The following is a 72089-nucleotide window of genomic DNA, read 5'->3' on the forward strand; positions in this document are numbered from 1 at the left end:
GATAAGTTTAATAAACTAAGCTCTTGGTTACATTCTTACCAGATTTGCACAGATTCAGTTTTCCCATATTGAAAACAGTGGATGCTCAAATTCTCACCATTCCCCCAGTAGCATTGGTCACTGTTGAGCACTTTCTTCTTGCTTTTCATGACACTACTCTCTTCTGATTCTCTTCCTACTTCTTATATTATCAACTCCTCATCTTCTACGTAGTCCTTAAATATGGATATTCCTTAGGGCTCAGTCCTGGGGCTTTGCTTTCTGCCACTATGCTCCCTTTGGGCAATTCATCTCATCTACCTCTGGGTTTCAGTTACTGTCTGTGTGCTAATAACTGAAATCTCTACCTTCCAACTAGTCTTCTTGAGTGTGGGTCCTATTTATATCAAAGACTTGCATGTTACCATCTCTGCTGGGATGTCTCCAAAGCACTCAAATCTCAACAGCTCATTCAGGGCTCAATGAAACATCCTACTCTTAAAAACATTCTCCTCAGTGAGAATCAGGCGTTAGGAGCCTGAGCTCTAAAGCCATGTGGCTGGATCAAGATCCTGGCTCCAATGCTTGGTTACTTCCTGTGTGATTTGGAGCAAATCATTATTTATCTTTCTGTTTCTGAACTTGGTTAATGTGAATAATAGCAGTTTTACCTACCTCAAAATTTTGTTGCATTACTGAGACTGTATGTAGAAACCCGAGACCAGAACTAGACAAATAGAAAGGATCAATGAATGTCAGCTATTATTTTCTACCTTGTTGCTCCGACAAGAAAGCTGGGTATCATTCTTGAGATCTCCAACTCCCTGACCTTCTCTCATTTTATATCCAATCACCAATTATATCTAGTGATTTTTCTGACTAAAATTTTCTCAAATCTACTTGTGGTGCTTGCTTTGGCAGCACATATACTAAGGATACAGAGAAGATTAGCATGGCCCCTGCACAAGGATGACACGCAAATTTGGGAAGTGTTTCCTATTTTTTGTCGTTGGAGAAGATAATGCTAAGTGAAGTTAGCGAATCCCCCACCCCCCCAAAAAGAAACAAATGCCGAATGTTTTCTCTCATATAAGGAGGCTGATTCATAGTGGGGTAAGGAGGGGGTGCATGGGAGGAATAGACAAATTCTAGATAGCACAGAGGGGTGGGAGGTAAAAGGAGGGGGCAGGGGACTAGCAAGGATGGTGGAATGTGATAGACATCATTATCCAAAGTACATGTATGAAGACACGAATTGGGGTCAACATACTTTATATACAACTAGAGTTATGAAAAATTGTGCTGATATGTGTAATAAGAATTATAATACATTCTGCTTTCATTTATTTAAAAAAATTTTTTTTAAAAAAATCTACTTGTGTACCACGATGGCCATATCTGAACTGAGAATCACCCCAGGAACTGATTTTCTTCTGTCTCCTCTGGCCCAATCTCTACAATCTGGCCAATGCTGTTTATCCTTTCGCAATGCCATCATTCATAAAACTTTTGAGTGGTTTCCCAGTTAGTGCCAGTAGTGAGGCTGTTCTCTCCCTTATTGGGACAATGAGACCACAGACACTAGAAGTTGCTGTGGCTGTTGCTGCAGGATTCTCCCGAGGAGAGAAGAAAAGCATCTGATTCTATCCACAATCCCAGCACGAGACTTCTTGAATCTGAGGAGGAGGATCTGACTCATATTATTTTTTCTGATGATTTGTTCAAGGAAGTTCAGAAATTCTGGATGGGAGTGTGGAATAATTTCAGGCAGCCTAAATAGAAACAGAACACTCAGGTAACTGTAGAGAATGTGGCCTGGGAAAAACAAGAAAGTTACAGGTTAATTTCATTATCTTGGCTCAAGATTCCTGCTCAGTACTAGAGCTTGCCAGAGTCACACTAACAAATCTTAAATTGAAAGAATGATTTCTAATTTTTACTTGGTTTACACATTGGTATTGTAAAGTGAAAAACAAACAAAACAAAAAAAAGGGATTATCAGCTAGGATTTTCACCTCAAGCTTGTGCTTACTCAAGAGAAATACTTCAGATTGGAATAGACCAAAGTGGCCTCTGGGCAAGCTTTTCTAACAATTAAATTGGACTGCCTTGTAAGCCATTTCAAAGCCCTTTCCTGTTTGAAGCAGTCCACCCACTGATGTGAGAGGATGTAGCTGATTATCCTCCTCTAAACAAGGGAAAGACCTTCAGGTGGTCTGACTTGGAAGGAAAGTCTGGCTCTGGGAGAGAGAAAGCTTGGAGGCTAAGGGAAAAAGGCAGGAGACAAAGCCCAAAGAAGGAAATTTAGAGCCTAAAATGAACTGGGTGAAAAAAAAAAAAACAAATCAAAATCCAAACAAAGTACAGTGGGAAAATTCTGCTGGCTTTAATGTTCTGGGAATGCTGGCCCTTCTCGGAGAAGACTGAAGCTACTTACTTCATGGAAGGAAGCCGGATTCCTTTCTCCATCAGAACCCTCTCAGTACTTCTGAAGAAAACACCAGAATAAGGGTAGACCAAGAAAACAATTTGTATTACAAAAGCTTTGAATATTTTTGTGTGGTGCTTGGTATTCTAAGTGGAACATAGAGAAGAGATGATTCTGAGAAAAATTGCATCAGACAAGTTTCAGGAAACTTCAAAACTTTTGCAATGGGGCAGAGATTGAACTCAACCCCACTGGAACAAAAGGCAGGAGGGTTTTTAAAGCCCTGGGTGAACTAGGGGAAAAAAATACTGGAGAATATTAGGGGAAAGGATGGCAAATGTGATTAGGCCATCTGTGTTTGCTGGTTGTGCCCTTTGCTTCTGAAATTGTCCTCTCCTCAGCACCATTAACTCTCATCTAGGGGGATCATTTTTGTGAGCAATTTGCTATAATCTCTCTAATATCTGAAAAGGCCTCACTTGAAGTCACATCCCTTTGAAGCTATTTGCTCATTTTTCTGCCTCCCTTTATAAAGCAGAACTCTGCCAAAGAGTTGTCTTTATTCACTGGCCTTCACTCCTCACTCTAGTTGGCTTTTATCTCCAAGACTCCACTTAAACAGCTCTTGTTAGGTTCTCAACAACCTCTTCTTTGCCAAATTCACTGTCTGTCCTCAGTTCTTATCTTACTATGCTCTTAGCAGCAATTTGACACATTTGTTCACTTTCTTCTTTGGAAAGTGTTCCCTGGCTTGTGGCATCCACACATTCAGAGTTAAACCATGAGCATGGAAAGCACACCACCTCACTGGCCACTCCTCTCACGGCCAACATCTAACTGTTGAAGTGTCCCAGGGAGTGATCCTCATCCCTGCTTTCTCTTTAGCTATACTCATTCCTTGGGGGTGGGGGTGGGGGCAGAAATCATGACTTTCTATGTCATCCAAGGATTCATGACTCCCAAGTTTATGTCTCTGGCCCTTAGCTCTACACTGAACTCTAAACTCAGATATCTGATGTAACCCTCATCTACGGGGATCATTTTTTGGTCCTACTTACACTGCCACCTAGGTATGTACTGAGCATCACAAAATTAATATGCCCCAAACAAAATTCTTGATTTCTTTTCACAATTCTCTTCCTTTCTCCCTCAGTTTTATCTCATCCTAGAAAGCAGCACTCATTTAATTATAATCATCCTTGGTTCCTCTTATTCTATTATACTTCACACTTGGTCTACCAACAAAACTTGCCAGGTCCACCTCCAAAATATATTCTGAACTCAGTCACTCTAACCATGTCCACTATTAGTCCACCTGCTGCTCCCTCTTTTCTTAGTAATTCAATCCAAACAAACAAATCTTATTTTCTTGCTTTCTTTCTCTCCCCCTTACAATATATTTCTTACATAGAATGACATCTTAGGTCACTCACTGATTGATCATATTCTTTCCTGACTCTCAATCTACCATTGAATAGAGTAATATCCAAAATCCTTATCATGGTCCATGAGATGTAACATCATTTGGCATTTGTTCATCTTTCTGATCTCACCTACAGTTTCTCCTACCATTGTGTTCTCTCCTTTACTACCCTAACTACTTTTTCTATCACAGCACATAACATTTCCTAACATTATATTATGTATTTATATTTGTGCTACTATATCCTTACCACTGAGAAAAAGTGCGTGACAGGTAGAGGGTGCTCAATGCACATGGGTTGAATAATAAAATTACCAACAGCTCATATTTAGGTTGTATATGCCAGGTACTATCCTTAGTGTCCCCCATGGATTATTTTATTTTTCAATAGTAATGGCTCTGCATGTTTTATGTTAGATGCTATCATTACTCCCAAAGGTCAGAAGACATTCCTCCTTTGCCTTGCACATTTGTTCCCAGCTGTTCTTGACATGACCTATTAACTTTTAGGGGGAGCTTTTGTGCCTTTTATCTTCTCAGAATTGTCAGATCAAAGGCTGGTTCTCTTTTTACCCACTTTAAAAATATTTATATTGCTGAAAAAAAGTGCAGATACATATTTTTTGGTATATGTGAGTAGATTTACCTTCAAGAAACTGAGTTGCCATAAATAATAAGACACTGTCTATAACTAATAGGACATGAAGGTTGTATTGCTATATTGTAAATATTTAGATTTTTTTCTGAATATTATGATGTTTTGACATCTTAAACAAACTTGTCTGTCTAAGGAAACACTGCCTCTCCTGGGGCTAGTCAATTCTTAAAGACAACAACAAAGGGTCCAGCCAGGAGCATGTCTTTGATGTAGGAACTTGATTCAAAGCCATACTTCTTCTATATGGTTCAGGAAGCACTATTTCTGTGTTTTAGTCATCCTAAAGGGACAGGTGTCAGGCAATTAGGAAGCCCCACAGTAATCCAAAGCCTGCAGAAATGGTTCAGACTGGCAGTCCTAAACTGTTTGTCTGCCCTGCTTTCCCTCTCCCATGGAAACCTCGGTGAAGACAGTGGCCTGAACCTACCCTTGTTGGCATTTTCAGCCTACTGACCACCTTGGCATCTTTCCCATGTGACCCTGTTGTACATGTTATGTCCTATGCAACTGTATTACAAAACAAAACAAGATAAAAACCATAAGTGGCATTAGCTTCTCTGTTTCATTACCCTATCACCTTTATAAATTAAGTTCCAGGTACAACACAACTGAAGAGTCAACCAGTATTTAATTAATGAGTAAAGGATTACCAAAACCATGAATATCCCTATATTTCAGTGAATTTAATATAATTATTGCTTTGAGAATAACTGTATCTCTACTTGCTGGAATATTCTTATCTGCTTTAAATGCCCTAAATGCTCCTTATTTGTGAATGTCATCCTGAATTAGACACAGAAGTGATTTGGAGGATATTTACTTTCCTTTGCATGTCTGAAATTTTATTTTATTTTTTTTTTTAGGAAAGCTAGAAGGGAAGAATCAGACAGTTTATTATTAGAGCTAGTTAGCATTACTTCCTATCCTGTTTTGTCTTCTCACAGTGTAAGTTGTGTATGTTGCTCTATGCTGATCTTGAGCATTCAACTTTATTTCACTTAATGTCTTTGGAACACTTAGTAGATGTGTTTTATTGCATAAATGGAAAATAATCCTTTAGGCTATTTTAAAAAATAGCACATCCTTTCTTAACTTGAAGATGGCTCACTTACCATTGTTTATGTTGAAAACAACTTCCTTTATTATACTGTCTCCTGATTTCTCTTGGATAATTAAATAACTGCTGTCACTCCCCACATTTGAATCTGGAGGTTAACCCTGATTCTGCAGCTGATTTCGATGCAGATCATGAGATAAAACTGCTTTTTCACTCTTAATGTCTAATGTTTTTAGATAATACATGCAAGGAACCAGTGGACCCCAGTGGATGAATCAATTGAGAAGTCAGTTTCAGTGCTAAATGAGAGTTACTTCTTATTTGTCTTTGAAGATGAAGCATATACAATATTGCTAATAAATGCAAACCAGTAACTCTCTCCTCTAAATAAATGATTCTATTGATTTATCGATGCCATGTCTTATTTTTCAGGACTGTCCACTATTTTCTCACTTTGTTTCCTAAATAAATGAAATTCTCATAGACTTCTTGCAACAGAGACCAAGTTCATGGAACATTATCTCTCTCACACGTTTCCATGCTCTTATGTATATGGCTGTCCTTCTGGCACTCTGGGGACCAAAGTTGAGAACTAGTTACTTGGAATTGGTTTGCCAATGACAAAGACCACAAATCTGCTGAATCACTCAGTTTTTGAAGAAAAATCAATTATGTCAAATCATCTTGCAGTATGATGGGAAACATTGTGGGCACAAGTCAATTTAATATTAATTTTGTACTTTGTATCTGATACTGTTTGACTCTAATCTAAATTTTACTTTCTTTCCCCTTAAAACAATTATGAGGGGCTGCACCTCTCTCACTTTACTGCCAACTACTTCTACTGCTACCAGTACTGCCACTACAAGCAACACCATCATGACTGCTACCATTACTTTTATAGTTACTGGAAAGCATAGGGCGCTCAGGATGTGACAGGTACTGTTCTGACTATTTCCATTTAAAACAAAAGCACATTATGGTTTCTATGACTATTTTATAAATGCACAAATAAAAACATAAAATAGGTTTTAACTTGCAAAGTCACATAGTTAGGAAGTGGCAGAATGGGGATACCAATTCAGAATTTCTGGCTTCAGAAGTATGTACTACCCTATATAACCATTCTGCATTTAAATACTACCACCAGATTTGAAGTTGATCCATCAAAGGAAATTTACTCTGTATGCTTTAATGTGTGAATGTGAGCAATGTGAACCTCTTCACTACTATAAACTGCATATATGACCAAATATAATTATTTTCTAATTAATTGCATAAGATTCACCTACTTCTCTTAGTAATATCTCCTTCTGATGCCTTCCCTCCCTACTCTCTCTAAATACCGAAGAACCTATAGGGCCAGTTCAGTATAAAGGGTCTGGTTCCTTTTCCAAACACCAGATGGACACTTGGATTATGTGTTCATTGCTGTCCTGCTTGCCATTCATCCTCAGTGCCCCACAGAGTTCCTGACAACTGGTCCTCCAGCACCCACAGAGCTGGTCTTCTATAGTAATTATGTCTTGACAATTCATTCGTTAAGCAAATGTCTTTAGTGACTAGGCATAATGTGCAAGGCCCTTTGTTGTACTGCTAGCTAGACTGCAAAGGAGATCAGGAGGACCAGAAAGAGCTTTTTATGAAGCCTACATTCTAGAAGGCAGGGCAGACGATAACCAAGGAAGCCTATGTCTTCAGATAGTGCTTGAACCAGGAGAGAAAGAAGACATCTGTACAGAGGTGTAGGTGTCACTTAAACTGAGACCTGCAATTATGAGAATGTTCTTAGATGATGGTGAATCTATTTAAAAGCTATTGAATCATATACTTTGGTCAGGTGAACATTATGAATTACATTCAACAAAGCTATGAAATGACAACATCAACCTGGAGCCACTGATATCCAACAAAGGTCTGATCAGAAGGAGTCTGTCCTATATGTTCTACTTTTGTGACTTTTGAGGATTCTGTTGCATTAACTAAGTTCTTAGCTTTCCGCTCTGGAATTGATTTCTTGGAAGTTATCATTTGTCCCACTGCATTACAGCTTCCTCACTTCTACTGTTGTCTTCTCCTCTGTTGTTCCTCATTCTTGTGAGCTTATGCTCTTCAACAAATTCCCTTTACTGTAATTCTGGTGGAGTTCAGAAGACAGCAAAATAACATGTATTTAATCCACTTGTAATGTTAACAAGTAACTCCAGCTTTATTTTCTAATATTTTCCACTCTGAATCTATTGTTATGTATGCCAGCAACTATGTTTAATTTCATTATTTCTATTTTCTTTCAGTCAGTTTTCAGGGATTTTTAAAGTATGCTCATCATTTACATGACTATATATTACTAATACTTATGTTTTATTTGTCTTAGAGACTGCACTGGCTAGTACTTTCAGCATAAGTTAAATAAAACAGTGATAGTGGGCTTCTTTGATTTGTTCTTCCTGAATATTCATGGTAATGCTTCAAAGGTTTCTCCATCAAGCATGGTGGTTTGGTTTGAAATTCATCTTTATTAAAACAAACCAACAAGCAAAAAGACCTAAAATAACATGGAAGTGAGTGATGGAAAGAGACAGTCACACAAAGGGTCTGGGAAAGGACATTGCATTCAGTGGTAAGATGAAGAGATAGAAGGGAGATCAGTGCACTGAAGCATAGTGAGCCTGGGGAGGAATGGATGGGCTGAGGCTGCAGAGGTAGGCATGGCCCCTCCATCTAGAGAGCCTAGTGGTTTCTAAAATGCAGCAGGGTAAACATGGGTGGCAACTACTCACCACTTGTAGTTAACAGCTGGGCGTTCATGATATATTTGAACCTGCACCATCATTGCTGCTCCTAGCTCTCAGCCCTGCCATCTCCCTTGCCCATTGTTTTTACCCCTGATGGGCCAGATGGATGCACACTCTGGAGGCCAGTTATGGGGCAGGGAGGAGGAGCCTGCTGCTGTTTCTCTGAAGCCTGGCTGCAGCTCCCATTTTGTTACTGGTTTGGACAATCTTCCCTGTGGGTTTCTGCTATAGGTTTCCTTTGCCCTTCACCGAATGCTATTCTCCCTGCCTCTGCCTGTCCCATGAGGGAGTTCATAGACAGCACACTCAGTTGTCTTTTGCATTTTGGAGTGTGCAAGTGTATCTGGATCTTAGTATTCAAAGTGAAACATCATTCCTCTTTTAAAAATTATGCTACATTGTAATTTCTATTTCAATGTTGTTCTTCTATTTTGTTGTGAACCTTTTCTAAGGTATTGAATTTTTTAATGTTATTTCTGGTGAGAAACAAGGCCTCCTGATTGGAGGATTTTTCCAGAATTTTCTGATTGTTTCAGACACCATTTTTTAGATTTTAACCTGGAATGTGAGACAGGAAAATCATCTGACCTTTATTTTGTCTTTTCTCCCAAGTCCTAGAAGGATTTTTTTCTCACCCTGGAAAGTATCTTCCCTGACCTCCTCCCCACAATCTTCTTAACCCCCTGCCTCTCTAAACTATGACTTCAGACCTCCTTGCTTTTTTATTTTTTTAAATTTTATTCTGGTGCTGGGGTTGGAACACAGAGCCTCACTTATGCTAACTAAGCATGTGCTTTATCACACTCCTAGCCCCTCTTTGCTTTTGATGCATGATATGAAGCTTTGAGAACTTAAAGAACCCCTATTCTTTCTAAACTCAAGTAGAGTTGAATATTAAGTAGAAATCGAATATTGAGAGGTAATTTCTAAGTTCTAGGTTGGGTTCAGCCCTTCTTGCGGAAAGTTTATACCCTTGATTTAAAAAATAGGTAGCTGCAGGGAGTAAGACAAAAGGCTTTACAGGGAATGAAACATTTGTGAGTTTAATGTTTTGAAATATTATTCCTATTTTACAGTGAGGAGAAGGTTTTTAGACTGAACCAGGCTAACTGATTGAACACTGGGCCCACCAGCACGAGAGAGATTGCACAGAAGCGCAATGTGCTGTTGATGCTTATTTGACTTAACAACTGTTCGCCTAGAACCCAAATGTGTTCAGGTGTCTGCCCTTTCCCAGTTTGTTTGTGTAACTCTAGAGGAAACCGGGATCCTCACACACCAGGAATAGATGGTAATTAGTTTAATGCAATCATGGTAATTCCATTTCAGTTCCTGTATCTTTTCAATAATCTTAATTTAAACCAGTCTATGCAGTTTCCCAGTTGACTTTCATTAGTAAAGGGTGTCCTTGTGACCTCACTTAACTCAATCATCTTCAACTGATGCTCTTTCATGGCTGGAAAAAATTCTCTGTCTTTCCTTTTGGATGTGACTTGGAAGATTGCACACCCACTTACTTCTGAAAGCCTTCCTGTGACTGGGTTAAGAGCATTGGGATGAAGCAGGCTCTGTATATGGCACCAAAGGGAAAGTGAATGAGCCTACCTCTGAGCTTATGTGAGGCATTCCCAATTGCTTAAGCCAATTTGAGACAGGATTTCTTTAGGTTCTTTTATATACCAAATCCTTTATCTGGTATGAGTAGTTGGATATAGTGGTAGATGGGGGCTAGGTAATTGACATCCCCACTAGAGACCCTGACAATGACTTAAAATGCCAGACATTGTAGAGGTTAGGGAAGTGGGTAAAGCAGAGGTGAGTACAAAAAGCCCCTGTGTCTCAAGTACTTTAGCCATAGTTGGCCAGTACAGTTTCACAGTCATGATGGGGTGGGGAAAGGGTAGACATATGCAGGATTTAAGTGAAGGGTACAGGTGGGAATAATAGTAGCATTTATTGAGAATTTAGTTTCTTGGCACTGTTTTCCATTTCAGATTCAGTGCCACATTTTTGCCTGTCAATAACAGTAAGAAGTGGATGTTTAAAGAGATAGCAATCTGGGACTCTGAGATGTGATGTGATGTTCCCAAGATTATACAACGAGAATGATATGATTCTGGTTTAAATTTATCCACCATCTACAATATCTTCTAAGTGCCTAACCATCCACAATATAATTCAATGATTTAAGGAGACAAGAAAAGTATAGAGTAGATTCTTTGTAAATGATTTTTAAACGTTTTTATTAGTGCATTATATTTATAATAGTCAGGTTCATTTTGACATATTCATACATGCATGGAATATAGTTTGTTCCATTTCAATCCCCAACACTTCTACTTTCCCTCCCCTCCTCCTTCCTCCTACTCCCCTATACTGGTCTTCTATCTATCTATCTATCTATCTATCTATCTATCTATCTATCTATCTATCTATCTATCTAAATTAATAACACAAAATGTTGAAAGGGGTCCAACAAAAGTGTTCACAAAAGGAAGGAGAAATCTTTAAGCTCTAAGGAGCATTTACTAACTCAATATAGACTCAGAATAAATTATTTCTTTGAAGTTTTAGAGTACTTGTGTTAATTATATCAATGTACTGATAGAAGAAAACCTGGAGCTTTTAAATACTTATCACAGTGATACCAGCATGAAGATCCACAAGTGCTAATGCTTGGTAGCTCAGGGAAGATCTCCTATCTGCCAGGCTAAGAATCACCTTAGAGCTCTGGTTTTCAGTGAGTTTCTCCAAGTTTTGCTATAATTGTTGAGAAGATGAAGCAGAAGAATTTAGACATTATTATTTATTATAACATAATCTCCTCCTTGCCAATATTCTTCTTTCAAAACTACTTTGAAAGACAAGTGAGGAAAGAATGATCCTTTAAGTTTCTGAGGAAGGAGAGTCAGGATGGTTTGTTTTGTATTTTTTTATCACATTTTTCTTCTTGGGATCAATATTTTTTTCCCCTCCCAGGAAAATAGATAGATAAATTGATTGATCAATTGTACCAGGGATTGAACTCAGAGACACTCAACCACTCAAAGCCACACTCCCAGCCCTAATTTGTGTTTTATTTAGAGACAGGATCTCACTGAGTTGCTTAGCACTCCTGAGGAGGCTGGCTTTGAACTTGAGATCCTCCTGCCTCAGCATCCTGAGCTGCTGGAATTATAGGCATGTGCCATGGCACCCAGCTTTTTTTATTGAAATGATATCAAATAAACTTCTTACTCAGTTCAGTCTGACAGGCTAGAGCCACCATCTTCTGGGAGGGGGCCCCTACATGAGATTTGGAGGAATTCTGACCTCTTTTCCTTAAGGACAATGTTAGATTTTTTAAAATGTGGAATTACATAGAAGGTATATTTTATTTTTATTTTAAGTATTCACTGTCTTCCCTCTAGTATTGTATTTTTAAAATTTAGATGGTTCTAGGGAAGACGTCATGTGAAACTACTCTTATTCTTAGATTTGCCTTGATAATCAGGAATAGTTCTTTTATGTAAGTGTTATCACTAGAGAAATTGAAAATGATGGAATTTAAAAAAAAATTTCTCTTTTTGGTTTTGTTTTTGTATTTGATGAGGTAACTCTCAGATTGAATCACGTGAAAGTGCCAATTGTGCAAATCAAAATACTGGCAATTTCACCTGGTTCAATCTTGTCTTCACATCTTAGCACTCCATGAATTCACAAATTTTGAATGAAGTTTTTTCTCTCATGAATGCTTCCTCTTTCTTTTTCTCATATATTGTCTTACTGAAAATCCTGATTTTTTTTTTAAATGTTTCTGGATACCTAATTACTGACATTGTATACTTCTTGGCAAAAGAGTTTGCTACAGTCTTTTCATTCTTCTATTTTGAAGTACATCTTCTTTTTATTTTATTTTTTAATTTATTTTTTAGTTATGGTTGGACACAATACCTTTATTTTATTCATTTATTTTTGTGTGGTGCTGAGGATCAAACATGCGAGGTGAGCACTCTACTGCTGAGCCACAACCCCAGCTCAAAGTATATCTTCTTAATGTGTTCTTTTCTTTCAAAGAATTCATGGTATAATTTCTCAATAAAATAAAATTTAAAAAATTTCTCCTTGATGTTTTTAAATAGGGAGCATTAGTAGATAACGTTACATTGAGAAACATCTTTAATTTCTACAGTAAATACATTATTGTTTCTATCAGACCTTACTTGCTTTATTTGAATTATGTTCATAAACTAACTAAAAGTAATCACATGGTCAATTATAGAAAAAAATTATGAATTAAAAATAAAAATTACAAACCAGACTTTAATTCTGATACAGACACCCTTCTTTACACTAATACTTGGTACTTAAAAAAGACTTTCAACTCTTGAGAAAAAGTAAAGATTTATTCCTTTAATGTATGCTCTTTTGTTGAGGGCCATCAAATGTAAAATACTTAAAGTCAATGAATTTTACCTTTAATGTTGATTATTTTAAATGCTCAGGGTAAAATATTACTATCTTCAGTGTTAAAAACAGGCCTTACAATCATCTTGATATTGTTTTAGTGGAAGTGAGTACAGTGTTTCTCAGTTACAGAGAATGAGGCAACAAGGACCATCTGTCCTTGAAGATAATAGACCCTTGGTAACAGCTGCAGGGTGGCACTCTCAGCATACTGGTCAGTTAGGAGTCAGCCTACCTTCCTCAGCAGCTCAGCTCAACATCTTCCTCTCTGCTGACTTCGCCACTTCCTGTAGAGATTCAGGATAGGCTACTCTGGTATGTCCATTTGGGGCAGCATAATTTACCAGGGGCATAGAGAAGTTAAATAAAACTTTGAGTTTTTCATTTTCCCTATTGCTGAAGATGGCAAAATCTTCCTCTTTCCTTTTTTTCTTCTGCTTTTTCTCATCCTTTCCTTTCTCCTTCCTTTTGCTTCCTCCTCCTCTTCTTCCTAACCACCCCCTCCCCATTCCATTTTTTTTTTCTTCTCAATTTCCTCAAAATAACTTGTTAAGTCAGCTTGGCACAGGGAGCATATTTTACAAAAATTATATTATAAATGGTGATTACATTCCACACTGCTTCATAAGATTTAATTATTAGGGCTGCTGAAATGTTATATGAAGTGCACAGAACAATATTATTGTAATACTAGTAATTAGACAGAAAACATTTAATTAAAAACAAGCATTTAAGTTTTAAGGATAATTTTTATCATATTACATATTTCATTGGCTTTCTTTTAAACTTAATTTTAGGGTTTACTATAATTTCTAATTTAATTCTGAGATTTTAATGTATTTAATCATGTAGTTCACTTTTCCCCCAGTTAACTTGATTTCGACAGAATGTCCATGAGGAAAATCTAATCAGTAGTCTTTGAAGTAATAGAGAAAGAAATTAAGAAGAGCAATTTCTTAAGTAGATTATTCTCATCATTTTTAAAATAAAACAGAACTTTAGAAAAATGTGTTAGACCAATACATTTCTGCTTTTCTCCCTATATTACCTGTCATAGCACTAGCATCTTCTCAAGTCTCCTGGGCTAGAGATTTCAAAAGCATTATGTGTTGACCTGATGTTGTCCATCATTCCCCAAATACACATAGGACAAAAATTTAAACTTTCTTTACAACTGAACATAATTTTGATTTTGAGCAACTATTTCTCTGGTGTGGCAGAAAATTGTTCTCTGATGAGGGTTTCCTTGCCATTTCTGCTTGGTTGAATCTCAGTGCTAGAAGTATCCCATAACTGCCATAGTGGTGATGGTGGGGTACGTATATCTGACTCCCTGTGCCATCTGGCAATGCTGGCATCTGTGGTCATACCTGTCCTCCTGTCAGGTCTTTGGTTGCTGACCAGAGCAAGTTACCTGACAAAGTATCCAAGTTCTTCTTTGAAGAACCTTGCCAGTTCATTTCTGCTTTCTGCTACTTTCCTGTATTCCTGTGCATGTGGGGATCACTCTGCTCCTCTTGTGGGTACTGAGTCATGATCAAGTCCTACAGTTGACTAAGATCTTGTTGGTCCTGCAAGGCCATACATCTGTTTCTCATCTGGGGATAGCCCCACATTCTTCTACCTAGAAGAAGGGCCACAGGTTCTTCTACTGTCAGATCCCTTTAATTTCTTGAAGGCCCTTAGAATAGTCTCCTTACAGGGTCCATTTCTTTAGGACCCATTAGTATTTAGGTTTGCATGGACAATACTCTAATACCCTTAACTTTCTCTTCTCCCAGTCCAGGGGAATCTTGGTTGTGTTATGTAAGAGATCTGTTGCTTGACCTGTTGCTTTTCTTCCTGATTGCTTCTAAATCTATTAATTTTTCTTCCCCAAGGTTTGAGTTTCCCAAGGCCCTAGTTTTTGAAATTCAGAAGCAAGAAACAATCTGAATGAGAGGGCTGAGGATAAGAAAGGGCCAAGAAATAGCAGAAAATGAAAGTAGACAATAGCATTAATTATTTAAAAAGTATCCTTCCATGTGTCATTAATTCATTATATTAACTATATCTAGTTAACTATATCTAGTTTTAAGGACATGAACACTTTGTTGTTTCTTGAATTCATTCTGTTTTCTATAGGACAGATTCAAGGCAAAATTTAGTGGCATAAGTGGCATAAGTTTCCTGAGTAAAATCTAAGCTTGTCCGAATAGTATTCAAATTACTCCAAAATGGTATCCCAAATTAGAACACTTGTTTTAGTTTTTCTTACATCCTACCCTCTTGACATCCATACTCTCCCATTGCTGGAAAATGTCATTTACCTTCCTACCTTTATGTCTTTGCTCATGCTTATCTCTTTATATAGAATCTTTCATTGTCCTTTTTTTGGACTAGGGTTTAAATCCAGGGTCGCTTAACTACTGAACTACATCCCCAGCCCTTTTAATTTTTTAAATTTTGAGATGCAGTCTCGCTAAATGCTTAGGGTCTTGCTAAGCTATAAACTTGAGATCCTCCTGCCTCAGCCCCTGAGCCACTGGAATTACAGGTGTGCACCACCACATCTGGCTTTTTATTGTCTTTTGAGGAATATTTATTTGATATTTACTATGTAAGACACAGGCTAAATGCCTTATCCTAAAAGTCTTTGGGTTTCTTCTTTGTCTTGCCAGATAAAAATTATTTATTGGAAGATTTAATATATCAATAGATTTTAAACACCTCAAAGGGAAATTTTGTTGTCCTAAATTTAAGAAAGAATTAAATTGGTTCCTTAATTATTTTCTGTTGTTTTCATATAGTCTGCCCCTTTGGTTGCTACGACAAGGGCCTAAACACCAGTGGCTCATCCTACCTTGTAAATTGACCACCCTCAATATAGTTTCCATCTAAAATTCTAAGATTAGGGAAACCACAAGATCCTGGAACACCAGAAACAAATTTTGAATGTCCTGGGTAACTCAGAACATACTGTGATGTTGCAAGGGGGCAAAATTGCGACGTATGCAGTTGAGGGGGAGAAATAAAGAATGTCCATGTGCTTCTGCTCCTTTCAATGCTTTATTCACTCAAATTACTCAATACAATTTCACTCTGTAGGTTCTTAATCAAGAAAACGACAATCCTTAATGCTAGGCACTGTAATAGACATAATCAATTCACAGCAAACAATTATAGATTAATTCTAAGCACTGCAAACACACTTAATCATGACAGGCTAGTGACAGACATTCCCTCTGCATGCTAAGTTCAAAAGTCTCAAGCCTTCGGCTTTATGTCCAGCAGATGCACACTCACTTAGACCGTGGTGATCAGATCCGGAACCAAGGCAGGCTTATCTTGGTGTGGTGTGGACGACCGGTTGAGGAGAGGGTCATAGGGAGAAGTTGCGGCTCTCACCAGGATCCAGACAAGAAGGTAGAGTTTGAGAGCTGTGAGGATCACGCAGAGGATCAGGAACGATGACAAGTGATGGGATGTCAGTTCCTCATCAGGCTCTTCAGCTGGAGTGCATCCTTGTTTCGGCTGGCTGGCTGAATTAGCTCTATTATTTATACTAAATTTGGGGGCTTTTGACCCTACTTTGAATCCTCATCAGCTACCACTTAATTTCTCCATGACATCATTTACCCTGGGTCAGAAACATCTGGTCTGGTGGTATTCACCCTGATCTTCTGGCCTTTCCCTCTTATCAGCAGAGGACAGCCTGCCAGGGGCTTCACTCTGTTAATCAGGGTGAGGGGAAGTAACTTGTTGGTGGCCATACTGGAGGGCTCTTCGGGTATGCCTGGTGAGCCTTCAAGTTTCAAACTGGGGTTTTTAAAATGGATTTGCTTAGGCTCATCCTAAGGCCAGGTAACCATATTTAAGCTGGTTGCTCTTCTGAAGATTACAAGTAGGCAGGGGTAAGGGGTAAGGATGGTTCCTTCCTTTAGAAGAGCGGTACCCACAAACTGTACCATCACTTTTACTGCATCCCCCCAAACAAAATATAGCCACATGGCACATGGGTACATTTAACTGCAAAGGAGGCTGGAGACATATGGTTAGTATTACCAACTTGCTCTACTAGCTTTGCTTTGATGGATCTGAGGTAGGAGAGTTTCCTTCCCTGATTCTTAAACTGGCATGTCATCAAGGAGGACTGGACTTCAACTTCTTTCACTAATTAACAATGCCATCCAGAGGCAAACTCTGCCGGGAGGAGGCTAGCCAGATTCACCATGGCCTGCCACAGCAGCAAGGGGTAGGCCAGTGCATGGCCACGTGGTTTCTGTGCAGATTTCAGTGGAGGTAAAAGGCTCCCTTACTCAGACATCTTTTTAATCAATGGTGACCTCAATATGTCATCCCATATTTTTGAAAGGATTCTGAAGTACAACAGCTATTCCTTAAATTTAAATGTATACATTTTTTCCTCTTTCGGCAGCCCCCAATTTTGCCATCAGTCAGGGTTGCTAATATCCCTGCTATCTTCCGCTGAGCTGCCAACTCTTGTCAGTTACTGAAATATTGTTTATGCAGGAACAATTTATTTTTTAGAGAGATGAAAAGCAGATTGCAAAAGCAGGCTATTGCCAATGTGTTGGAATGTATTCCAGTTCAGAACACTTCAACATAATTTTTGAATTATTATTCATTATTTCATGTTGATTGGTAAAGTGCTTCTCAAATAATTGATTCAGAAAAAAACATCATCCAATGAAATAATTGGCAGCATTTCTTTATTTGTATTTATAAGATATCTGATTATATATTGCTGAAAATATCAGACATATGGAGGATGAATTGTGACAATGTTTCAGTGTGACTTTTTTTTGGTCATGTAACACATATGTGCTACGTAATTTATGTGTAGAGGCATATTTTAATGCATTTTCTTATACTGTTTTAAATTTTGTATAATTTCTTTTTCTGAACCACCTTTTACATTATTGCTGTTTTTAAAAAGCATTGCAAGAATGCAGGAAAAGCAGAAAGGGTTTTGGTTTATTTAGTGGTTTCTCATATTTCTTATAGAAAGCAAACAATATCAAATATTTTAACTTTACATTTTGAACTTTTGGGGAAGAAAATATACTTAAAACTGGACTTTATGACTTTCATTTTTCTTCTTCTTTTTTTCTTAATTACATAAAATGAATGTTATTAATTTTCCTGACCCCTAAGAAGTATAGTTGACTAAAAATTATGATTGTCTATTTAAATTTGGAATAATTTGGAAATTATTCTGGAAGATCCTAAATCTCCCCCAAAGAATGACATTTTCTCTTTATAAAAGAATTATAATTACTCCAAGGGAATTGTCTTTATCATTCTCTAATTTTTTAATTCACCAAATTTTATGGTTTGACAAAGGTAAATTAAAGATTCATCTTATATTTTTTTCTAGTTTCTTCTTCTTTCATTTTCTTTTTTCTCTTTAAGTTTTAAAAGAACTTTTTGATTTTTAAAAACCTCTTCCTTGGTTCTCTTATTTTTTTCTTTTTATTTTATGTAGAACTTAGAGAAGTTCTAAATAACTTTCTTTTTCAGCATTGATTTTTTTAGTAAATGACCTCTTTACTCCATGACTGCCACTGTGAACTTAGGAACTCTAGAGTCTGAGTTTTAACCTTGGTAGCATAACCAGAAAGTCTGTGACTTTCTAGCTCTTTCTCACATTCTGATAGTCTCTTCTCTCTATTATACATTTCATAAACAGATTAATATCAAACATTATTATACACTTCCTTGAGAGAAGAGAAAACCGGCAGCCAAGGTCTTGTATTTCATAACAACCATTATTATTTCTGCTTCTGGGCATGGTAACCATTGTTCAGTCTGACCTCCATTAACTTATCAAATAATTCTATTGAAAAGTTATATGTTTTATTTCTTGACTCAAAATGCAATTAACCTACATGCGATTTGAGAATAAACCTCTGTTTTTCACTGAGATGATACTAAATGGCAAACGGTATAGTCTTCCTTTATCTCTTTCCGGAAAGAATGAGAAAGATACATTTTTTTTTTAAGAAAAGAAAAAATAGTTTAAAAATAGTGTAGAAAACAACTGTCTAAATGAAAGACATAGCTCAAACATCTCAGGAAGTAGTTTTCAATCTTCATTTTTGCTACAGTTTCCCTTGGCATTGTCTGGTAATCATCACAGTCATTATGAAAAACCAGGGTCTAGTTGGGTCTATGTGGTTGCAGTTCTTACTGGCTCTTTCACATAATTATGAGATTTTCTTTACTGTATACTGAGAAACTTATATACTGAATAAAATAATTGTCTAATAACATTTACTATTTGACTCTTTATTATTAGTTGTTTCATTTGACATGAGACACACTTTCCTGTATTTGCAAGCAACACCTTCAGCAATGGTATTCAGATCACTTTATTATAGAACTGATGATATATATGAGCATCTGAATTTGTTAAGAAATCAAGTAAATGATTAAATATTTATCACACAAAATATATCTATTCCTATTTTCTGACTACATACATTTTGAATTGTTTTATTTGCAATGGTCATGCATGAATTTATAAAATCAGTAACATCTACTAATGCAAGAAATAGCTAAAAAATTAATCCTTTCATGTTTTCACACCAAATATTGCACAATGCTTTGTACTAACACAGTGTGCCTGCTATAAAACAAGTTTGAGATGAATGATAATCAGACTGCTATAAAAAACAAACATAAGTGTGGTTTTTGTTTTGGAGATGAGGCTGACTTCGACTTGAAAAGTATTCTGTGGATGTGTATATCCCAGTGACTGGATGGTTACCATTTTTAGGTGCATAGATAGTTCAGAAAATGCCAATCTCAGGGGATAGTAAATATCCTCATCAAATATCTGAGTGAAGGAAGGAAGAGAAAGAACAGAAGGAAATGCTACAAATAAAAGATCAGGTTTTTAGGGGATTAACCATATGTTAGCAGTAGGCATTTTTTAAAGTCCTCAGAATTTGTTGCTTGTATAACTATAATAACCTCCTAAACTAGTTTCTCTGCCCACTTCCCAGCCCTGTCCACTATGTTATTCACATGGATTTTGTTCTACAATGAAAATTGGTCATAAGATGGTCTTATTTGGAATTTGTGATTGAGCCATTTTACCTATAGGATATTCTATGTCCTTTGGTGTCATGTACGAGGCCGTCATGTCTGGCTTTGGTCAATGGCATCTTTGGTTTTTATCCTGAATGGCTCACCCTCTCTGGTCTGTATCCTGAACAATTCACAATTGCTTTCCCTTAAATGTGACTCTTCTTCCTTCTTAAACTCTTTAACTACTTCCACTTTGCTCTTGTGTTTCTGGGCCCAGCTTCTGGGAGGATTTCTCTAATCCTAATTCTACAAACATTTGGTGTGGGAGCTCCTACTTCCTTCCAAGTACTCTGCATGTGAATGTTACCATAGTCCTCATTCACTTGCCTGTCTTGCTGCTGGACTAACAATAATCCAAAGACCACACTATGGTTATGGGCTAAAATGGCCTGGAGATTGCAATATAATTAGCTTCTTTCAGGAGATATGCTGATTGCTCTCTATTCGTCCGAGTCTCTGAAACATTCTGGTGGAAAGGGGCTTTCACCTCACTACACCTCTTTGATATGGAGGTGGGATATCAGTCTTTTTGAGATTCATCCTTTCAGCCACTGTGAAAGGAAAACACAGAGACTTATTTCCCTCTGATTACAAATTATTCTGGCTACACAGAAGGCAAAGAAAGACATAATGTTTTTGTTTGGAGAAAACATTCAATCTCTTCACAATAAAGGGATGGATGCAGGAATGAATTAATAAATATATTGGAGGGATCTATGAAATGTTACATTGACTTGAAGACCTCATCCTGTCAGAACCTATTCAGTTCCAATTTAAATATCTATAGATTGCATTGTTAATTCTCATATTTTTAGTGCTTAATTTTACTGACTAATCACATGCTTATGAACTGCTTACTGTGTGTTAAGAACTGTGCTAGTATTGCAGTGTGACTGCATCATGATCCCTGCCCTCATAGTTGTAGAGGATAGAAGCTTTCTTCATTTCCTTGCAGAGGGCTGGAATGTAATTAAAATTATATTGTGATAATAATGGTTTTTAGAAGTGGTTGTTATTTCGATTCTATAGACGGTTATTCTGGAAATACGTATTGAATAAATAAGACAACATTTTCAATTTGAGAACAAAATTAAAGACTAACACCAATATACAATATAGTATATTGACTTTCATGGCATGATGGCAGAAACTGGGTCTCACTGATCAATCCTGAAACAGAGGAACTTTTACAAAAAAAAAAAGAAGAAATTTAAACTCATTTTCTTCTTGATTATTTGTTAATAGCTTCATATTTTATATGGTACCAGAAGATATTACAGTGGTGACATTCAATAAATCTGAGGGAGGAATAGACATAATTAATAATCTAATCATGATAAAACACTGAAAACACAATCTGATTATAGTAGCAATAGAAACAACAATGACATAGTATAAAAACAGTGACACATGAATAAAGAATGATAGTGCTCTTCTATTTGCAATTTTTATTTTTAAATGTTCTTATCCTTTTAAAATCGTTAGGCCATTTAGTTTGAGAAAAAAATAATATTTTAATTTTTAGAAAAACTTTCTTGGTTCAAAAGTTTAGGTTTTCACTCATAAATTCCACAACCAGGATGCTTTGTGACTCATTCTGCTTACTATGCAAAGTTTCCAAACATTGAATGAACTAGGATTTAGAAAATAACTTGAAAGCCTGGCCCTCACATACGTCTGTTCATGGTATTTTCTTTCCACTTGATCTATAAAGAGAAGCAGCACATATGAATGCATTCTGATCACTTTACGTATGATCCTGACTGAGGTTTGGAACTCCTGGAGCCAGCTTAATTCTTCTGTCATGGGGCATGGTTTTTAGGTCTCATTGATTTTGATTCTGTACTTCTTCTAAGCTATTAACCTCTTTTATTAAACTACAGGAAGGATGGGGGTGGGGGGTAGGAACAAGAGAGGGCATGGGGTGGGAAGAGGTTTGAACTGAGGTTATGAACAAGATTCTGGGCTCCAAGATTTTTTTTTTCTTTTTTAGCCCCAGTTCAAAAAGCACTCAAGAAGGACTTTGTACTACTTTGGCAAAAAAATGCAGATTGATGTCTCCCTGTGAATGCTGTGCTTTGTGTAATAAGCCCTAATGGTCAGTTAAAGGTATCTGGGTTTCTGAAGAGACTGTTTGATTTGGAGCCAGAGGAGGCATGGGAGTGGGTGGTAGTCGCCACTTCTTCTCTAAAGGCTTAGAGAAAACTTGGTTCCCAGGATTCTGGAGTCTGAGTTGGTTCAAGGGGGTTGCTTGTAAAAGATTTCCTGAACGAATTCAAATGGCCTCTGTCAAAGGAATTGGGCCCTGTGGATCTGTTAACAGAAAACTGCACAGTTGCACAGTGACTTGGGTAGATTGATACACAAAGGAAAGTGGAAAGAATCACGAGCACTTCTAAGAGCAAGATTATTATACAGTCCCTTTGTTCCTGCAGCAGTGTCAGCCGACATCAGGTTTCTTATTATCTCCGATGCTAAGGAGCCTCCAGAGAGGCTATGTGGAGTAATCTGTACGGCAAGTCATTTCTCTTCTTTAAAAGAGAAGGGATTTCACAGAGAAATGTGTGAAAGGATACATACTAAACTATTATCACTAATTACCTTGCAAGTGGGGTGGGAGCAGGTATACAAAGGAATGGTGGTGGTGATGGTGACAGGCAGAGCTTAAGCTTTCTTATTTATACATTTCTTAGGATTTGAATACCAAAAAGCATTAATGAAAAAATTATAACAGTAGGATTTTATTTTCTTCCAAGAAGTTTTGCTATTAAGTTTATTATTGGATTGTGCAACTTCAACACATTTAACTAAAAAAGCAGTGGGATGTTGAAGTGTAAAACACAGGCTAACACTCATGCTCCCTGTGAATGAAACAGAGCCATCTCCAGAGTTCTTGTCGTCCAGAAAATCTCAGGGCTTTAGGGTTCTGACATTTTAGTTGTCACTGCATTTCTGAGCACAGGGAAAGGGACAGATAATGCTTGTTTCCATTTCAGAAGATGAAAATTTCAAGAGGAAAGTTACCTACTGCAAATAGTTGAATAAATTTTGGATACACTAAAGCTATGGAGTCATTTCAGAAATATTCCAAAATATACATTTCAATGAAAAATACACAAAAACAAGTGGATTGAAAATATTGCATATATCCACAAACACACATAGAAACACTTGGATTATAATTTTCATTTGTTTTACTTTTTATTGTGAAATCAAATATACAAAAAGCATAATATATCTCCACACATATATAAACATATATAGTATTACATACATACACATACACTCCACATATATATATATATATGTGTGTGTGTGTGTGTATATATATATATATATATATATATATATATATATATATACTTAAATTATAAAAATCTTGAGTACTTACCCAAGTTACCAGTACCTTCAAAATTTTCCAATCTCTGTCTCTAAGCACATTTGCTTTCATTGTGTTCCCTCTTTCCCAGGTAACCACTAACTGTGTTTTGGCTGATACATTCCCTTGGTTTAAAAGATGATTTATTGTCTATGTATTTTCTCTAAGCAATATATTGCTTGGTCTGGAAAAAATGAATAGCGATCACAAGTCTATTACCTTTAGATGAAGACTCCCAAGAGAAGATAGAGTGAATGGTCTCTGATTCATTGGCTTCAGGCATCTTTATAGTTTCCAAGAGCCCTTTTAGTCTATAAGGTTCTGATAGAGTCCTGGGAAATTGAGGCTCACATACCAATCATGTGTTTAGCAGGATTGGTACTGAATACTCAATAGAAACACAGTAAGAAGGCTTCTTTTTTTCTTTAAGGTCACCATAGCAAACTTTGCAGGTCTCAGGTTTATCCAAACACAGAAAATGGCTTCATGGAGATAAAATAAGAAAAATTGGCTGCTTTAGGATACAGGGAATTCAAAGGAGATGGGGAGCTTCATCAGGACATAATCAAGGCAAACCAGGAAAATATACAAGAAATTTTGCCAGCTGTATCCAGGCATCTGTCCTCTGATATATTGAACTATATGCATAGGACCCTTAACATCTGTAACTTGAGATGTTAACTTGAACTTCTCTAACGTGAACTAATTGGTGTATATGCTTGTGCACAGCTGACCCCTGCTCTCTCTTGTTTATCTTGAGTACTCCTTGATTCTCTTCTGGGCTAGATCTCCTGTTTTCTGATGCTCAAGTCTTCTTGTTTGCCTAATCTTTCTTGTTTTGTTAGTATATATCTTCCAGGAGCTTTTTCAGACAGGGTGAACTTAATATACATTTTTGAAAAGCTGTTTCAAGTTTGAAAATGTCTTCATTTTTCCTTCATACTCCATAATTTCGCTAGGTATAGAATTCTATTTTGTAAATCATTATCTTTTAGACTTTTGAGGTATTTCTTTATTGTCATCTGGTTTTTAGGGTTGTTATCAAGGAGTCCAAAACCATTCTTATTTTTTATACTATCTATATGATGCATTCTTGACATTCTCCATCACTGTGTCAGAAACATGACAAATATTCTCTTTGTCACCAACATTCTAAAAAAAAACCCAAAATATGCCTTAGTTTAATTGCCTTTCCATCTGCTGTTTTGGGCTCACTGAACCACTTTAATCTGAAAATTCAAAATAAATTTTTGTATTGGTCATTTCCCCTCCTCTGTTTCTTTTCTTTTTCTTCAGGATACCTATGACTTATATGCAGCATCTCAGGAATTATTCCTTCTGATTCTCTTATCTCTTTATAGTGTTTTGTATCTTTTGATTTTTTTTATAAAATAATTTGTTCTAATCAGCTATACATGACAGCATAATGCTCTTCAATTCATTGTATACAAATAGAGCACAATTTTCCATTTCTCTGGTTGTACATGAAGTAGGGTCACACCATTCTTGCAATCAAACATGTACCTAGGGTGATGATGTTCATCGCATTCCACCATCTTTCCTATCCCCATGCCCCTTCCCCTCCCCTTTCTCCCTTTTGCCTAATCCAAAGTTCCTCACTCATCCTAGGCCTACAGCCCACTTTATACATTAGCATCGACTTATCAGAGAAAATATTCAGCCTTTAGCTTTTTTTGGGATTGGCTTACTCCGCTTAGTGTGATATTCTCCAACTCCATCTATTTACCTGCAAATATCGTAAATTTATTCTTTTATATTGCTGATATTCCATTTTGTATGTATATCACAGTTTCTTTATCCATTCATCTATTGAAGGACATCTATAGTCAGTATGATACCAATTAAAATCTCAATGTCATACCTCACAGAAATAGAAAAAAACAATCATGAAATTCATTTGGAAAAATAAGAGACCCAGAATAGCTAAAGCAATCCTTAGGAAGAAGAGTGAAGAAGGGGGCATCACAATACCAGACCTTAAACTATACTACAGAGCCATAGTAACATAAACAGCATGGTATTGGCACCAAAACAGATATGTAGACCAGTGGTACAGAATAGACACAGAGACAAACCCACATAAATATAGTTATCTCAGACTAGACAAAGGTGCCCATAATATACATTGGAGAAAAGATAGCCTCCTCAACAAATGGTGCTGGGAAAACTAGAAATCCATATGTAACAAAATGAAATTAAACATCTATCTCTCACCATGTACATAACTCAACCCAAAGTGGATCAAAGACCTAGGATAGAACCCATGCCTAACAGAAGAAAAATAGGCCCAAATCTACATCATGTCAGATTAGATCCAGCCTGACTTCCTTAAAAAAGACTCTTATAGTGTAAGAAATAAAATTAAGAATAAATAATCAGGATGGATTCAAATGAAAAAACTGCTTCTCCTAGTATTTCTTCTCCTCCTTTCCAGAAAAGTTTCTTCCCCTTGGCCCACTTTTTATGCACAGTTTTGTGCTCTATATCCTCTGTTTTATAATGTTCAGTTTGGATTGCAATCAGTATCTTCTTTCATTCTTTGAGAATCTTGTTGAAAATTAAGAATTTCTTCTCATCATGAGGAATCTACCCTTATGAATAGATTAAGCCTTTACTTGTGGGAATCACAAGGTGTCTGGTACTCTTTGTGATGCCACCTACCAGGTTCTGATACAGCATGGGGCCCATACCAGACATAGCTAGCCAATCTTTCCTGCCTCCAGAACTCTTAGGTAAATAAATCTCTCTTCTTTATAAATTAAAAAAAAAAGAATTTTTCTCTTGCCAATATTTTCTTTCATTCTTCAGTAGACTTGTTTGGTTTCTATCTTTCAGATTAAAGTAACACATTTTCTGAAATCTCTGGTCATTGTTGACTCTCCATTAATGATAAAGCTAACATTTTCCTTCCTCCCCACATATGTGGCTTGTCATTATGCTTTCACGTAGAGTTACTTTCATGTTTGTGGGGATAGTCTCTAAGGAAAATATCTCCATGTGTTTTCTTTTGGGTTAGATTATCTAAAGAAGAGTCTTCCAATCTGCTTGGAGGATGGAAGTCTGGTTGCTGGGATTCTGGAAATGAATTACAATTGTCCTTCCAAAATTGGGAAGTAATACAGATGCACAGATTAGAATTATAGATAGAGACGTATGCTCTCAACTATGCACAGTGCTCTTGACCTGAAGAGATTCAGATTCAAACTACAAATTACTTCTGACATCAGGGAGAAGGTGTCCAGCAACCTGAATTAGAGGGTTTGATTAAAGATGTGTTTCTCAGTTTTCCTGCAGTACTTTTGATTGTAGCCACTTCCCTAGTTCTCCCATGTTTCCAGAGATGTTGAATGATACCAACTCCTGATCTTTCAGAGTCTGTGGTAAAAATAAGGTCCTTCCACAATTTTCTCCAATATTGGCTTGGGATTCACGTTTTTCCTATCTACTGAGTCAACTATTATACATCCATCTCCTCTGCAGTACTCAGTGTTGTATTGCTGGTCTCTCCTCTTCACTCTATCCTTTAAAAAATTCCTTTCACTCGGGTTTTAGTGGAGTTTTAGGAGAAAGCAATATTTAATGAATGAATTTGTCCCTCTTCACCTAGAATGACTCACTTTTTCAGTTTTTTTTAATCTCTGTGTATGTGCTTACCAACTAATATTTTACTTTAATAAGCTAAAAGTTCTAGAGTCATGTTTATTATGACAAAACCTCAAAATGAGTATTATGATTATGAGCAAAAAGGAACCAAATACTTTTGCATCTTTCTAATATTTACATGAGTAGTTGAATGAAGTAGAAATTCCTCCAAATTCCTACTGGATGGTTAAAAGTATCAGAATATTGGTATCTGTGTGAGTGGCTTTCGGCAATGAATGTTTCTAACACACACATGTTTATAACATGCATGTAATTAAGTATACAGATGTATTATATGCATATATACAATTATATGCCACATAAAAACGTTTTGGTCAATGGTGGACCACATGTTTGATGGTACCATGAGGTTACACTGTCTATTGACATCAGAGCTATCTTAGTTTGACTAGTTCACTCTGATGTTTGCATAATGACAAAATTGCCTAATAACACATTTTTCAGAATGTATCTCTGTTATTAAGTGATACATGGTTTTATGTAAGAGAACTGGAGGCATTTTGTGTTTGTATCGGGCAAAACATGGACTTGTAGAACAAGCTTATCAAACGGTAAAGCAAATCAGGAACTCCAGTGTTGCAATCATTTAGCATGAAGTGCTTATAAAGAAATTAAAGCAAATCTAAGAGTGAAGACTTCACATGTTGCTCTTATGACCTACAGGCCTCTGGAGTGTATGCTTTACGTGTGAATGTTAAGGTTACTCTCTCTAGAACATACTATGAATAGGTGCCTGCCCCCATACCCACAACTTTCTTTACTTCCTCATAAAAATCACATAACCTGTTGCTTCAAGATCTTTTTTGTTGTTGTTGTTGTTTTCTGCTTGACTACTTGGAAACAAGTATCTCCAAGATCTTAAGGGTTGCCAGTGATTTAATGTATTATTATTTCTGGATTACAGATTAGTAAATTACCAGGATTTCCGAGAAACGATACTTTAAGACGATTTTCAAAGGTTTTCATTCATGAGGCAATATGAAATGGGCTTTCCTTTGGTTTATATATGAGGTGTCCCCCAAAAGTTCATATGTGAGACAATGAAAAAAGGTTCAGAAGTGAAATTATTAGATGATGAAAATTGTAAGCCAATCATTTTATTAATCCCCTGATAGAGATTAACTGGGAAGTAACTGTTTAAGGTATGGCTGGAGAAGATACATCACTGGGGATATGCTTTGGGGGTTTACATTTGACCCTGGTGAGCAGAGCTCTCTGCTTCCTGTGTGCATGTTTATTTATCTATCATACTAATTATGACCATTTGGTTATTTTTCAAGCTTGAGGATATTATAAAAGTGCTACTCAGTCATATATTTTAGGGGTTAAATGTATTCATTTTTCTTGGGCATAGACTTAAGAGTAGAAATACTTGGTAATAAGATAGGCATGTTTTAAGCTTTAGTAGACATCACCAAAGAGTTTTCTAAAGTGGCACTAATTTACATGATCATGTAGATGATCTTTAGATGGTTACAAACATTCTAGACATATTTGGAAAATGAGGAAATTAATTTCTCAATGAATCTCTCATTTGTATAAATCAACTAATTATTTAAAGTATTATTTCAACATAGGGTTTACCTGATGTAAGATATGAGTTTGGTTGGATCTTACTTAAATGATTCCTACAACTAATTTACTGCTTAGCTTAAACTTACCATGTTAGTATTCAAGTAATTTCCATATTCTATTTATTTAGAAAGCATGATCATTACAGGAAGGTATAGCATCATCTTCTAATTGTCCATTGCTATGGATTAGAGATAAAAATGGATCAAATCCTAGTCTATGAACTATTTTGAAATCTTAAGACCATTGCAGGTTTATGACATTTTAAAGAACAAGATCCTTCCATTAGTTATTCTATGAATTCCTTTGAGTGAGAAAATAAAGAAACTTCCACAAGAGCCATGAACTTTTATTTCTCAAAGAGAAGCATGATTAAGACAAAATTTTAAATATACATAATTCACTTTGGAGGAAATTTGGATATGTATGAGAAAGTTTGTAAAATTAGACTTGTAATACATGCCAATTTAATTTTAAGAAGAAGATAACTCTTTTGGAGTTAAAAATGATACATGAGAGACATGCCCAAATTGAGAGCCAATCTTGCTGTTGGGATATATGAGAAGGGCAGACAGGGTAAAAAAATTCACAGCAAACAAGCTTGAAATGCTCATTAGAAAAAAAAATCTCTTCATTTTTCTCTATAAACAAGTATTCCTTTGAAATATCTTGGTGATAGCCAACTATTAAATGCAAATTAGTGTAACTGATTAAATCCAGTCAGTAACAGCATAGTGCCCAGAGATTTTCTCTAGTGGCACCATCAGAGGCTTTTGGTATCATTAACCATGGTGCAGCACCATTTAGTGCTTTGAAATTGAGGGTGAGCTGCAGATCCATTTCTGTCCACTAAATCAATGAGTGGTAGCTAAAGAGCAATTAATGAAAAGCAATGTGACTGAAAGATACCCTTGCTATCCAGGCATATCCATGTTCTACAGGAAAAGAATAATCTCCAGTGGCATCTTTGCTTTATGGGTAACCTGTAGAAGCTTTTAGACACATCAGAAACAGATGAATAAAGCTTACAATGAATGTAAAGCAGGATATTTGGATATTTTTAGGAAAAAGAGGAGGTGCAGAATTTTATTAGAACCTCTTCACTCTCCCTTAAACCATAAAATACTGTTGCCCTATTTAACAGGCAGTAACTCAAGATATATTATGTAATAGTGCTATGCTGTGATGGAAATTGGGATTTTAGGGTGCCTTTGAGTATATGTTGGACTGTAACTGTAAGCTCCTTATATCTTCATTGTCCAAAGGACAAATATTGATTTTCTCTACTTCATTTCATTTATACATAGTTGTAGCAATCAGAAAAGATGAGATTATGCTGCAGTAAGAAAAATGCCTGCACATCACAGAAGCTTACTTCTCACTCACATAAAATCTAGTGAGGATCAAGAAATTTCTCTGAGGACAGCTGTCCTCTAGGTATTAGTAGAGTTCTTATTTCCGTGAATATTGCTAAAACTCTATAATTTATGTCCACTGTTTGGGTGACGTGGCAAAAATGAAACTAATTTTTTTTTCTTTTTCTGTTTCTACTCTTATGGGACTTCCACATTAACATAGTCTTTCATGAACCTTTTGGTTGTAGAAGAGAGAGCATAAAAAATGATGTTCCAGGTCCTAGATGCCTCCACAGGACACTTATTGCCTTCACTAACATTTCAAGAACCACAGCAACCACCCAGCATATCCAAGCTTAAGGAGTAGAAAGTGCAACATTTCCAAATACTCAGAATGAGAGGAGAATTGCTAGTCCTTGTGGGCCTCATTGATGACTACCCAAACAGTTATATTCTGACTTATGTTTTTGAATATTGCTAAAACTACTTATTAGGTTTTGCATTTTGATGAGACAAAATCAGAAAGATTTTCCCCTCAATGTTATATATGACTGCAGATATTTTGATGGCCTTAAATCAGTGTTTTTCAAGGTTTTATGCACATAAAAATCACCCTTGATCTTGTTCAATGTTGGCTCAGTTGGTCTGAGGTGTGGCCCAGATTCTGCATTTTTAAAGAGCTCCCAGGAGATGTGATGCTGCTATGGCACACACTTGGAATATCAAACTTTTGGTCTATCACTGTAGAGAGCAAGAGGCATCATACTTTTTAGTTGGATTCAAAGAGAACTTTAGGACATTTTTTTTTCTCCACTATGTCTGAATTAGGGGCAGTGTCTCAGGGTGATAGTTGTCAAACATGTGGGAAGACTGTCAATGCAATTCAAAGCAGGCCTCTAAAAGATAATTGGCTTTGTGTTCGTTCATATTAAAACAGGACTGCTAGGAAGAAAGGAAACCTAATTGAACACTCAAAGCATCCCACTAAAAGCCAGTGTCTAATTATGGCAGGGCCCACACAGCAGGGACACTGAAGGGAAGAGGAGATACTGAAAACATCTTTATACTCTTTTGCTCTTAAGAGCCCTTCCTGAGATCAAATGCAATTTGTGCTAAGGAGGCAGCAACTGACAAGCTTTACCCCCAGCAAGCTTCTCAGAGACAGAGCATTTGTCATCATGCTTCAATTTTGTCTAATTATTAATAGAACACTTATTTTTTTCTCTAATCCTTTACTAATTAAGATCCTTGCATATTTTAAGCATTTCACTTAGCACTCGGGATTCCAGATGAGTTGCCATTTGGCTCCAAGATGCAGATTGGCTTCAGAGGGCCGTATGAGAATCTGTATGGATGTGCACTTGGGTAGAAATGAGGCTGGGCTGGATAGGAGCACTCACAGGCACTTCTCATTTTACCCAGAGGCTGTTTTTTATCCTTTGCTCATTTGTAATGCTAGCCCATGATGGTAGAATGGGTGTATTGCTATAAATTAACAGCCAGGCCTCATACTTCTTATTCTGCAGGTGTAATTCAAAGAACTGTCACAAGGCATAGCAAAGCTATATATTCTTCTTTATAGCAACTGTCATAAAAAAATCCCAATTACTTTAAATTACCTCAAAATGACTTCAAAATCAACCCCAGACCTGCTGCCCTTGATTTTCTTGCAATTAGTTCAAAGGGCAGGAGATAAAGCAGTAAGTTTTGGGGGTATATTATATAGCAGTTACATTTTTCATGATCAAGGAACTTTTAGTTTACAGCTTCTTTCCTTTGAACTAATTCATTGAAGGAGACAATAATTCTAGGTCCCTTCCTTATTATGCTGACACTCAATTTCTAGATCTTGGGCATATTTCACTTCCCTTTTATCATTAAAATATTTAAAACTATAATTTAAAATCTTAGAAAATCTTGGCTTTATGCAATAAACTGAAGCTCAGTGGTATTAATCCAAGGGAACCAGCAATACTCCACTCTTGCCTGGTCAAAGCCACTCCTTTGCAAGAAGGCCTGATAAAGAAGGATCAACAGTGGGCCATGACAAAGGAAAGGAATGCACCCCTTGAGTCCTCCTGTTTAATTTCTCCAGGCAGAATTCTGTTATATCAGACTACAACAGGAGGCTTAGGCTAGAGGCTTGAGGACATTTCTCCTGATTGATTAAGGCTGAACTCTGATTTTATCGTCAACAGACTGGAACAGCCAAATAAATAAGAGCCTTCAATGATGTGTCAGTAAATCTAGTGAGAGAGGTACTCAGAATCTTCTAATAGGAAAGACTAGGGCATATTAACTGCCTAATCATGGGGGTGGGGTCGTTCCCATGGGTTTAGGAACCTTGAGAGGTTGGTTGAATTACTTTCTCTGCAATGCATCCTATGCAATTAAAATATTGCATTAAAGGGAGTTGCTCATAGACCTTGGGGAAAATGGGGGAAAGAGCAGTCTTAAATCCTAGGGTTCTCTAAGGTCTCTGCATCTAGGAGTCAGAGAATAAGGTTTGAGAAGTTGAAGAAGCTTCTACAAGTTCTCTATTAAACAAGGATGCCACTGAAGATTATTCTTTTCCGGTAGAACATGGATATGTCTGCATAGCAAGAGTGTCACTTATATTGCTTTCCATTGATTACTACTTAGCCACTACACGTTGACTTAATGGACAAAAAAGGACCTGCAGCTCACCCTCAGTTTCAAAGCACTACATGGTGTTGCACCATGGTTAATGATACCAAAAGCCTCCAATAGTGCCTAGATTAGCATTTTGAAGCCCAGAAAATCTCCAAGGCACTTATCTCAAGCATAGGGATAATTCTCTATGTACCCTTGTCAAAGGACTACTGATGTTATGGCAGAACAATTTTGAAATAGCTGAACAAAATGCTGTGTTTGCATTCTTTTCTGATTATTTGTAGCTAGAAGATGTCATTCTCCAATTAAGGTACTTAAACACTAATTAGTAGAAAAGGACTCAGATATCTGTTCCACCAGGCAAAGCCTTTTGATGGAGAAATGTTGATATAAGTAGGGGGCACACTGATAGAAGAACATAAAAGAAGTAATTATTGAACAACAACAACAAAAAAAACCTGTCATGAACTTGAGTGTATTTGGACATAACATATTCTCCCTCATTTGTGATGAAATGTAATGGGAACTTTAAGTCACAGGTCATGATTATTTGATTCATGTCTTGTGTTCACATTTTCTCTGACCAATGCAATAGCAATGTATTAAATAGAAATCAAGGAAGTTTGTCCTAGGTGTGATAATGATGGTAGAGTTATCTTTAAAGGAAAGACCTTATCTTTTAGAGATACGCTGTAACATTTAAAAGTGAAATTATGGCATCTGGGCTTTGTTTCATCATAACCTGAGTGGACAATCTAATTGATGATACAGTTTTGATCCTGAGATACAAACAAAAGGTTTATTTATAGGCCTCAGATGTATGCCCTGTGGTTTCATAGGAACTTAGAAACTTATGGTAGTGGTCCTTCAGGAGGAAAAAAAAAAAAACCAAAAACCCTGTAGGCATCTTAAGAAACTTACAGAATTGTGAGATGGGTCAAGCCAGGATACTGGAAGCTGTGTATTTTAAATACAAGGCTCTTTGTTAAAATATTAAAAAAACTCTTTTACCATTTGCTAATTGTAGATTAAGACACAAATGTAAAAATGCAAAAACTGTATTCATAGATACATTTGTTCATCAATCAGTTAATTCATCTCTGTATCTCATCTATCAAGAGGAAAAAGGTGAAAAGTGATGGTTTCTGTTTCTCCTCTGATTTGAATCTGATTTGAATATTTGCTCTAGTGACTTTTTTTTTACTGTTCCCACAAAGAACAGTCACATGTATAGAATTGTCTTAGCAATTGCATGTATATTTTTTATTTTTAACTGATACTCTAATTAAAAACTATAAGTAAATAGCAAGAAATATCAGTGGAGGAGAGGGAAGGAAATGGGGAGGGAGGGAGGGAACAAGAAAGTACTGGGAACTAAATTAGAACAAATTATATTTTATGATTTTATAACTATGTTAAAACGAGTCCTACTAGTATGTGTGTATCTATCTATCTAAAAAGAACCAATAAAATTGCTCAAAACCAATAAAAAACATGAAAATTATACATAATAATGTGGTACCAGGTGATGTTTGAATATAATCATAATGTTTAAATCTGGTTAAATATGTTTATCTCCTTAAACATTTGTCATTTCTTTATGGTGAAAACTTTCAAAATACTTTCTTCAGCTTTTTGAAATGTGCTGTCCATCATTGTTATATATAGTCACTGTATCATGCAGTTGCATACCAGAAATACTTGCTCCTTTCTAAATATAACTTTGAATTAATTAATCATCCTTTCTTCATCTGCCCTCCCTGCCACTCTTCCCTGTCTCTACTCTGCACTTCCATTCCATATATGAGTGAGATCATGTGGTACTTATCTTTCTGTGCCTGGCTTCTTTTATTTAAGAGAATGATTTTCAGTTCCATCCATGTTGTTGCAAATGGCAGACTTTCATTCTTTTTTATGGCTGAATAGAAGTCCATTGTGTATATGTAGCACATTTTCTTGAACCATTCATCAGTTGAGGGACACTTAGATTGTCTCCATTTCTTGTGAATAGTGCTGCATTGAACAGAGGAGAGCAGATGTTTCTTCTACATATTGATTTCATTTCCTTTGGATATATACTCAGTAGTGAGATTTCTGGATCATATTTGTATTTTTAATTTTTTGAAAAACTTCTGTATTGTTTTCCACAGTGAATGCACTGATTTACCTTCCCATTGTGTAAGGGTTTCCTTTTCTCCACATCTTTACCAGTACTTGTTAACTTTTTATTCTTTCTGATAATAGCCATTTCTTGGGGGTGAGGTGATATCTCATTGTGATTTTTCTTTGGATTTCTCTGATGATTAGTGATGTTAAGCACTTTTTCATGGACCTGTTGGCCAATAAATATATTTTTGAGATATATTTTATCAGTAAGAAGGATAGATGGTATGGTGGAAAGAGCATTGAATCAAATACATTTATCTAAAGACCTTGTATGCCCCAACTCCAAATCACTGGATTTTCCTCTACAATATGGAGTATAGCTGGTTATTGTATCCTTAGGTTCTCTGTCTGTAGATTCAAAAACCATAGACCTTAAATATTAAAAGTTGCATCTTTACTGAAAACGTAAAGATTTTTTCCCCTTTCATATTCTCTAAGCAATATACTATTGATGTAGGACAGATGAAGCTGATAAAGCTGGACACCCAACAAATTTCACAGAAAGCAGGTTTATTGGCTGCAGCTGATCCAGAGGTTCATGCCTGAAATTTCCTGCTCTGTATCATGACTCTAGAAATTCTTTGAATTTTATACCTTTGGTTGGAGGTTTACATTTTTTGCAAGAGTCCACATAAATGTAATATTTTTAACTTTCAGAAAGTACTTTTTGTCTCATTTTTTAGAACAATCAGAGGTTTTACGTGTTTTACCACAAAAGCAGCAGTAACATCATCAATCTGCAGTTAAACTTAGCTTTTGCAAGACCAAGGGACTGGAAATAGGAAGTTCTAACCACACTGAGCTCTTTTGCAGAAATCTTTTCTGATATTCTGTTAACAAGAGCGGTTATGGTGAGGGTCTCTGGAGAAGCTTAATTAAGGTAGAGGAAAGGGAGCCACTACAGTATAACAACAATTTTCATAGCACTTACATTGTATTAGGTTTTCTAAGGAATCCAGAGATGATTGTGTGTGTCTATGTGTGTGTCCTTGCGGATGGAACTCAGAGTCTCATACATGCTAGGTACTCCACCAGGGAGCTACATCCTATGTCCTATCATTTGAGCTCCTCCCTCATTCCCAATTCCCATATTATTTTTTTTCCAATTGCATAAATACCATGTTTTTATGTCTTCAATTCACCCAATTATCCTATTTAATCTGAACTACTTGTATTTATATCATTAATTTGGTCTGATCATGCATGACTCTTGAATATCATTCAACACTAGTGGTCACTGTCTGAAAACAGTGTCTTGGCTTGCTTTCCTATCTGTGCCCACACTTCTCTACAGACTCCTTTTCCACTACATTTTTTTTCTGGGTAATAATGCTTTTGTGAGCTTGCTTCGGGATCATCTTCTTCTCTGTGGCCTCTCCTTAGGCAATAGCATTTATGCTTAAATTTTAATCACTTCTTATAAATAAGTGACTCTCAAATTTACATCTTAAGTGAGACCTCTCTTCCTGGCTCCATGTTATCCACTCTGTTTTTTGACATCTTTCTTCAATAACTCAAAGATATTTCAAGATCAAAAAGACAAAAATTAAAATTTTGCACTCTTACCTCAAGCTTAATCTTATTCTTGGATATTCCATTATTGCCTTGAATAATAGATTATCTATGATATGCCATCTACAATCTCAGGAGTCATTATTGACACCTCATTGCCCTTGTCCTTGTATTTGCTCATTCCAAATTTATTCCACAAATATTTAAGGGCTATTATGTACTAGACACCATTCTTTATGCCAGTTAGACTTGACAAAATAAGTCCATATCAATCCATCATCCAGTCCTGTCAATTCTACTTCCTATATATAACCTGCTCCCTTCATGTCATCCATTCTCCCCTAAGCTCGTGTCATCTCTCACTCCACTGAAACCATCTTCTACCAGGTTTACCCAGATAATTATTGGAAAAACCTTCCCAATGCTGGTAATGTCACCCCACCTACCCTTTCTTCAGCTCTTGCTTAAACCTCCAGCACTCTTAGAATAAAAAAGTCATTAGTGTGAATCATGGGCCCAGCCTCATCTATCATGATGCTTCCACAGGCTCCCTCTGCTCCAGTTACTTTCCATTCCTTTGTTACAAGTTCTTAAATATTATTCCTTCCATGTTTTTCATTGTAATATCCCTTCATAGCTCATCACAACTCTCACTTGTGCAGCGGCACTCTCTCTGTTCCCCCAGATGAGATCTAATCCTGTTACCATGCACTCCCATGGAGCAGGGCCAGGTCTTTAACATCTCCCCATAGAATCTGCGATGCTTTGAGCAGTGCCTGGCACATATTACAAGTTAATTAATATTTATAAATGAACAAATAGTTTTAATCTCATTTCTATGAAAATGAATTGCTCAGGACTTTTGCTCATTTGCTTATCGTAATGAAGTTCTTCAGCTTTCATGGGCCTTGCTGACACTTTCTCAGGCTCTGCCTAGACGATTTGTCTCTATCCTGAACTGACCTTTCAAAGAGTTTCATGGAGGCTCTGTCATTTCTGATTATTTAAGATGTGGCAAAGAACTGCAGACTATTTACCTGAAACCAATGGTAATCATTGAAGAATATGTAAATTAACATCAATTACTTGCATTTATCAAAATTTTAATTTAAACTTGTAGTTGAGCTGTACACAGTTGCATAAATTATTTAAAAACTGATATTCATAGGAGAAAACCTTGTAATTATGCTGGGGTGAAAAGATGACTGACAGAGAGCAAGATGGAATTATTTCTGTTGCTTAATTTAGAAACGTGCCCAAACAGTTTGGTTATGGTCTTGTGACTCTGCCAAAGTCTGATGCTGAAATTTGGAGTGTTTGCAGTGATACTTTTCTTCTTGTTCCTTATCCTGCCTGTTTTCTGCAGTGTCAGTGAGGAGTAAAGGGCCAAAAAAAGTGGGTCAAGCAAGAGTGCAGAACCTGATAAGCTACCACATTAAAATGTGTCCAGAGATTAATAAGAGTTTAGAAAAACACCCAGTGGCTGCTATTATTCATGGGTGACATGGATTGGGCACAGGATCTTGGGAAGACCTCTTTACTTCTTGATAAAATAGGATCAGACAATATGTTTCACAAGGAGGTCAAAAGGATCAAATGAGGTAACACTTGTGATTGCTGGTGAATTGCTCTACCACATAGTTAGTTTTTGTGATGATTACTTTTATTGTTAATAACCGGGGTCCCAAACTCTTTGGAATTCCTATTAAACACTTCTTGAAAAAGCCAGTAGTTTTTAGTGTATTCTACGTGCCCAGCTCTATTCTAAGAATCTTAAAAGTATTTATGCATTTTCTCCCCCTAACAACTATATTTGAAATACTATTATTACTCTCACTTCCAGATTAAGAAATGGAGGCAAGGAAGGTTAAATAGCTTGCCAGGGGTGACAGTCCCATGATTAGGAAGTAGCACCTATTATGTGGTAAACAATGGCCACACTTTAGAAAAGGCCCACCTCCTGTCTTAAATTCTAAAACAAACAAACAAACAAACAAACAAAAACCTCCCTAACTCACCTTTCACCCACAGAGTATGCTCCAGGGTTAAGCCTCCACTGCTATGAAGGACAATTCTCTTCTCCATTCCTGTGTGCATGTCCCTCTGCCTCCACTTTGTATCTTGTGTCATTCCTGTGGTACAGGTTCCTCCTTCAAGAGAGGATTTACTGTTTTACTTTAATATCCTTTCAGGATACTATGCCAGAGTGCTTTTGAAATTTTGTTATTCTCTGCACCAATGATTTGTCCTTTGAAATAGAGAAATAACATTTGTCATCCTGACATTTGGAGATCTAGACTGTGCCATTTGTCCCTTTTTAGTCTTGTGTTAGGTAGTAAATCAGGCAAGGTATTGGTTGTCTTGCTTGGAGAAGTGGTTTCCATTTTAAGGGCCTTCCAGTGCCAGCATGTTGTGGATACGAGATTTGCAATTATTTTTCAGAATATTTTTTAACTCAGGCAGACATGTTCTTTTTATTTTCATAGTTATTTATTTATTTTTCCCTCCTCCCTTCTTTCTATAAATTGTAAGGAATTCAGTTAGTTATTCTCCACTTTGGGATAAGAGGTAGGTGTTGGGGTTTTAGCTTTTCCGACATGATGTTAAGTGTATCTAGGTTTATTCTTCTCTATTATTTCTCCAAGGCAACTTTAGAAGTATGAGCCTTAGACCTAGTGAATGACACAACTGACATTTAGTATGATAAGACTAAACTAATTTTTGCTTAATCTTTGCTGTATAGACCATAGTGTTACTTGTTTTTTGTGTATGTGTGAAGATGTCTAAGACTTCATCTTTAGTAAACAAGAAGGACCTCCCAACTTAAACTTGGGACTCTAATATCATGTATGACTAAAAAGAACAAATAAAAAAACTGATAATACTTAGAATTTCAAAGCAAAATCCTACTGCCATGAATAAGAGAAAATAAAAAAGATTTTTTAAAATATTAGTTATGCATTATTGGAAGAGTCTTATTTTTAGTTATGTAGAAAAATGGTTAGAAATGGAAAATGTTTAACTTTATCTAATTTTCTAGTTCTCTTTTATCAAAATACTCTTGGATTATGCTGTGCTTGACATAATTAAATTGTTGAATATAATGGAAGATAATTCTCCCATGTTTTAAATATGAAATCTATGGGGAAAAATGAGAGGTAAGTAATATATTACTATTTTAGATTTTCTGAAACCCTACACTAGGGCTGCCAGATAAATATGAGACAGTTATATCTGAATTTCTGATAAAGAGTGAATGATTTTTAATGTGAATATATGAAAAATATTACATGAAATAAATTTATGCTGAAATATTATTTATCATACAACAAGGGAACATTATATTTTTATTTGCTAAATTTGAGGACTCTATCATAAATCTAATAAATACTGCCATTGCCCCTTATGGACACTGATTTTCCTCTCAGGACTTCTAATTTTAGCTAAGAAGTTTATCATTTCTAAAAGTCAAATCAGCCAAGATATGTGATTTAGAATGGTTATGAAAAAATTCAGATAGGAAAATACATAAAAGAGGCCCATGCAATGATTGAGATTCACCCATTTCTGTTCCATTTGTGTACAATACGTCAAAATGCATTCTACTAATTAATTAGAACAAATTAATAAAATTTAAAAAGTCATTCTACAGATAAAACACTATAATCTATTCACAGTGAAGGCTAAAACTTTATCCCCACCCCTATCAAACCGAAACAAACCAAACAATCCTTAAAACTGTTTGGATTCTATTTAGGACATTAGATTTTTAAAATGTTATTTGGAAAATGCTGTTGAATGGGCTTGTAATGGATTTGCTGAGATGAGGTTGACCTCTATCATGGGAAGGGGTCTCAACCATGAACCTTAAATTACCAAGCCAGTCCCGGGCTAATTTATCTGAACAGTAGTGTTATTAAAATTGTGATAAATACTAACATTCCTCTTAAACACAAATTAATGAGAGTGAATGTGTCTTCATCTGGAGAATAAATAAGGTGAAGCTTGTTTAATTTGCTATTTCTTTTTGTTTACAAAGCACATTTTTCTTGCAAGTTTTCTAGGCTTTGTCTTTCAATTTCTCTAGTTGTTCACATAACAACTTCTTGTTGAAAAAATTAAACTGAAATTAGCCTTGATATAAAAAAGTATATTCTCATTTGGTTGCTCTCATTCCACTCACGTCCTTTTATATTTCATAAAATGTCTATCTTTTCGTGGCTAAGACAAAGTGTTATTGTTCTGATTGAGAGGCATGCTTATTCAAACCCCAGTATTCTTAACATTATCTAGAAAGATGGTTACCAGGCAGGCTTTTGTTTCCTGCCTTGTACAGTTGCCATTTTCCAGAATACCACTGATCAAAATATTTGAATCATCTATAACCTTTGTTAGAAACAGAAAGTTCATTGATGGAAGAAGAAACTTCTTAGAAAACTCTTGTCTCTCACTTAGACTCAAAAATGACTAACCACTTATTGAAACAAAACAAAACCTTAAACCAAGGAAAATATATTCAAGAACACTGACAATTCAGTCAGGATTGTTATTCTAACAGAAAAATATTTGAACTCTAGGCAAGGGCTTTGACCTGGGTGCTCTTCCCTCTCAAGCAGGCTGTCTGGCTGTCAGACACTCAGATGACTTTTTCTATCCTATGACAGCTTCTGCAGTGCAAGTGACAGTCTGTCTACACTGGGACAACATGTGGCTGCTTGATGTAGTGCAGTGGGTGGGTGGGGATCACTGGTTTTAAAGCTCTCATATGTGACTGGTTAAATTAATACTGCGAGTAAGTTATATCCTGTCACTCGCTAGGGAACCAGAGGGTGCAAGACAACACACTTTTGTTCTGATCAGCTGAGGTAATGGCAAGTAGAGCATATTCAGCTATTCTCACATTGCTCCTTACAGGTTATCTTGTGCTGGACACCTAAGTGAGCAGCATTTCTTCCGACTTCCTCATGTGTGGAAACTTAACGAATTCTCCCTGATCAAATAAGAGTGAGGGAGGAAAGTGTGGTCAGCTGAGAGAATGATCTGTTTTCATGGCCAGTATTCTCCTGATTTTAGTTTTGGATGCGCCACCATTCAAATGTTTTGGGATCTTTTTCATCTTAAAGACAATATGTAAACCTTGTTCCCTGCAATCATCGCTCTTGTTTATATATGCATGTGAGTGATTATTTTGTACAAAATACAGTGTTGGTTTTATAAAATGATTTTTTTCCATTTCTAATTTCACATCCTTGGGAAGGCTAGAGTAAAGCCAACCAGCTGAGCTGCCTTGTGATTCTGAGTAAACAGCCTAATAAAGGACAGACAGTCACAACTGGATACTGGTCTCACAGCAGGGATGGAGGTTCTTGTTCTAGTATTGTGGCACATCTCATTTTTAATTCTGAAGAAGTTATTTAACTCAAACTCTGAATTTTCTCATCATTAACAAACAAGAGTCTCCTTAAAGACTCCTGCAACTATACGATTTAGTGATGTTGGGTGACCTTTGGTAAGAGGATTGGTCATGATCACAAGAGTTAACTGACCTTGACCTCAGGCCCTGGTAGTTGTGTTAACTCTTCATATGTTTCCTGCCTTGTTCTTTAGGGATTGTGCTGAATCTGTACAACATTCTCTTCAAAAACAAAGTTCAGGGGAATTTCCTTTCTTTTCCCCACATTTTTTTAATTGATGCATTATAGTTGTACATAATGATGGTATTTGTTGTTACATATTGTGCCTCCATACAATATGACAATATAATTTATCTAAAATCTCTCCAGCACTTCCCCTCACCCTCTCACCCTATGGTTTCTTTCCTGTACTGATTTCCCTTTGATTTTGATGAGACTACCCCCTTCTTTTCCTTTTTCCTCTCTAGCTTCCACATATGAGAGAAAATACAGAACCTTTGACCTTCTGAGTTTGACTTATTTTGCTTAACATAATGATCTCTCATTCCATTCAGGGGAATTTTTTTCAGCTACTTCTTTGAGTATTTCTTCCTTTTCATTGTCTCAGTTCTTCATTTGCGACTTTTAAGACAGATGTTTGACTTCTGGATTCATCCTCCACATGTTTTAAATATATTTTTGTACTTCTGAATTCTTTACTTTTTAGTCTCTTTTATAGGACATTAAACTTAATTGATTTCTAAAAAAAAAAAAAAAAACCTACTCAGAAGGGCCATTATTTATTTTCAGTCTAGATCCACTGTCTTCCAAACAGGATATTGGTGGCTTTCTCCCAAGCTCCAAAGTGTAACATTATTCAGAATGATCTACTCTTAAGTTGGCAGGATTCAGAATGCATACCTTTTTTTTTAATAGTATATGCTTGTGATTTCAGACTGTTCTTGTGTTTATATATTGACTCCCCATCCCCATGCCCAGAAAATGGCTTTTCTCTTCTTATTGCTACTTAGAATAAAAATAACAACAACAAACAGATTGGGATGCTTCATTTCCGGAGGAAAGGAAGAGGACAGTATCAAGGATAAGGATGTGTGGGGGTGTGTTGGTGTGTGTTCAGGGAAGTTCAGGGAGGAATAGCATTGCAAAATGTTTTCCTGGGAGAGCACTTTAGAACGTGTTTTGCTGTAAATTGAACCAGAAGTTCGGAAATAAGAAGAGACTTCATAAACACTTGCTCTCTGTATAACCACCTTGTTAAATAAATGCAGCGTTTGGACCAATGCCGTTCTTCTAATTCCATTGTACACTTGGGAAAGCAGAAGGCATTTTGCAATATGCAGAATCTAGTGTTTGGTTATTTGGAGAAGAGGGTTGCTTTACCCACTAGGTCACAGTAAATGACTACAGATGCTAAGAACATGTTGACAGTGTCAGCAATGAAATCATTGCCACACAGATTGTGAAAAATTACAGGAGGGCAGGAAATAATTTATTTTGCTAACAATCTTTTTCCCATCTGCAATTTGTACCTGTTGGAGCTGAAAGTGCTCTCCTTGTTTCAAGCCTCTCCTTGCTGCCCCTCCTTGCTGTCTGTCTCCTTTATTTGACAGACGTGCAATACTTGAAGCCTTAAGTTCAGATGAACATTATTAACAGCAACCTTTACAGCCCACTGGGGATTAATTTAATTTTCTTGGTCTGTGTTTTTACAATAGTTTCAAGATGCTGGAATGTAGATATAGTTCTTGTAAAAAAAATAGTTTAGACAGGTTGATTCATTTAGTTACCCAACAGGATCTGAGTACTTTTTTTCTAAATTTAAATTCCAAAGAAAAATGTTAACACACACCCTCATCCATAAACACAGTGCCACCGCCCAACACACAAATATATAAACACAGTGTGGGAGCAAATTCTGGACCACTTTCTTATGGATAAAGACATGGATTTTTAATAGACTATCTTAAAATACTTTTACTTTGGTCTGATTTTTCCCTTGTATGTGACATGTTAAATAGGTATTTATATGACCATGTTCTCATAGAATCCTTATTTTCTAAAATTGAACTCTCCAAATTCTAATGGGAATTAAGTGGCATTTTCCCCATATGTTGAAGGTGGCGATTGTATTTTGTTTTACTTGTTTGATGGTAACCCATGCAGTCAGAAAACTCTGCAGTCCTGTTTTGTTTTTTCCAGGCTGTATGGGAACTCCATTTTGATGCTGAAAAGGTAGGTAGAGTTGTAAATTATATGTGTTGTAGATGTGCTTATAAGAAGTTATTCTTTTCTTATGGCCTTTCCAAGAAATCATTCTGAAGGAGAGGTAGCGGGAAGTCTCTGTTGCTGTTTTTGGAGCATACAGAGTGACTGATACCTAGAATAAAATGAAAATGTTTAATTTTTATACTTCCACCTCATTTTGAAATGCAGATGAAAGTTGCAATTTTATTTATGGCTTGAAGGGTGGCAGGGCCTGATAACATATCATAAAGAAAGATGGATGCCTCAATGGCAGATTTCATGCTGAAAATTTCATCATTTGTCACAGATCAGTTGTAAAAATGAAGGAGAGAAACCTTGAATATGTGCAGTGCTCCGAACTCTATCACAGCTGAAATTTGGCTGTGTTGTAGGCCAGAGAGCCTATAAGAAGTCCTGGGTTGTTCTGTGTTAAAGCACACTGGAGGAAAGTTGAGTGTCCTGGTAATTTTAATCAAAGATGCATTGACCTGTTACAAAGGTTTTCCCTAATGCTGAATTCCTCATTGGGGCCATATGAGGACTCAAACTTTTCACAGCAAGAAAGGGGTCAAGAACAGTGCTCAGGATATTGAATTAGTGCACTCAGTGGCTTGGAGGTTAGAGGGCAAGTAGCCTCAGGATTTCTCACGGTCACCTAATAGCATTAGTGCTCCATAAAATGAACTCTATTTAGAGCAGCGAGGCTCCAGGCAAATAATGAAGTAGGGGCCTTTACACCAGACATTCCATTTCAGTACCTCAAGGCTGTCTTTTGTCCTTCCTCCAATCTCCAGAAGTACTCTGTACCTTGGCCTGCAGTTCACAAACACACAAAAACAAGATGAGACAGACCCTGAACACTATTTCTCTTTGGACTTGGGATCTCACCAGGTTTGCTAGCTGATTATCTATTACCTTCTTTCCCTAAAATGTTGCTTGATACTTCTTAGATGTGTGACCTATTTCTTAGGGTGGCTGCATTACATACAATTTTTTTTTTCAAATAAAGAAATAATAGGCAGTGGAGAAGACATCTGGGCTGGGGGTTTATTTTCAAATTCTATCCTATAAAGAATTCTCTATAAAAAGGACAGTGGTTGCACAAAGGATGCAAAAGATGCAGGATACATAAAACATGGCTTTTCACATTTTAATAAAATATAGGATTATGTATTTTAAAACCCTTTATTGGAGCACTATTTCTTAAAGAAATGAATAATATAGAGAGAACTAAATGATTAGAAGTAAATTCAAAAAATTTTAAATGTTCACTTTTTATGGCTGTGATATAAAAATTTGAGAGGCTGTGGAATATTAAGAACATGGATACTGGATGACCTGGTCTTTAATCTCAGTTTTACCTTTAATTTGCTGGGTGGTCTTGAAGAAATCACCTAGTATCTCTGAACATTATTCAACTTGACTATAAAATAGAAATAGTTGTCAAAGGATCCTAATGAGATGATACAAGCAAAAGTCATATAAACATGGAAGGTTATGTCCAAATGTTAAATATCCTTAATAATAAGTAGTTTCTTCCTTTTCCTTAAAGAAGCATTGCCTGCAAATTAATTAAAACTCTATTAACCATGATGTGTGTAGCATAAAACAAAATGAACAGGGAGTGGCAAAGCAGACTTTTAAAAGATTGAACCAATTATGTAAATAGCTTGGATTTATTGATTTAATGCTACTTATTTTTAGCTTGAGTGAGTTTGTCAGACGTATAATGTTACATTAATGTATCTTAGCTATTTGGATGGTTTAATTTTCCATGTAATTTTCAAGGCAGTATTAAACAGCAAATAGCTGTCTTTGGGATATTAGAATATCAAAGTTACTCTACATTAGAGAGTTATTTTAGGCAATGATTTTAAAGAAGAGTACAGCAATAAAAGAATTCTTACATTTTTTTCTTTCTATTTGAAGAGATTCAGAGGAAAATAAAAGTGATATCAACAAGCCTAATGAAGTCAGTTTTATTTCAGTGATTTATATATAAAACTTCCATTCTCCGTACTATAATGAAGAGAGAACAGTAGATTTCACTTCACTGAAGAAGAATGTTAAAGTGGTGTAAAACTTTCTTAACTGGAAACAGAAAAGGCATTTTTATATTTATAAGGCTGGTGCTCAGAATATCTTTGACTAGAATTCACAGAAACTTCTGGCTGCGTTTCATTGCTGAAATGTATGAGATTTTAATAAAAGTTTTGAGAATCCCAGGACTGCTGGGCAGCATACGTAGCCTAAGAGAAATTAAAAAAAAAAAATACAAGTCAACTATTCTGTGGCTACTTATAAAAGGTGTTTTAGGGAGGCCCATGGAAGGCTACAGCTCATTATGAAACACTAAGCAGAGGGTCCAGGGAACCGTTCCAGTGCCCTCCAAGGTGTCTCTCTGTGCACTTCTGCAGAGAAGCTCCCAATTATACGAAATGGCATGTGGTGAGGCTCCTGCAGGAAGCAAAGAAAGATCACAGAGTGTTGGAAACTCAAGGGCCTTTGACACCATCTGCTTCTGGTCAATGAGTAAATGAACAGTTTATCAGAGTTCCATAAATATTTATTGCCTCAAGGAATCAGGGTGAGGGTAATGAGCATTTATTGAGTATTTGCCATTTTTAGGAGATTATACATTCTGCACCATAAAGCTCATTGGATATTATGATATCTGCTTCACAGATGGGAAACTGAAGTTTCACAAGGATAAGAAATTTTCATAAAATTTGTAAAATTCACTTGCTGACACTTTGCAGTGCTCGGACTCAGAATGGCTATGCCACTAAGTCACACCCTCTCTTCAGAACAATAATCATTACAATAAGTTCATCTTGCTTTTAGAGCCCTGGTTTTATTTTTCTCTTGTATGATGACTTTCTACTTCTAAAAGTGTTGAATGTGATTAGGTAAGGTAAAAACAAAAGAACAACAACAAAAACCATCCAAGAAAGGACACAGGATAAAAAGAATTCTGAGTAGATAAAGGAAAATTAGTGCCAGGAAATTGGTTCATGGATCAATATGGAAAGCAGAGCGAGGGAAGGAAAGTAAATCCATACTTTTGGGACTTGATAAATGTCATAGTCTAGAAAAGGAAGCTGTACTTTTATTGAAAGATGCATAAAACTAGACTATATCAGATTCTAATGATGTAAGAAGTAGGTAAGGTAAATAAGAATATAACACTTAAAGATTTGGGGCTGGGGATGTGGCTCAAGTGGTAGCGCGCTCGCCTGGCATGCATGCAGCCCGGGTTCGATCCTCAGCACCACATACAAACAAAGATGTTGTGTCCGCTGAAAACTGAAAAATAAATATTAAAAATTTCTCTCTCTCTCAAAAAAATTCTATCTCTCTTAAAAAAAAGATTAATGGTAGTTAATATCTTTCAACAAACGACTTCAGAAAAAATAAAAAGGGCTGGGGATATAGCTCAGTAGTACTTGCCTCCTGTGAATGATGACCTGGGTTTGATCTTCAGCACTGCAAAAAGATAGGAAAGAAAGAAAAAGAGAAAGAAAGAGAGAAAAGAAAAGTATTGACATGCCTATCTAGAAACTGAGCTATTTCCTAGGGGAATAAATCTAAGCCAGAAATGAAACATGCTTAGATTCATTAAATGCACTAATCAATTAACTCCAACTGGAACTGAAGGAACAAACAAAAACTCTGTTTCCAAACAATGTTACAAAGGTAGTTTCCATTAGAAAAAAAGAATAAACTATGTGGAAATAATTTATAACTCCTTGCTCTTGGAAAGTCTCAGGAAAGAAGACTGTTTAGCCCAAAATTTCCAAAGAGTTTTGTACATGGAACACTTTTTTCAGTGCCATATATATGTATGAAAGAAAGCTTTTCAAGGTGTGGTTCTTGAATGCCTGCTGATAATAATTAGCCTATCAAGTGATTTGGTATTTACAAAGAACAAAAGGAAAGAAATACTTTTGTTTATGACTTGTATAATTGAAATGTAGATTATATTAGATTTTTAGGAATTCCATGGCTTTCTTATAATTATACAAGTACTCAGTTGATCAGTTTATCTTGGCTTATGCTCAGTTTTCCCGGTGATTTGTTTGTCTTGACTAAATTATTTGAATATCATTTGTTTATTATGTAACCTTTCCATCTTCACATTTTATTTTTTAAATTGTTTTACATTTTATCTCCAATTGTTGAAAATGTATTAATGTGTTAAAATGTTTTATAAATCCATGATAGAATTATAAGATCATTGTATTTTCTCAAAATAACCAAGTGAATATAATATTGAACATAAATCTGTATAGTGTCAAGAAAATATTTAAGTGTTGGCACAAACATCCAAAAAAGATATCTAAGTAGTAAGTTCAGCCTTTCCAAGACTGAAACATATCATAAGATTCATCCTTTCAGGTTAAGAGATACAATGGAATTTTTCAGATGAATGTGTAAAAATTTAACTTTATAAGATGTTCAATCTTTTTATTTCTAGAATTTTGTGAAATATAAGCAGAAAGCTATAATTTACAATACTATTTTTAGTGTACTGGTTTATCAATCAAGTCATCTCAATATTTTTCAGAACAAAAACAAATGTAAAGTTATGTTTTCAATAGAAATTATTGAATCTTGTTATTAAATTTAAAGACATACAAAAATTACTATGGTATTTTTTTAGATTACTTTCCCCAAAAATGTTTAAATCCTGATATTGCCACAAGATTATTAATGAATAGACTTAAGGCTGAAGGGAAATAAAAGTTATGATTTTAAAATCAAATTGAATGTTCTCTAATATCGAGGACATATGATTTAGAAAAGCAATTATTATCATGTGATTAATAAATATTAAGCAGTTTTAATTGGACAAAGCCAGTGTTGTACTGAAGAGGAATGCATTTGGGGCAATATAGGAGAGAAAAATGTTCAGAAATTTTAGTTTTAGCTATCACTTATGCCACATGAGTTTTAAAAAGTACCATACTGATTATATCTGAGGAGGGCCACAGAGTACGATAGGGGACCTAAGATTAGTGTGACAGAGTCTGAGGCATTTGTACAGGCAGGAATAAATAGTATTACTGGTGGATCAAAAAGATTTCCTTGAATACTATGAACAACTGCTTTGTTCAAACTAAACCTTTAATTGGAAACAATTTCTCTTCATTAAATCAAAAGAAGTACTGAAAACTATGAACACAATAAAAATAGCATCAGTGTTTGTGTTTCTGTTCAGTGTGCTTGAGAAGTATGCAAAACCTATTGGACAGATCTTTAACCGAGGAGCCCTGGCTGTCAGTGGTAAACTGATACTCTCCCCAGTGTTTGAAATGAATGTGATACAAAATTGTTCTTCCTAATATTTATTATCCCAATAATTTTAGTGTTTTACTCCAAGGATGAATCTTATGATATGTTTCAATCTCGAAAAGGCTAAACTTACTACTTAAAACCCTAACTCTAAGGATTTCATTATTTTTTAAAATGAATTGTAATAGGACGTAAACTAAGACTTATTGTGGAGAAAATTACTCAAACTATGATTTTATTTACTCATCAGATAAAGCATTGATAATCATGGTTTTACATTGATATTTACATGCTGCCATAAGAGTCTTTCTAGGGAAGAATGCAGTGTGACACATGGAAAGTCTATTTGCTATAATATATTTTTTTTTTGCATGTATGTTTTTGTTACCAGGAATTGAACCCAGGGTCACTTAATCACTGAACCACATCTCCAGCCCCTTTTATTTTTTCTTTTGAGATATGGTCTCCTTAAGTTGCTTAGAGCCTCACTAAGTTGCTGAGGCTGGCTTTGAAACTGTGATCCTCCTGTCTCAGCCTCCCAAACTCCTGGGATTACAGGCATATGCTACCACACATGGCTATTTGCTATAATCTTCCAAATTAAAACATTTTAAAGTGATGTGGTTACTAAAGTAAGTTTTGAAAAAGTATTGAAAATAGTCTTTGATATAATATTTCCTCATGGTATTTGGATCAGTGTTTAACATTTTAGCTAGTACAACCTATGTTGCCATTTTGGTTGACTTTTAAAGGACTGGGAAAATAATTCAACACAGGTGGGTACCTAAGCCACAACTACCTATAGCTATTTATCATTGGCATTATATAGAGATCTTGGTGAAATATTAGAAATAAAATTATCCCTATAATTGAAAAAAAATTAATGAAAAGACTAATTTTAATGTGTTTTATTTTTGTAACTTAAAATCATGACAATTTACCCAAAATTAGTGCTAAGGATTTGGGTTGACTAACTAGTAAATATTTTGTAGGTAAAATGTTTAAGAGACATTCATGTAAGAATATTTTGGAAAATGCTAGATAAGAAACCCAAGCTTGGAAGCATGGAACAAAATGGTAAGGGAAATCCCATGGTTTCTAATATAAAAGTTGAAATATGAGAAAAGAAGTCAGATACTTAATTCTATTAAACAAGATTCTATTTATGAGGACTGATATGATAGAGAAAAAAAATCTACTGGAGAAAACACCTGTGGGAATGGGGAAATAAGGAGGAATTGGGAACACAAACACACTTGGATGTTAAATCTTGATTCATGGATCAAATGAATAATAATAATTTTGAGAGGGGTTAAGTAAATAGTTGGTATGGAATGGAGTTAAGTATCTGAGGTAAGACTGGAACTTACGTTTAATTGAACCATAACCAGAGTTCTGGACCTTTGGTGACTGCCATTGATTGAATAACACAATGGAGACAAAGTCCATATTTTTTTGATGAAATATTGTGAGTTAGATTTTGCTTGAATAAAATCAAGAGCCTGTGAAATATTCCTGGGAAATCAATAATTCAGTTGGATATAAAGGTCTAATGCACAGAGGAGCCATCTGAGCTGGACATATAAAATAAGATGTTCTTGTATTGCATACACGCCATAAAATCAGTGAGTTCACTTAAGAGTGGAAGGTACAAAGTGAAGAGAATCTATAAAAAATACGGGAGAATCTCAGAATTTAAAAGTTAGAAAAAAGGCAGTCGGAGAATACCAAAATAGAACAATTAGTAAGATGAGAAGAAAACCAGAAGGGCATAATACCATAGAATTTTAAGGAAGAGAAACATAGGATGACATATAACTGTAGGGAAGTCTGCAGAGACATCAAGAAAAGGAGGGAAAAATTCAAATAAGACTTAATGCAGAGAGGTGCTGTTCTGATTTCCAAGTCAGTGGAGACCTCACCATAACATGCTGAATACTGGTCACTTAAAAGGAAGTATTGGTAATAAATGCAAATTTAGACTCAGAATTCTAGCAGAAGTTGTTCATTGAATCTCAATATAGGCAGGTATAAATGAATCTGGGTTGTCACCTGGATCCTTGGGTCCTCTTTATTTAAAAGTTATTGGGTGAGTAAAGATCAGCAAAATCCTATACTTTGTAAGCTTGCCAATGTTTACATTTGGGTCCAAAAGCACAAAGTTCAAATAAGTTTGGTTTACTCTTTGTTTTCTTCCCTTTAGTTTCCTTGTACAGAATCCTTTTCATCTCACAATAGTGTGTGTGTGTGTGTGTGTGTGTGTGTGTGTGTATTTTATAAAACATTTGAGTACAAACCCAAGTTCAGGAGATTATGGGATAATCTTAGTGTTGGAAGATGAAATCAAAAAAATTCATATACTTTGCTGGGTTGTTTTTAATTTTACCCAAGGTAAGGATAGTTTTATTTTTTTGACATGATATTACTTTAAATGATATAAACATTTAGATTTCCTTAAAAATTGAATATACTAAACAAGCACTTGATTTTTTAAAAGAGAAACCAATTCTAATTAAATTTAAGTAGAAATTATATATATATATTTATATATATAAATATATATATATATTTTGGCGATGGGGAAGAACTCATTTGTATCTTCCATATTTAACAAATGCACTTAGTATCTACCATGTCCTAAGATCTATTCCAGGCTCTGAGGAAAAAATAAGGAACAAAGTAGAGTTCTACTCTATGGGAGCTTATATTTCTACTTGTATTTCTACTAGACAGGATAGACATTAAGCAAATATATGGATTTTTAAATGGTAAAAATTGATATCAAGGAAATAAAAGAATTTGGAAGTCAGAGTTGATAAGAAGTCCACAATTAGACTCAGAAGATCAGAAATCATGGAAAGGTAGCCTCTTGTGGCCACATCAACATAGTCTGGGAAGGATGCTGCTAATTCTTTCTTAGAAACATGGGCACATTGTTTCCAAATGGACAAGGACCTCTGATGACTGAGTCCAGATCTTTTGTCCACATTGGGCTTTGAAGAAAGATGATTTGCTGCCCTTTGCCATTTCTAGTGAAAGAGTGACTCTGTTAACACTGATTTTTTTTTTCTCAAAATTGGGATTGCAAGATAAAATACAGGACAACCAGTTATATTTGAATTTTAGATTAATAACAATTTTTAGTATTCAAATTTAACTAGGTATCTTGTATTTGTTTTGGCTAAATCTTACAATCCCACCCCTAATGGGAAAGGTGTTTTGATGCTGAGTATCAAAATGACAAATATCATTAAAATAAATTAAATATGAAGAGTTAAGCAAGATAATATATAAGCCATCATCATAATCTAGTGTATTCTGTACTAAAGTAGGAGTATATATAAAGAGCTGTGGAAGAACATCTGAGAAAGCAATTTTTTTTTTTCTAGATGAATATTTTTACAGAGTTGTAGAGTGGGGGTGAATTTTGTGCTGGCTCTTGAAATGAAGTAGGCGTTTGCCAAGTAAGAAAAAAACAAAGGAAAGAATTTACCAGCAGGAAGAAAAATATGGAGCAAGGCACATAGTTATGAAGTGACTGCCATAAAGTTTGGTGTGGTTTGTACTAAGCAGTTATATGAGTGAGATGGGAGAAGCTTGGGGTGACGTTGTGAAAATTTTATGTAGGAGAAGAAACAGGGATCTTTCAGATACTTATGAATCAGTGAGGGTTTGAAAGCTTGCTTTAGCAGAAGAGCTGCTATTCATGATCTTAATCTTGGTTTTATATGTTGTTAAAGCATCTTGATCGCTTCTCGGCCTTTTGGCTAAGATCAAGTGTAGCATCTTGATATCCCAAAAGAGAAAAAAAATCACCTTAAGTCCCTCAGTTGTTAACAGTGTGCCTGTTTGATATATATATATATATATATATATATATATATATATATATATATATATATATGTACATACATACATACATACATACACACACACACATTAAAAATTAGGACTACTGAATTGTATCCTGGTTTTGTTTCCATGTGTTTTTTTTTTAAGTAAAATACTGTTTTATACAATGGCTGTATCAATTTATATTACCAAGAACAGAGTGCAAGGGTTCTTTTCTGCATACCCTTTCGAGCACTTGTCTTTTGTCCTTTTGATAAAAGTCGTTCTAGCAGGTGTGAGGTGAAGTCTCATTATGGTTTTAATATGAATTTTCCTAATGAACAAATCATCTTGAGGACCTTTTTCGACATTTGTTGCCATTTGTATGACTTTGAGAACATTTCCATTCACAATGGTTGAACATTTTTAAATAGGTTACCTGTTCTTTTGTTATTGAGTTATATAATTTTCTTATGTATTTTGGATATTAACTTCTTACCAGCTATATGGTTTGGAAATGTTTATTCTTAATCGGTGGGCTGCCTTTCCATTTTGTTGACTATTTCCTTTTGCTGTGCAGAAGCTTTTAAAATTTGATATGGCCCTACTTGTTTATTTTTGCCTGTGTATTTGGCATCATATCCAAAAATCATAGTCATAGTGAATGTCAAAGTCCTGTGTTTTCTTCTAGGGCTTTTCCAGTTTCAGGATTTGCATTTAAGTTTTAAGTCTATTTGAATTAATCTTTGTATAAAGTGTAAGATAAAGGTCCTCTAAAGATTTTTCAAAATCATGAATAAGAGTCACATTTATTAAATGCTTTTTAGGCATCCATTGAGATGATCAGGTAATTTTTCTCTTTTAATATATTATTGAAATGGATTTATTGATTCCCTAGTTCTAAGTTATCCATGCATGCTTGGAATATATTATAGATTTGATTTACTAATATTTGATTCGATTCCTTGCCCCTATTGTCATTAGTGTAGTGAACCACTAATATTCCTGCCTTGGAAGAGTTTTGTCTGGTGTTGGTGTCAGCATTGTACTAGTTCACAGAATGAGTTTGGAGTATTATATTTTGTTTCTACTATTTAAAATTAGTACAATTTGAGCTTTTAGAGTGTTTGGTAGATTTTTCTTATAAAGTCATCTAGGCATGGTTCTTACACTGGAGGAAGATTTTTCTTCAAGAACATTTAATTATTGGACTATTTTTGCTTTTTATTTCTTATTAAGTTAGCACTGGAAAGTTATATTTTCTAAGACTCATCCATTTTATCTAAGTGTTTCAAATTCTCAGCGTAGAGGTCTTTGTAATATGTTTTGTCATCCAATATGTACTGTAATGTTTCGGTTGTTATTAATAATAGCATTTTATCATATCCTGTCTTTCTCTTCTTAGATGGTTTATGTTTTTTTTTCCAAAAACCAGCTTTTGTCTTTGTTAATCTTTTCTACTTTAGTTTCTGTTTTTTAACTCTTGCTTTTATTGCTTATGTTTAATTTTCCCCTATTTTAGTTTTATTCTGCTTTTATTATTTTTTAAAATATTTTTTTTTAGTTGTAGTTGGGAACAATACCTTTATTTTGTTTATTTATTTTTATGTGGTGCTGAGGATCGAACCCAGGACCTCACACATGCTAGATGAGCACTCTACCGCTGAGCCACAGCCACAGCCCTTTTATTATTTTTAAGATTAACATTATAAATTCTGAGGATTTCACAGTGTTCTGTATTTCCATTTTGTACTTCCTTTACCATTGATCTTGACTAAAGAATCCAACAATTTCATTAGATTTATATTACATTATAAATATTTACATTAGTTAAATTATTTATTTTGAAACTTTCTTCTTTTTTCTACTAAGTATTCATACCCATGAATACCACAACTACAGCTTTTATTTCATCATGCTAAGTTTATGTCTGTTTTCCTTATCAGTCAATGAAAGGTATTTTAAATTTTCCAGTATAACTTTTTAAAGATCCTTTCGTTATTTAGAGTATATATTGAAACTTTCAGATATGTGAGGGATTTTAAAAAATCTTTTTTTTTTTTTTATCCTGGCGTGATCTGTGTGACACTTATTGGAAGTAATTGAGGCAATCTTTAGTTGATCAAATTTTATAAATATTCCATGAACGCTGGGGAAAAACTTGTGTCTTCTAATTCTAGTAGGCAAGCCTCACTTATTGTGGTTCTCAGGTTTTCTATATCTATGATGATTTTTTTGACATGTTTGATTTTGCAGTGACTGACAGAAATTTGTTAAAAGCTTTAACAGTGATAGTAAGTTTGTCACTTTGTTCCTGAATTACTTCCAACTGTTTTTTTGTATTTTGTATCTCATAAATTAGATACATACATTAGAATGCCTATAAAATGTAAATATATTAGGTACATTTACAAAATATTTTGTAGCTTGTGTTAGGTACATATTTTAAATTGTTTTATCCTTTTGGCAAATAGAAGTCTATCAGTATATAACTTTTTCATAAACATATTTCTCTTAAAGTTACTTTTTCTAATATTAATATAGCCATATAGTTTTATTTGGGTTAGCTTTTCTCTCATTTACCATTTGTTTTTTACTGTTTTACCTCAATATTTATACATCATTATGTTTTTGGTGTGTTACAAGCAGTATATATCTGTCAATTTTTATCTTTTAAGATATTTTCAATTTAGTATTTTTTAAAAATTATTATTATACTTGAACCTATTTATTTTTACAAACTTTACCAACTTATTGTTTGTTGTTTTTCCTTTATAATTCTTTTTAATTCTTAATCATTTGTATGATTTGAGTCATATTTATACCTCTCTCCTGATACAATAACTGCACCTTCTGAATCTCTGACCTTCCCACACTGAAACCAGGTGAGTCCACCTGCGCCTTCCATGCAAGCCTTCCATACACATACACCTGCATTAGCCCACACTAGCTCATCATTCTGGAAGTTTCAGTTCCCTGTATTTTCATTTTCTAATTCCTTCAGGGTTGATCTTGGTTAAAGAATGTTAACAGTTTTTCTAGCATTTCATATTATCAAAGCCAAAGCCTCATTGTTAGAATTGACATTTTTATATCTTACAAAGTGAAATTTGTATACTTTTATATAGGTGATTGGCTGATATTACTTATGCTACAGTAGATTAAATAGCTTTGCAATTACATTCAGTAATGTTTTGCTTTACATGAGACACTGGATGAAGGATACAAGTGGTCTAATTTTTTCTTCTCTCCTATGGGGGAAGTTATAATTTAAACTCTATTTTTTTAGGTTAAAATTTCTTTCCTTTTTTTTTTAAAGTAAGTCGTCTTCATTCCAAATGATGAAGAGATATGAATAGTTTTTTCCCTGGTTGGTCTAGCCTCATCTCACTTGGAGAGAGATTTCCAGCTGTGGAAATGTACTGGTGTTATTTACATGTATAAAGCCTTCTCTGGTTGGAATTGTCTGTGAGTTCTGTAACCCATTTGGATTTGTTTTTTTCATTTTCATGGAAATATTTAGGTGTTGGCATCTATTACTTAGTGAATTTTCTGTTTCTCTTAATGTGATGCTTTGAACCTGTGGAAATCTGATTTTTTCCACCTTCTTAGACACTTTCTAAAAGATTAAAATATCGTTTATATTTATATTTATATTTTTTGGTACTAGGAATTGAAACCAGGGGTGCTCTAACACTGAGCTATATATCTGACTCAAATTATGTCTATTTTGAGGCAGAGTCTTCTTAAGTTATCCATTCTGGCCTTGAACTCGTGATCCTCCTTCCTCAGCTCCCACATTGCTGGGATTACAGGTGTGTGCCCTGTGTCTGGTTCAGGATTTATATTTTAAGCCAGATTCTCAACTGTGTATTTAAATATTAAGGATATAATACTATTTTAGAGATAGGGTTTACCCTACACATGTTTAAATTGTATACTCTTACAATTACTTTAGTCAGAAATATTTATCGAGAGTATAGCATATTTAAAACTTTTCCCAGGTAATGGAGGATATAATGATCACTAAATTCAACTATTTCTACCTTTTAAAATTACAAACTAAAGGACAGAAGTTATTTCCTAATGAATTAAGATCATTCACTATGAAAATTCACTATACGACAATGAAAATTTTGAAGTCTGCAAGATCTTGATATTCTCTTTTCCTGAGAACACCTCAGCATAATTAAAAGCTAGATTGGGTGTGCATGGAATCAGAAAAAAAGACTTTGTTTATATAATAGCTTTAGGCTAATGCATGCAGATTGCAATGGAGATTGTTCTATAATCTGTTTTTCTTCTCAAGCAAGAATTCAGGAATTGTCACAGTCAACATATACCATGATCACCCACTGAAATGGAAGAAAGTTTTATTGGGTATCAAATCAGGTTAGAACTAATCCTATTGGCTCTGAAGTCATAGTGCTTATTTGATGAATTTGTATCTGAGTTAGTTTGGATCTTTTTTCCATGCAACAACACTAAAGTAAGAGGAGCTCTACAAGGTATTCTCATTCTGATTTTCCAAGGTATTTTTTGAAGGAGGGGAACCTTATTATAGATCTCAAATACAGATTATGAATTTTATTATTTTCTTTATTTTAGATGTGTTCATAATTTCAACCTAATCTGCAATAAATCTCTTTTGAAAAGTATTGCAATTTCAGTTTATTTTGTTAATTTGGTGTTTGTACTTTACATTTGTCATTGAATTTCAGATTAGCTGAGAGAGTGTTCAGTGTAGCTAGTTCTGGGAATGACAGTCCAGTGAATAAACATTTATAAATGGGTCACTTTTACATAAGGACTATAACATATATAAATATAACAAGTATTAGAATATGGAAATAAGTATTAACTTAGGAAAATTCAATTAACTAAAGCTTTGCGAAATAAAGAAAAAATTAATCTCAAGAATATTATTTCAGTAATTTTTATGCCCAATCTTTATTCCAATGTTCTTACCTCAATAGTGTCATATCTGTGTTCCCTAAATAAATTATTAAAAGTAAAATTGTTTTCCCAGAACACAAGGCTATTAAGTTGGACTATGACCATGACATGATGTTTCTGTCATACTATTTTTAGTTAGGTTAAGAATATACATGAACACATTTGGTATAGAACAAGCTGTGTTTTATTTTATTCAGCTGAAATCAAGGACTGAACTGTTAAGGAAGAAGCTTTGTCAGAACATCAGTACTGGCAATACTGTCAGAGGCTGTCCTGTAACTGGGTGAAACACCTGATTTATTAACTGAAATGAGGTCCTAAAGAAACTGTAAAAACAGATATTGTTGAACCAAAACTGTCAAGATTTGATGGCTAAGCTCCTGAGTTTCCAAAGTAACTTCTGGATGAAAGTCTAATTTTTCAGAGACTGGGAATGTAGCTTGGCAGCAGAGCACTTACCTAACATGCGTAAGGATATGGGTTTGATCTCTAGCACTGCCTAAAAAAAAAAAAAAAAAAAGAGTTTACATTTTTCCTGGAAAAGAAAACTCAATGTAGTTTGTACCAAAGTATCCAACCAACTTTGGTAGTGAATCAAACAACAACAACAACAACAAAACAAAAAAAAACACAAACTTTTCTCTGTATGAGTATACAGGTTGTGGAATTTCAAATGATGGAAAATTTTGGGAGAGGAATGAAATTCGTATAGGTGTTTCTCACTTGCACAGTTTCTGGAGAAGATGTAGAAAAGGGAAACAAATGAGTAGAGCTCCTCTCAGAAAAGCCAGAATGCTGAAGAAGCAGAAACTTAACAGTGGTATGGAACTGCTTTCCACTTTTGCATTTTTATTTCTTTTTAAACTGAGAGTTATCTCAACCCTAACTTTCTGGGTCTTTGTTATTTTCTATCTTCTGTGCTGATATTTATTGATAAGCCATGTTCTTAAAATTCAGTTCAAATGTAATCTCTGGGTCATTATGTCTATCAGAATAGTAGTCCATGAAATCCAGAGGTGGGCTGGTAGTGAACCTATCACAAATTGCACAGCTGTTTTTCAATCCTGACAGTCTAGGATGGCCTGGGTTCTACAGGGGCCACTTGAAAGATGAAGAGAAGTGGAGCTTAAAGTAGTGAACAACTTCCCTATTCTCCCTCTTCTGCTAGCTGTGAGAACATTTTTATAGACACTGAAAAAACTGTAGAAACATGCCATATATGCATGTGTGTGTGGTGGTGGATTGATGAAAATAAAATTACAAAAGTGGAAAAGAGCTTAGATGTTTCTCTTTGGATAAATACCTGCATGTTTTCTGGAAGAATGAAATGTGTGTCCTGTTCAATATGTGTCCTAGTGATATTGAGGTTGTGTGATTTGCAGGTACAAAAAGAGATTTGTGTGTGGAAACTTTGCACTGAAAAAGAACCTATAACATTCTTCCATCAAAACAGTCCCTTGGTCACTCTGAACCTCAATTTTCTTACCTTCAGTCATGAAGTTTCCAGGATTAAGTCTCCAGGAATGGCCAGTTCCTTCTGATTCATGGGTGCTGTCCATAGCCCATCTTTTTATCAAATGTGTCTTCTGTGAATCTGAGGTAAGGCTCCTGGTTTTCTCTCTCTCTCTCTCTCTCTCTCTCTCTCTCTATCTCTCTCTCTCTCTCTCTCTCTCTCTCCCCCTCTTTCTCTCTCTCTCTCTCTCACACACACAGACACATCTGAACACCTTCCACTTCAGAGATGTCAAGCTCAATAGTCCTTTGGAGAATCAAGCCAAACCATTCAAAGTTCATTTGCCGTGGGAAACTAGAGAACAGAATACACATAAGAAACATCTGGGAGCAAAGATGAACACCACTTGTCCTCAGTGGTTCCAATTTCAGGAGGAGTGGGTTGGAAGAGACAAATGGGATCAGCCTCAGAAGTTAGTAAATATACTGAAAGAAAATAGATGTCCAATAATTCTTGTTCTTGAGATGGAAAGAACTGTGATGAATGCAGTGAAGAAGTAGAATTTATGAGATGGAAAAGCCAATGAGTGTGAAAGAATAAAGGAAGAAAAGAGGAAGAAACTTGAAAATATTAGAAAGAAAGAAAGAACTGTGACTCCCTTAAGGCTTAGCAGGAATAGAAGGTGGGTCTTGGGTTGCGGAAGACCCAGACAAACAGAGAGCAAGGCAAATTCTTCCTCAACTAGAAGCTTCCAAATGCTCCCCTGAGAAGCAGTGGAATCATAAACATGTGCCTTGTGATTACTTTAGGATATGAGTAATGAGTCACTTTTGCCCCGTAAGGAGAGTACAGCTATCACAGGGGTACAGGTGCCATATAACAGGGATTGGGAGGTGCCAGAAGAGTTCAGATGGATATCATTCTAAGATGTGGAACCAAGATGGAGCACTCCAATAGCTTGGTTCTCTTATTCGATTATGTGATAGGAATTTTGGACCTACATTGAGATCCACAGAGCACTGTTGGTGGGTTTCTTCAGACACAGCCTTTTAACTGACCATAATGTACTCTTATTTGTTTTCAAAGACTTTATGATAGTTCTTTATTTGTAATACTGAATTTAAGGCAAATTCTTCCATGAAAATCTGGCCGGCATGTTTGTTGAGTCAATTTCTTTTATTCACATACGTCTCAATAAATATTCTATAAGCATATAATCCCAAAGTTTGTCTAATTTTTACTTAATCTTCTGTTATTACTGAGTAAACTAAAATTAAATGATAAATTCTTTTAAAAAATAATCGGTTGGAGCTCCTGATGTGAAACAATCAATTTTCTAAAAAGCAATCTATTTCTTTGAGGAAAAGGTGGCATATGCCATGGGGTGATATGGAAGAGTTCTATTTTGTTTGTTTGTTTAATCTCTTAGCCAAGGGATTCACTATGCTTATTGATCATCAGTAACTCCATGGGACACTGCTTAGCCTTTCAAATTCAAGCTCCCAATCATTTCTGGGTTTAGTGTCTATGCATAGCACAAATGGAGGGTCAGATGGGTGATGAGGGAGCCATATACAGCTAATTAGTCAGCCTGCTGGATGCCATGGGCTGTCTTTTGCTCCCCACTGTAAGCATATGTGACCCCTCAGAGACACTCCATCTTTTCATCAGAATGACTTGCCTGCCCTTTGAATTGTAGTTTCTTACTTCATTTATTATCTTTTAGTTTTTAGGATTCTTCAACATTTCTGGGTACCTTTTAATACTTCTTGATTTTAGGGCTGTTATAGATTTACTATATATATATATATAACAATGTCATTTCTAGAAACTTGGCTGAAACATAGGGTTGATCAGTCCATTATTTTACTCCTATCTTGCAAAGAAGATGGATTTTGTTTCTCTGTGTATAAATCATCTTTTGAGGAAATAGGCTTATATTTCTAATAATGTCTAAGTGCTCCCCTATAGACATTTACTGTTGCTTATTAAAAAAAAAAAACATTTTGGCATCCTTCTCAAGTCTGACTGGAAGAAGAATTATCCATATTAGCTGCACTTCTCCAAGGAAGAGGAGGTCCAGTTAAGAAACAGAATTGAAAGGGACCAGATGGCCATTTATCTTCTGAGTCACTCACATTCTGTTCATTTCTCCATTTCCTGAGTTTGAGTACACGTGAAGCCGGATTGGCATGTCATCAGTAAACAGGCACAGAAATATATATGCCATTTCCATTTTGGGTCAGCAGAAATGCATGTTCTAGATCAGTAACTAGCCAGGCTGGCGTCAAATAGTACAGTGTTTTACTTTGTTAGGATTGATGTAATGGTCTTCAAATCAAAACGATCCCTTTGCATATTTAACAATTATTTCAAGAGGGCAGAATTCATCCTACTTAATATTTTGTTTATATTCCCTTTTGTTTGTTTCATTATTTATTTATTCATTTTTGTTCTTAACAACAGACCCAGTTTTCCCAGGATTGAATATTCTATGTCCTGCGAAGCACCATATTGCATCTGGTGGTAATTTTCATTTTAGATTAATCTGGGGATTTAGCTACTCTATTTTCAGGCTTACACTAGATCTATAAAAAGGTGTTTAATATAATCCTATTCCTGAATGTATTTCAAGTAGCAATAGAGAAATATAGAAACAATAGACTAGAAATATCTGTTGATTTGGAAAATTCAAATTCATATTTTGCTTTACATCAAATTATGGGAGGTAAAATAAGTGAACATAAACTTTTTTATTTCTATAATCCTGAAAAAAATGCTGTTGGATTGGCAGTGAAATTATGTTAGAATTTGTGATTTCTAAAAATCACAATCAGTTTTGACTTGTTTTTAATTTTTCAGTGTAAGGTAATATTCTAGCAAGATGAGGGCATAATTTTTAGATATGTGCTTTTCTATCTTTTTTTAGAAAAAAGATTTATTTGTTCTTTTTAGTTATACTTTATAGTAGAGTTATTTTTGGTATATTATACATACATGAAGTATAACTTATTTTAAATTGGATCCTTTTCTTTTGGTTGTACATGGTATGGATTTACTCTGGTCATGTATTCAAATACAAAGATAGGATAGTTATGTCCAATTCATTCTACTATCCTTCTTATTCCTTTTCTCCTCCCTTTCTTTTGTTTCCTTTTGTCTAATCCAATGGACTTCTATTCTTCTCCTCCCTGCCCTCCCTTGTTTGGGTTAGCATTCACATATCAGAGAGAATATTTGGTGTTTTTTTTTTTTTTTGGTGGGGGATTGGCTTATTTCTCTTAACATGATAGTCTCCAGTTCCATCCATTTACTGGCAACTGCAATAATTTTATTTTCTTCATGGCTTAGTAATATTCCATTGTATATAGATACCACCTTTTCTTTATCCAATCATCCATAGAAGGATGCCTGGGTTGATTCCATAGCTTGGTTATTGTGAATTGAGCTGTTATGAATATTGATGTGGCTACATCACTATAGTATGCTGATTTTAAGTCCTTTAGGTATAGACCAAGGAGTGATATAACAGATCAAATGGTAGTTCCATTCCAAGTTTTCTAAGGCATCTCCATACTGCTTTCCATAGTGGTTATACCAAATTGCAGCCCCACCAGCAATATATGAGAGTACCTCACCGACATTTTTTGTTACTTGTGTTCTTGATAGTTGCCATTCTGACTGATGTGAGATGGAATCTGAGTTTAGTTTTAATTTGCATTTCTCTAATTGTTAGACATGTTGAACATTTTTTCATATATTTTCTGACCATTCATATTCCTTCTTCTGTGAATTGTCTGTTCAGTTCCTTTGCCCATATATTGATTGGGTTACTTATTTATTTTGGTGTTAAGTTTTTTGAGTTCTTTGTATAACCTGGGGATTAATGCTCTCTCTGAGGTACAGGTGGTAAAGATTTTCTCCCATTCTGTAGGCTCCCTGTTCACATTCTTGATTATTTGCTTTGAGGGTGAAGAAACTCTTTCATTAGGTACCATCCAATTTGTTGATGATTTTTTATTGTACTTCTTGCACTTTAGGAGTCTTGTTGAGGAAGTCAGTTCCGAAGCTAACATGATGTAGGGTTGGCCTGCTTTTTCTTCTCAGGGTCTCTGGTCTAATGCTGAAGTTCTTGAGCAGATATGTGCTTTTCTATGCGATCCTCTTTTATTGTTTATTATCATTAACTGGGTAGTTGAAAACTTGTTCAGAGATTCCTACAAAAATACAACGTGAAAAGAGTTCCTCTTCAATGATATTTACAGGAAACCAGCCTTACAATATTGTTGTTATGCTTTGAATCTGGAATGTGCCCCAGAGTCTCAGATGTTGAAGATTTGGTCCCAAGTGCAGTAATGTTCAAGTGGGACTTTTGAGAAATGCTTGGATCATGAAGGCTCTGACCTCAACAGTGTATTAATCCATTGATAACTAAACAGACTACTGGGAGGTGGCAGAAACTATAGGCAGGTGGGGAATGGTAAGAGGAAGCATATCACTGACAGTGTGCCCTTGGGAAGGATGTCTTGACCCTGCCCCTTTCCTCTCTCTCTCTCTTTCTGCTTCCCAGCTCCCAAGAGCTAAACGGCTCTTCTGCCATATTCCTCCACCATGATGTTCTGCCTTACCTCAGGCACAAAGCAATGGAGAGAGAGATAACCATGGAATGAAACCAGGAGTCAAGTAAACGTTTGCTCCTCTAAGTTCTACTTTTCAGGTATTTTGATCACAGCAAGGAAAAACTGATACCAAAAATCGGTACTGAGAATGGGACCCTTCAGTGATTATAATGGACCATGTGGTTCAGAAGCTTCTGGAACTGGTTTGTGGGGAAGGTTTGGAAAACTTTGGAGATGCAGACTAGAGAAGCCCTACAACAATATAAGCAGAGCTTAGTAAGTGATTCTGGTGTTATTGCAGATGATCAGAATGCCAAAAGGAATGAGGACAAAAAAAGACTGATCTCACGAACTTTCAAAGAGGAATGAGAACTTGATTGGGAGTTGGATTAGAGGTCATTCATGTTACGTTGAGGCAAAAAACTTGCCTACATGTTTTTCCGTGCACTAAGACTTTGTGTGAGGCCAAATTGAAAAGTGATGGACTAAGTACTCTAGTGGAGGAAATTTCAAGGCAGCACAACACTCAGGCTGTGACCTGATTGTTGCTGGTGGCTTTTAGCCAGATTTGTAGTGAACATCATGAGCACAAAGCAGAATAGAAAGATTGGAAAAACTTGAAAGTTGGCCAGAGAAGCATATGTAAAGATGGGGTTAAGGAAGGTGTGGCTAATCCCCAACCCTTGACTATGCTGAGTATCCACCCCAGGGCTTAGTGTATGCTAGATAAGCACTCTATCGCCGAGCCACAGCCCAAAGTTTCCAGTTCTTTAAACCTTAAAATCTATTTAACTTTTCAAAACCATTTCCCTTATCTTTGGCATAAACTACTAATACTTGGCGCTTACTGTGAGCCATGGGGTGTGTTACAAACTGGATATACTTAATCTAATTTAATCTTTGTTCATGATCATACTAAAAGGATACATGCTATTCGGAACTTAATCACTGGAATTTACTGTTGATTCCAAAATATAATGGGTCACTGTAATGAATCCAATTGTGTTTCAATGGACTGCATTACGGTGTAACATGTTGATGTTTGATACCTACCTAATAATGGACAAACTGGTGACTAAAGATGACTCACAACATCCTATACAAGTTTCAAATAATCTCTGTTCCATTTTTAACATTTCATCTGTGTTCATTTCAGCACAAGAAATCTAATAAATCTTACTGACTAGCTTGGCAGGACTTGAAAATCAAATTGGAGAGCAGGCTTGGGAGATATCTAATTCCAGAGTCTTGGGGCTATGTGAAAATGATTGAAAGTGATACCCTTCCCCATTTCCAGTATCCTAGTTCCCTCTTGGAATTTTTCTAAGTCTCATCTCAGGAGATTTGGCCCATTAACTAATAATTGACTGTTTTTTTCTATATTAACCAATCTGTCTTGACAGTTTGGTTGGCAGTCAGCTCAGTCAATCAGTAACACATTTTTTTTTGATAATATATGAGTTCACTCAGAACAGTCAAACAGATATTACACTGACTTAGTAAATATTATAACATTTTATGTTCACATGATCATCATGAACTTTTTATTAAACTTTATGATCCTAGCATACCTTGACCTTTGTGTACTTAAAGTAAAAAAAAAATCACTGGATTCTCAGAGGAGATTAAAATCACTATGTACATGTCTTTTTTTCCCCCAAGATATTCAGAGACATAGCAGTAGAAATGGCATATTTATAATGGCATGCAAATGTAGATTTTTGCTAAATATTATCCAAATTGAATATTTCTTCCAGTCCATGTTTTACCATTCATCTTGAACTACTAAACATATAAGACAGCATGTGAAGGGTATTTATGCAGCTGTAATTGCAATTATTGTCTTTTTCTTCTCCAAATCCTGCTGAGCAATCAATCTTTAAAAAAAAAAACAAAACTGCAATCACCTCCTGGTTTTTGATCAACATGCTGCATAATTTGATTTCAAGTAACTGGAAGAGATATACAGACTCAGTTTAATAAATCACATGGGAATATGGTCTTCTGTATTTAATTAAGATGCTTTCAGAAGTTAAAAATCTGAAAATAAAGATGGGAAACTATGATATATCGTAGAACTAAAAAAATCTCTTCTTGAGGGCTGGCCAGTGATAGTACAATTTCTGTCAAATCTAAACACATGCTATCATGATATGAAATCAAAACAATATGCAGAATTCAGTTACACAGATGATGGAAAGAAAATAATGAAGTTTAGATGCACTTTTGCATGTGGATTATGCTATCTGGATAATCTCTAATTTTTCCAAACAGACATGATGATAGTCAAAGTGTCTGTAAATTGGTTTTAAAAATCAAATTTAGTGGGTCTAAAAAAGTTTAGAGGCAAATGGAATCTCTGAATTCCTTGTGGGAAATTTCTACCACAGCCTTCACGTTTCCAATAAAGATTAAATGATATGGGTGAGTAGTTGCTCAATAAGTCTCAGGAATATAGTATTCAGTATACTGTGGCATAAAAACAAAGCCCTCCTTTCTGTCCACCCCTTCAACAGAGATGAAGATGTTTAAAAATAGCTTTGATGTTGAGGATCTTGTTCCAATCAAAAAGGAATTTATCTCTTCATTTTAAGCTCAGTAAAATTAATTTTATTAGGCTCTGAAATTTGACAAAATTGGCATCCATGAAGCAAGATCCATCATTATACTTCAATGATTGTTTTGTAATTGCATAGGCAGTAGCCACTGTACTAGTATATGTGCTATACAGAACAGATCATTCATTTGATCTACATTTATGTTTCCTTATCTGGAAAATGGGAATAATAGTAACAGCTTATGAGGGTGTTGAGAGAATTGAAAGCATCTTATGAATATATTAATAGCAGAGTGTAAGTGTGAAATAAATACTGGTTGTTAGTCTTGTTTCTGTGGTCTTAATCATCAGTTTAGAAAAACTGTATAATTTTCAGGCCCATAAAGTGCATATTTTATTGAACTCCTCCTAAACAGGATATTAGAAGAGATTTCAGAGCTGTTTAGATTCATTATCTCATCTAATCCCAGATCCTGTTATTGAGGTCAAGGAAGTATTAACACCAAGTCATGAACTTATTTGGTTGGGGTAAAGTCCTCAAGTAGCCAAGGATAAAGATTTAATTTCTTTTTGGACTGGTCACTATGAGGGCTTAATTAAAATTTATCAATTAGTCATCTATTACATGCCAGCCGTTGCCTAAGGAGTTTTATTTTTGTTCATTATCTCTGATGAGTGTCATGAGTGTCTTGCAAGATAACATGAAGCCTGGAAGGGAGAGGTAACCTCTACTAAACAATTAATAAGCAGTGAAGCCTAAATTCAAACCTGGATCTTACTACTTTTTGAAAGCCTATATGATGTGTAGGATAGTCCCCAGACTCTATGATCTTAGACTGAAATTAAAAACTCTGTACACTGTCTTACAAATGCAAGCTGTTTAGCATGAATGTACTCTGAAGAGATCCAAGTGGATGCTTAGATGTTTAAATTTTAAATAAGTTTTAAGAGTCAATTGCAAACCTGAGATAAAAAAGTATCATCAATTCTGTCCTCTGATTCTCTTTTTTTTTCTCTCAGAGAAGAATTCAACATTGTATTTGCTGATAAGAGTATATTTTAACAGTCTCAAAAGAGATATGAACATAATTTTAAATTTAATCACTGAAACAATCTATTGAAATTGCAAAATTCTTTGCCATGTTTTGAGAGATTTAATTCAAAGTTGGGATAACTTCTTGTCATGTTACAAATATTCTGGGTTGTTTTATTAAAATAGTACTTCTTTAAATTAGATATAAAAGATTAACCTTTAGTGAAAATGAATAAGAAATCTAAAGAACCATTATATGTTTGTGTGTGTGTGTGTGTGTGTGTGTGCATGCGTGTGTATGAGAGAGAAACAAACAACTTTTTCTTACATCTTTACCTCACTGAAAAGTTAAGAACAAGTATATTCTTTAATGAATTCCCAAATTTTATAGATCAAATTATTTTTAGTTTTTGGGTTCTGTGTCTCTTTCCCTAGGGATCACATATAATATGGAAGGGCTTTTGACCATTGAAGGAGTCATCATATGGTCTGAAGAAAGATGCAGCCCAGATTTGGAGCTCTGTTTCAGCAATAGGCATTCTTTCTGTTACTTCAGTGTGGTTTCATTCTGAATGCAATCCAGTGTTACATCTAACAAATGCACATTAAACCTTTCTTTGTTAATAGATTCCAAGTGAGTTGTGTGAAAAAAGCACACTATCTTGAGTTAATATTACCCTTCTTGCTATCTGGTGTATCATCTGATTTTATTCTGGTGTATCATCTGATTTTATTCTGTCTTATATTTTATGAAGCAAACTTTCTGAAATTTATGAGAGCTCTGACTAATCAGGGGTGTATGTGGAAGTGGGTACTATGTGAGACATTTCAAAAGCAAAGTAATATGGCAATAGGGAGACTTTTGTAGGGAAAATTGAAATCTTGAAAGAATTAAGAAATGAAAATTATATTTAAATGAGGTTTTCCAGTTTTGTCTTTGATATTAAACTAATGAAGTAATTGATTTCAGAAGTTAAAATAGAAATTTAAAGGTCATAATAATATCAATGCAAAAATAGCCCAGACATTGGAAGAGATGGAGAGTTCATTTAAATATGTGAATGATTTGATTAAATGGATCTATTAATATTAATTATGCCATTATCATTTGCTGTTTTCCAGAAGGAAAATTGCCAGTTTATAACTTATTGGTAGAGATACTAAAATGTAAATAGAGGTTGACAACCCTGCTTCTATACTTATTGTTTGTGATTCAATCTAATGTTGAAGAAATAAAGTCTAGTATGTTAGCTTTCTGTCACTATGACGAAATACTTGAGATTAATTAAACAACTTAAAAGGAAGAAATGTTTATTTTTATGCATGGTTTTAGAGGTTTCAGTCCATGATTGCTTGGCCCTGTTGCTTTGGGTCCTGTAGGGAGGCATTGTATCATGGCAGAAACTTGTGACAGAGGAAAAACTGTCTCATGGAAGCTGGAAAGCCAAGAGAAAGAGGAAGGGACTGGAGTCTCCATTATCCTGTTCAATGTATGTATCCCCCCATTCCTACCTTCTTCCACTAGGCCCTAGCTCTTAAATGTTCTACTACCACGGAGAAATACCACTGGCTGGTGACCAACCCTTTAACACAAGGGTGTTTGAGAACCACTCCAAACTATAGAATCTAGTTCTGGCAGATATCTAGAAGTAAAGAATTTTCTTCTGGGTGTTATGTTCTATTGGTTTACCATGCTTGGCTTTTAGCTGGGTTTTGGAGCTTCCTGATTACAGGTTTGGTTTATTCTTCACACATTTGCATAATCCCCTTGAATTTGCATAACCCCCTTGAAGTAAGAGGGTTCCCTCAAACCTCTGGAAGGACACTTGTTAGCCAAAACGTAGCCAAAGGACCTAATGTGCTCTTTCTGACTAGCAGAGATAGAGGGGTGGCTTAGTTTAAAAGATATTTCTTAGTCCAAAAGTTTGTATTATTATTTTTTTTTAGCTTGGAGATGTGTGAGGGTAGAAATAAAGAATTTTATGTCTGAAAAACTACCTCATCAGCGATAGAGTTGTCTCTTAACTCTGCAAACTGATGTTTTCTTCTTTAAGCAATTGACATTTAATGAGGAAGAAAACAACATTTTGAAGGTTGTATTTATTTTTTTTAATACTGTGACTGTCCTAGTGTTTGGAAGATAATGTTTTTATGTGCAGTTTAAAATGTTTGATATCAATTTGAGTCCTAAACAGATACATTTCATTAAATTCTCAAGACTTTCCTTTTCACCCCATTAAGTTCCATTATCAAAATTACCAGGCAATATCTTAAAGGCTTAAAAGTTATATCTCTAATAATTGCACAGGTCTCTTCCTTCTTTTTGAATGTGAAATGCTATTTTAAATGAATCATAGCATGAGTTTAGCTGCCAATTTGAATCCCCACATCTGGGAATCGTCCCAAGATTACACACTTCCTGTCTGTAGGAGGTAGCATTCTCATTATGAGCATCAACAGCAATGATTTGATGCTGCAATAAAAAGGCACCCCAAGTGAGTCCATATGATAAAATATGGGAAAAGGGGATGTGGATGTTTTGGGTCCTCGACATATGAAGATAATTAAATCTTGAAACTTTAATTTCTTTTCTTCCTTTTATAACTATGCCTGGCCTAAAGTCTAAATGAAAAAAAAAATAACAAACTCAAAGATTTAAAATATGGGAAGAGGGGTGTGGTGCCATATGGCAGCCCAAACAAAATTACCCAAACACTTCAAAAACAAGCAGGGCACGTTCTTCCCTCTGCTTAGTCACCATATGTGAGCTCCACACATTGAGAAGCTGCCGTCAAGTTGATTCAAACAGACTCTTTGTCTTTAGGATATCTATCTATCTATCTATCTATCTATCCACACACACACACACATACATGCATACACATATATATGTATATTTAACATATAATATATGTATATATATATATATATATATTTTTTTTAAACAAAAGTGAGGGGACCTAGAGAGGAACTACAATGAGATCTATCCAGGATCTGATCCCCACATTGCAAGTGTTTTGGAACCACTTTTGAAGTGAAAAAAGTTTCTGAAGAAGGAAGAGATATATAATAAAAGAAGTATTGTCATTAACAAGAGGCGATCTTGTCTTTGGAATTGGACTGTTCTGGGAGTGGTTCTGAGAAAATTAAAGAGGCCTATTTTTGTCCTAATGGGATTTATCATTGGAAAAGAACATTTTTGTCCATGAAAAAAACAAACATTTTTATCAAAATCATGGAAATAAATTATTTCACTAAGTGAAGAAAAACTACACAGGAAATGTTGGCAAAGTGGGGTTATAGGTTGTTGGTGGATCCTTGATTCCTCACCTTTTGAACCCAACCTTTCATTTTCTTCCTGCATAGCCTATAATTGCACATATTTTTTTGCTGACTTCCAGCACAACACCTCCTTTGACCTTTTCCTTTGAAGTTACTCATTTGGTTTATTTAAAACATGTACATTGCCTTAGGGCCAGGAAATCTTGTACCATCTGTGGGATTATATACACAATATATAAACTAAATACATAAAATTTAATTGAGAACTTAATATAAATAGTAGGGAAGAAAATCCCAAGCAATATTTATTAGATGTCAAAACAAAAAGGATTTTCTAGAGGTCTAGAAATGAACTCGATAAAGCAGAAAAGGAGACAGTATTTAGAAGTTTAAAAGGACCCTATATTAGTTTTAGATTCTGATTTAAGCAGTATAAGATGACTGATTTTCAGTTAAATAACTGTGTTGAATTGAGCATTCACTGAATGCTTTAAAAGGCTATGTGGATAAGTGACTCCTTAGTTCTATAGACACTTTTGAATACTTAATATTTGTTAGAAAATTTAATATTTGCTCACTATAGGAGCAAATATTTTTTTTCTTTTTTCTAAAGTTGTGCTTATTTTTATTCACTTAACCTAGGATATCATGGTGTGACAAACATTTTTAGTGGCCTCACTATAAGGAATTGGAACAGAATAAAAATATTATTTATATTGTTTTGGCTAGCTGTAAAAATACTAAGTTATTGAATCATTTTGGAGTTTATATTATAACAATTTAATGTTCTAATGTTTTTGAATTCGACATTACTGCTGAATTAGTTCTTTGTATATTTAATATATATAGCGTCATGCTAGTTACCACAATACTAATTGAATTGCTCTAACACATTATTTATTGAAAGGTCAGGCTCTTGGCAATCTCAATTCTCTTTAGGTTTGTAACAGTTTGAATTTTAAAATATACCCTTATACTGACGCACAATAAAATTAGTGTATGGAATTGGTTCCCAAAACCCATTCCTATGTCCAAATATTATTAACTAAGCTGAATTTATTTAAAAACTAAGAGCAAAAAGAACTTTGAAATATATGTGGTCTAGATTATTAATCATCAAAAGCTCATCTTCTTTTCTGAATCTCTTGCCTGACAATCGTCTTCAACAGTGATTTCCATCCTCCCTGTGCTTGTTCATTCTTTTGACTCCTCAGCATAAGCT

General features: G+C 35.3%; 1 non-coding gene and 1 pseudogene across 1 annotated transcript; both read left to right on the forward strand.

The window, feature by feature from the left end:
- Positions 1-884: 884 nt before the first annotated feature.
- On the forward strand, positions 885-983 carry LOC113192175 (U6 spliceosomal RNA; annotated as a pseudogene).
- A 51900-nt stretch (positions 984-52883) lies between these two features.
- Positions 52884-53073, forward strand: LOC113192173 (U2 spliceosomal RNA). Its single transcript, XR_003301987.2, has one exon. It is a non-coding gene; the product is annotated as a U2 spliceosomal RNA (small nuclear RNA).
- The last annotated feature ends 19016 nt before the right edge of the window (positions 53074-72089 follow it).

This window comes from Urocitellus parryii, chromosome 1 (assembly GCF_045843805.1).
Source record: "Urocitellus parryii isolate mUroPar1 chromosome 1, mUroPar1.hap1, whole genome shotgun sequence".
Lineage (NCBI taxonomy): Eukaryota > Metazoa > Chordata > Mammalia > Rodentia > Sciuridae > Urocitellus > Urocitellus parryii.